This window comes from Phaseolus vulgaris, chromosome 3 (genome assembly GCF_000499845.2).
Source record: "Phaseolus vulgaris cultivar G19833 chromosome 3, P. vulgaris v2.0, whole genome shotgun sequence".
Classification (NCBI taxonomy): Eukaryota; Viridiplantae; Streptophyta; class Magnoliopsida; order Fabales; family Fabaceae; genus Phaseolus; species Phaseolus vulgaris.
This window is the reverse complement of record NC_023757.2, coordinates 34,270,347-34,331,294: the sequence shown is the minus strand read 5'-3', so window position 1 is coordinate 34,331,294 and position 60,948 is coordinate 34,270,347. Positions and strand designations below refer to the sequence as shown.

General features: G+C 29.2%; 5 protein-coding genes and 1 pseudogene across 5 annotated transcripts; 3 read left to right on the top strand and 3 right to left on the bottom strand.

The window, feature by feature from the left end:
• Positions 1-517: 517 nt before the first annotated feature.
• On the bottom strand, positions 518-2,148 carry LOC137807281 (probable WRKY transcription factor 17). The gene is made up of 3 exons (XM_068607842.1): positions 1,331-2,148; positions 1,125-1,250; positions 518-969 (listed from the first exon to the last, which is right to left on the bottom strand). Exons 1-3 carry the CDS (start codon positions 1,987-1,989, stop codon positions 792-794), a joined length of 963 nt encoding a protein of 320 aa, XP_068463943.1. The 5' UTR covers positions 1,990-2,148; the 3' UTR covers positions 518-791.
• A 10,144-nt stretch (positions 2,149-12,292) lies between these two features.
• On the top strand, positions 12,293-15,583 carry LOC137807280 (auxin efflux carrier component 2). The gene is made up of 6 exons (XM_068607841.1): positions 12,293-13,777; positions 13,990-14,266; positions 14,360-14,445; positions 14,548-14,705; positions 14,808-14,884; positions 15,097-15,583. Exons 1-6 carry the CDS (start codon positions 12,553-12,555, stop codon positions 15,161-15,163), a joined length of 1,890 nt encoding a protein of 629 aa, XP_068463942.1. The 5' UTR covers positions 12,293-12,552; the 3' UTR covers positions 15,164-15,583.
• Positions 15,584-21,922: 6,339 nt separating this feature from the next.
• LOC137807279 (nucleotide-sugar uncharacterized transporter 1-like) lies at positions 21,923-27,202 on the bottom strand. The gene is made up of 7 exons (XM_068607840.1): positions 26,886-27,202; positions 25,045-25,196; positions 24,736-24,944; positions 24,572-24,665; positions 23,763-23,929; positions 23,442-23,612; positions 21,923-22,531 (listed from the first exon to the last, which is right to left on the bottom strand). The coding sequence occupies exons 1-7, from the start codon at positions 27,178-27,180 to the stop codon at positions 22,258-22,260; spliced, it is 1,362 nt and encodes a 453-aa protein (XP_068463941.1). The 5' UTR covers positions 27,181-27,202; the 3' UTR covers positions 21,923-22,257.
• A 1,604-nt stretch (positions 27,203-28,806) lies between these two features.
• On the top strand, positions 28,807-29,836 carry LOC137805576 (pentatricopeptide repeat-containing protein At2g37320-like; annotated as a pseudogene).
• Positions 29,837-35,987: 6,151 nt separating this feature from the next.
• On the bottom strand, positions 35,988-40,203 carry LOC137807278 (plant intracellular Ras-group-related LRR protein 6-like). Its single transcript, XM_068607839.1, has 3 exons — positions 39,741-40,203; positions 38,592-38,761; positions 35,988-37,037 (listed from the first exon to the last, which is right to left on the bottom strand). Exons 1-3 carry the CDS (start codon positions 39,942-39,944, stop codon positions 36,356-36,358), a joined length of 1,056 nt encoding a protein of 351 aa, XP_068463940.1. The 5' UTR covers positions 39,945-40,203; the 3' UTR covers positions 35,988-36,355.
• A 6,539-nt stretch (positions 40,204-46,742) lies between these two features.
• LOC137805575 (uncharacterized) lies at positions 46,743-47,881 on the top strand. The gene is made up of 2 exons (XM_068605518.1): positions 46,743-47,079; positions 47,364-47,881. Exons 1-2 carry the CDS (start codon positions 46,743-46,745, stop codon positions 47,879-47,881), a joined length of 855 nt encoding a protein of 284 aa, XP_068461619.1.
• The last annotated feature ends 13,067 nt before the right edge of the window (positions 47,882-60,948 follow it).

Sequence of the window (60,948 nt, the reverse complement as noted above, 5' to 3'; positions counted from 1 at the left end):
GTAAGGAAATTACCGAAAGAAATTGTTAAGAAAATAAAATTGACACAATTTATTAAAGAATGAAACTAAATAAAAAAAGAAAATTTTTAAAAAAATGGCAAGAAGAAAAAAGCATATTTATCGGTGATATTTGTTTTGTTATATTTGAATAATATATATATCTTGAAATGTGTGAAAGCAGAAGACAGAGTGTGTTGATTTTACAATGCAACCCAAATATTGGAATCTGGTGGAGTGGGACCCACTGGCAGCATACTCCATAGACAAGTTACAGAGATTCTCCATTTCTCACTTCACCTTTGACTTTTTCTTTCACTCTCAACCCTCCTTTTCAACCCAATCGAATCTATACTTTTCTTTCAACTTGGATTTCATTACATTATATCTCACACCTCCCCAACAATATAATCCTACCTTTTAAATCCAACCAAAAACTATTTCTACTTTTATAAATATTAAGAATCATTTTTTCATTGCTCCAATGCATTCAGTGTGTCAATTAATTCAATTCAAAAGATAAAAAAAAACAAGTATAATTTATAAATTTTTGTCAAATTTACAAAAAAGTGCTTATCCTCTGCTAGAGGAGGACTCTTCTGGTCCACAAAGGTCACAACCAACAAAGCAAAAGTTGACTTTGCTTCTTTTCTTTACTTTGCCTTGCTTGCAAGAACTTCCTTTCTTTTTCCCCACTGTTACACCACCGTTACAACTTCCTCGGTTAATTGCAAACAGCGGCTATCACTCATCACTGTCGGTTTCGGTTTCTAAGTTTCCGATCTACCACTCGCTTAAACAGCCTGAGCACCGAAAGCAACTGCAGCGGTGGCGGCGGTTTCCGGCAGACGCGGCTGCGGATGACGGTGCTCTCCCTCGTAGGTAACGATGAGCATGTTGGGGTCATCCTGGGCCCGCTCCACGTGCTTCCTCGCCGGACACCCTCGCACGCTACTGCACTTGTAGTACCCTCTGCCATTACAAAAAAGAATAATTAATCTCCGACAAATGTTAAAAATAAAATAATTATATCATTCGAGGGTTCCAAAGTTGAAAGGGGTGGAGATTGATGTTTGACTTTGACGGATTCAACAATATTACAGAAGGGTAGGAGTAAAAAAAAATACCGTGGGTAGGGTGATCCCTTGATGGGTTTTTGACCATACTTTCTCCAGGAGTACTCGTCCACAGGGATATCGGCGATCTTCGAACTCACCGCCGGCACTCGAATCATTCGTTTCAGACGGGATTTCCTGATGAAAGGCAAAAACAAAATCATTAATTTTATTGTTTAGTTTGAAATTTATTAAAATGGGTGTGAAATGAATTTTACCTTCTCTTGGAGCAATGACAGTTGGCGGAGGATGAGGCTTTCCCGGCGGAGAGGGTGGCGTCGTGACACCTTTTGCGGTGGGATGAGGAGAGAGGAGGCTTCCCGGAGGAGAGGATGGCGGGGCCGATCTTGCCGTCGGAGACGCTTCCGTCGGCCGTGATGGAGGACATGAAGGAGGAGGTGGTGGTGGAGATGGGAGGGGATATGGTAAAGGTGGTGTCTTTGGTCTTGGAGTATTGAGAGACCGAGAAATCCGTGGAAGAAGGGTTGGGATTGGGAATAGACTTGACCTTAGGGTTTGCAAAATGAAGAGCGGGTTTTTGAGTGTGAGGTTGCGGTGGAGAAGGAAGAGAGGGGGAGGGAGAGGGATGGGAAGGTGCGCGACGAAAGCGAGCGTGACCGGTGCGATTCAACAAGTTGATGACTTGTTTGAACTTGGAGACAGTGAAGTCGGTGATTTCCGTGCAGTCAAGGTGGTTGAGATTAAGACGGCGGTGGTGTGTGGAAGAAGAGGAGGCGGCGGAAGAAGAAGAAGGGATTTGAGAGGAAAGGACACGAATGAGATGCTCCATACTTTTCAACCCAGCGGAAGCTGCTTCTTCAATGGCTGTTTGTTCTTCCATCCTAATCTTGGGAAGGGCTTCAAGATCTAGTGGCATGGAGGGTTGGAGAGTTTGGTGTTGGTTTGGTGTTGGTTTGGTTTTGATGGGAGAGAGGAGAAGGGGAAAGGGGTTGGTTATAAAAGAGAGGGTGGATGAGAAAGTCAACTAAGTTTCGTCAATGGAAGCGTGGATATTGGTTGGACTTTGCTTTTGCATGCAAATTGAAGTAATGGGTAGAATAATGTTGTTTAGAAATAAGTTTTTTATTCCACCAATACCATTATTCATTATCAATACAAAAAAAGGTGTGCCGCGACAAAACACAATGTTTACTTACTGTAAAGCTTCAAAGGAGGACTTGGTGGTGTGTCCCACCACTCACCACTTCTTTCTTGGTTGGAAGCCCCAGGGAAGTTCCCAACCCAACTCAACAATTCAATCTTTACCATACAAAATTTAAATTCAAATGCAAAATAAATCATCACCGCCAACCCACACACTCCTCTTCATTAATTCATTTCCCTTCCTTCATACTTACACATTCATATCAATTCCAAAGTTGAAACTACGGGGGAAGACAATGAAGAGATATTATCTTCTTTTGTTCTGTTTCTCTCTTTGTTAGCATACCATTAATTTATGGAAAGACCACACTATATTACGTAGAGTCTTGTCATTTTCAAGCGCATTCATGCACTTACTGTACTCAATTAATATTGAAAATGTTTATTATCGACCACTTCGTTTTTATTATTATTATTAGAAATTTGAGATGAGAAGGACAATAAATAAGTTATGTTTGATAAGTTTCTGAATTTGGCTTTTGAGGTTTATCGAGAATGAAGATTGTTCCTTGAAAAGTGAAGAGGGTATTTTGTTGTTGACTTGCAGAGACTTTGGCATTAATTAGTTAGCGTATACGTATAGCACCGAGTGCATTCCAGTAATAAAATATAGTATAAAATGATATGGATCTCCTCGGAAGTTTCGCCCTTTAGCTTTTCCATTTTTGTCTTTTTGTCAATGGTTGACCATCTCTCTATGGTGATCGCAACTAAATGAACTTTAATTTTGAAGTTTAGCGTGGATTCCCAATACGATGAAAAAAGTAATGCGTGCAGTTTCAATAAAGGAGAAAAAAAAAAGTAACAAAGATTACTCAACTTGATTCCTTGTGTTAGGTCAATGCCTACTTTGGTCAGCCACAACACCCATGAAAATAAACATTATCATGGTGTTTACCCTAAAAAAATCATGTCCGAATCTCTTTGTCACTCTAATTCAACTCATAGGGGAATATAATAGAAATATTTTATTCTTGATGGTTTTAAAATATGCAAATTAACACCGTAGAAAGTAATAGGCATTTGATTTGATCTGGATAGTTGATATTTAATAGGAATTTATTCTATGATAATATTTCTATTATATGCTAATAACTAATATGCTTTTAGGAGCACATGTACACTATCTCCATTCTATTAAAGAAAAGAGGAATAATTGAGAGGTGGGAGATGGCATCTAACTTTTGTTTTTTGGTCAACAAGATGGCATCTAATAGAATAGCCAGAGTCTGTGACGCTGGTGAGGAGTTGAAGCCCAACGTACAAAACTTCATTAAACTTTGGTTGACATTTACGATCATTGTTTTAATATAACCAACAATGTTGTGTTCAACGTTTTTCTGCAATGTTTTCTTTCTTCATCATTTCTTGCAACCCTGGACAAAACTAGAGCTTTCTGCTTTCCTCAATTCATGGGTTAGTTAACATGGACCCTCATTTATGGCTTCATCGTACGGTGGTTGACCTACGATACAACATTTCAAATAAATCAGTTTATTGGGAGACTTTATTTTAAAACACAACACTATATTCTAATCAATCACTTTCTTAAAAAAAGTCATCTCTCAAAATACTATTTCCATTAATATATTTAATTCATATTTAATAATCTATAAAATATTTTATGAAAAGTATGTGAACAAATAAATATATAAAAATGAAGCGCAGATAGAAAAAAGTTTCTAGGTTTAATTTCATGTAAAATATATTTGCCAAATTTACCATAGAAGTTTTTTCCCTCTATTTTAGTATCATATTTTATTTTTTACTTTTTTACTTTTTACTCATGTGTTAATGTATAACGACATGTTAAATGTAATATTTTTGGAAATAGAAAAATATGACGTAAATTTATGTATTAAAATATAACATGCCGGTTTGTTGTTGCATATTTAATAGATAAAAAAATACAGAAAAATTGAAAATATAATAAAAAAGTATGCGAAATAATAAAATTTATAAAATGATGGTAATTGGGTTATAAAACATGCTATTAAACTAGGTTGTTAGGAGAAAGTAACTTTCCTAAGAATATATATACACACCTTTTATCATAGAGAACAAAAGTAAGGTAAAATAAAAATGTTTTATATTCCTACATATTAATGATGTTTTAACGAAACTTATGTATATTTTCAAGTTCACTTTCCTAAAATTAATTAATTTTGATGTTCTCGAAAAACATTAAATAAAGGAAGAGTAAATTACTATAATGCCCAGGTAGAATTTATAGTTTCAACGAAAATCTGAAGACGTGGGAAGAGTATTCAAAGCGCCATAAGATTCATATTCAGAATTAGGTCAGAAAGAAAAAAGCAGAACACGGAGGTTAACAATGGCTGCACCTCACAGTCAGTCAATGGTTAACAACTATCTTTTCAGAAATTACATTAATTTGAATGATGGTACCTCCTAATAGAAAGTGTTATACGAATTTCACTGTTGTTAATAAAAAACTAAACTACAAATTTCACTTTTATCAAATATTCCCTATAATTAGTTTATTATATAAAGGTGTAAACTTACAAAATAGGGCTAGTTAAAGTGGTAATCCACCATAACACATCTTATTTAACTTAATCCATTTAGGAGTTTTGATTACGGATTATTAATACGTGGGTGGATCAATTAACTATTTTAAAACATTATGTCAAATATTATTTGCACCTTCTTAACATTATTGATTTAACAGTTTTATTAATGTCACATGTAATAGCATTATCATGATTTCACCGCTGTTAAATTTAATGAATGAAATTACAATAAAGACCAAATATATAACAAATTAAGAGAAGAAACTGTAGACAGAAAATAAAGAAAAAAACCAAAAACATTTTTATTTTATAAAAACTACAAAGTTAATCAAACCTATACAAATGGAGATATTAGTTTTTGGATGTTTTACTTAAAAGATAATTTAACTTTACTGTTTTATTAATTCATGTTTATTATTATTATTATTATATTTCTATCAATTTTATATTAGATGTTTCTAAGTTTTTGTAAAAAATAATTTTCTAGTTCTTCAATAGTTTTTCTTTTATTACCCAATAATTTTTTATTTTATTGTTGGGCTTGCACACTCGTCCATTAACCCATGGATTAAGTGGTTAAAGAAGGACCGAGCAAACTTGATCTTCACTCCCAAATTTCTCAATTTCAGCCCAATTCATTATGGGTCTGAACCAATACTTTAAGGTAATTTCTCCCTCCACCATATCAATTTCAGCATGCACCCAATCACTCTAGAAAATGACAAAAATATCCCTCCTAAATGACGAAAATAACCTTACACAAAAATAGAAAAATTATTTTTGAAACTTTTATTTGAAATATTTTGGATTTCAATTTTCGGAATATATTTTTGAATTCTGAAATTTTTTATCCAGAATGTATTCTTAGTTTTGTGTTCATAATTTTTTGTCCAGCATGTATTTTTCTATTTCTCAATTATAATTATTATTTTGGATTTTTTAATTTGGAATAAGGGTAGTTTTGAAAATTTAAAAAATTGATATGGTGAAGGTTAAAATTTATATGGTGCAGGAGGGTAGTTTTGGAAATTTAAAAAATTGATGTGGTGGAAGTTAAAATTGATATGGTGCAGGAGGGTAGTTTTGGAAATTTAAAAAATTGATATGGTGGAGGTTAAAATTGATATGGTGCAGGAAGAATTTGCCATACTTTAAACTTAAGCAAATAGATTGCTGTACCCAATGATTTTAGATCATTTTATAGATGATTTTAGATTTCTATTCAATTAATTTTTGAGATTTTAAAATTATATTTTACTTTGGAATTGAAAATTTAGAATTTCAAAAATATATTCTAAAAAAGAAAATTTTGAAATAAATTTTTGTGTTCTGAAAATGAAATTTCGAAATAGAATTAAAGAACTAAAATTACATCATGAAAAAACAATTATATAATACAAAAAATATATTCCGGCAAAAAAATTATAAAAAAAATTAGAAATATATTCTAAAAAACTATAAACGGCTTTTTGATTATTTCACGTACCTTAGTGATTGAGTGCAGGTCTAAGCTTATTAAGCTCAAGGCACAATTTGATGATTAAAAAAATGGTATCTTTAGACAAAAATTAAGTAAAGTTTTGACTATAAATGATCTTTTTCACACAAAATAAAGCAATCAAGCATATACACATTCTATAGTTATAGGGGAAAAAAATTCAATTAGGGATATGCCATTTCTAGTGGTTTTGGGTGTAGAATGGTATACGAAAAAAATGATTATGTTTTTTTCAACGATTCTTTTAGACTCTTTAGAATGTTAATTTCTTTTTTTTAATAAAGAGTGCTTTTAAATTTTATTTTGACTGTTCGCTTGCATAATAAATGTAAAGAAAAAAATATCTTAATAACAAAACAAGTTGAGTTTTAAAATAAAAATATGAAAAAGATTAAAAGCTAAAACTAATGAAAATATTTGAAAAATAAATAAAAATATATTGGAAGTGATTTTGAAAAGGTATAAATTTAGGATAAATTTAATGTTTCTAATCAATTAATTAACTAAATAACGTCTTAATCCTAGTTAGTGAGTTAGTGAATTGAATATGGTGAAAAGAAATCTACCAACATTCTTTTAGAATACAGTATCCAATATACTATGGAGCCTACTATCATAAAACCAACAGTAGCACAAGAATTTCTGGGCAAAAATGAAGGATCCATTGCTGACAAGCATATAAACCTTTATGAAACGGTGAAGTAAGACATCAAAAGCCATTGAGAAAGCTACACACCCTCCTGCTAATAGAATCTTTCAACTCTGCTCTATTGTGAAAGTATATGCAACAGTTTTGCCTCATTAGTTTCCACAATGAGATCTTTATCACCACACAAAAATAAGATTGTGAACACATTTTCTTCACATCTAATATTTCATATTGAAAAAATTTATAGAATCGATGAGACACAAGCGAACGATAGTAATAAGATAATAGATAATATAATAACTACATGTTTTTTTTATGTGTGATATTATGTTAAAACTCATGAGCAAAACAATTTATCATTTGTATTTGTTTGAGTTAAGTTGGATTGAAAAAAAAATATTTTTTTAAAATGTAAGTTAAATTTACTAATCTCGATCTCTCGAAAGACATCTCATCCAAGACTCTAAACCAAATAAAAAAGTTTGAAACACCATTGACAATTTTCATTCAAACCGCGTGCACTCTCTTTATTTCCTCACAATAAATACTTTATTTCTCATATCATATGCCTAGTCTACACTAATTGTCACTTTGCTCATAATTTTTTCCTCACATGACTACGATAATTTTTACTTTGGTCATATGGGTACAATAATAACAATGCTCAAAGATTATCTGCCAATTAAGTTTAAATTCAAACTTAATATTCATTAGTGTGGGTGGAGGTTGTCACATATTCACAATTCCTATTTAATAGATCCCTACTCCCCTAACATTCAACCATGTCGAGCTTCATGTTTCTTTAGCTTTGTCAATTTTTTGAAGTACTTAGGTGTGTTAGTTTACTTGAAAAAATAATTTCTCTCTTTACATATTAATATAATTTTATATATGAATATTCTTTAAAAATATTATGAATATTTTTCTATAAATACTTATGAATATTCTATATTGTATTATGTATGAATAACTTTTTAAGATTTTTTAAGATGTTATAAATATTTTTCTATTATACTTCTTTTAATCTTATAAATATTTTACTATGATACTATATATGAATATTTTTATATTATATTACTATATTTCAATATGCACTACAAAGAAAATCATAGAATAGAAATCAATTTTATAAACAAAAAATAATTAGTTGTTATAGTGACTAAATTAGAAATTATTTTAGAAACTAAAAAAATTTGTTTTCTAAATTAGTTTATAGTATTGTTAAATAGTTTCTAAATTGGTATCTAATTAGCTACTAAGGTTTTAACTATCAATGATTTAGATTCTAAATTTGGTAGCAAAAATCTTGTTTGTTAATTAGATACCAATTTAGAAATCATTTAACAATAATCGAAACTAATTTAGAAACAAAAAAAAAAATTTAGTCTGTAAAATTGGTTTTTATTTCATGATTTTCTTGTAGTGATATTTTCTCGGACAATATTATATAAATATTTTTATATTTTTCTTTTAGTTATGAATGTTCTATATTGTATTATCTATGAATAACTTTTTAAGATGTTATAAATATTTTTTATTATATGTTTTTAATCTTATAAATATTTTACTATGATATTATATATGAATATTTTTATATTATATTACTACATATCAATATTTTTTTTCATATAGTATTTTTACGTTACATTATACATAAATAACTTTATATTTTTATATTATTTATGAATATTTTATATTATATTATACATGAATAATTTTTTTTTGAATATTTTGCTATGATATTATATATGAATATTTTTATATTATATTACTATATATAAATATTTTTTTTGGTCTTAGTCGTATTTTTACATTATATATATAAATGAATATTTTTATTTTATATTATTACTTATTAATATTTTATATTATATTATATATGAATATTTTTTTTTGTCCACTTGCTTCACTTACACTACAAAAAAAATCATGAAATAGAAACCATTTTTTAGAAACCAAAATAATTAGTTGCAATAGTAACTAAATCAGAGACCATTTTAGAAACTAAAAAAAAAATTGATTTCTAAATTAGTTTCTATTATTATTGTTAAATAGTTTCTAAATTGGTATCTAATTAGCAACCAAGGTTTTTGCTACCAAATTTAGAAACTATTTAACAATAATAGAAACTAATTTAGAAACCAATTTTTTTTAGTTTCTAAAATGGTCTCTAATTTAGTTACTATTGCAACTAATTATTTTGGTCTCTAAAAATTGATTTCTATTTCATGATTTTTTTGTAGTGTTATCGTATAATTGTTGTTTAAACATGCTTTGTTTTAGCTACACTCACATGTTGTGGCAACTAGACAAAGTCAAATTTACAGAAAGGATATGAGAGGACAGACTGATCGATACTAGCCACAATATCATGTCGCATGGATAGTTATGTGGAATGACCATCATAATAATCGTCTAATTCAGTGAAATTAGTTTAACGGAAATGGTCATTTGCATGACAAGTCAACATATATGCAATGGTACATCAACCATACTATCCGCTACATCTTGCTTATACAGTCATCATTTGATGACGTTCAATTAAAAAATTATTTATTATTTTTCATTGACTCATCTAAAATTAACACATATTTTCAAAACAGTATGATATGCCACAAGAGACTACATAACCTCACTATCAACATCATGTCGGGTCTTCTTCTCAAGTTGAATTGTTTCAACAACAATCTTTTCGTCCGCCAGGTGTTCACCTGACTCAGTGTTACCATGACCCTCATATGCCTACAATCCAATGTCATCCATGCAGTATTATCGACCAACAATGCCTTCACAGGTGTTCGGAAATCAGAGTGAGCACAATGAAGTTGAAGACACTTACGATGACATTCTACCTCCGACTCCTCCTACCGTTCCAATCGAACAATAACCACAAGGACAACGTCGAAGACAACGAAGAAGACCACCTCGTGGCACAACTTCTCATAAATGACAACTTTTCCTACATTCCTATTTTCTAATCATGTATAAATTGTACTTATTTATCATTTTATAAATATTGTTTAAATGCTACCCCTTTCATTTATAATTGTATCAACTATAAACACTACTTTACAAACATAATTTCAAATTTTTTAAAATAACAAAATTATTTAATTTTAACAATATTTAAAAAGTACTAAATATTTTATATTTATTACACAACCTATTTTTAATCAAACTTAATTTAAGGGAACATTGTTTTTTTGTCAAAACAAAATTTAGTTTTAATTTTTTAATATTATTTATCTATAAAATACAAATTTTCACAACATTCTTATTCACTTCATGTAATTTTAAACAATTTTTAAATTATTATTATATACATTTTTAAATTTTAAAAATATTAATTATTTAAAAATAATTCAACCGAACTTGACAACCGAATTAACAATTTTAATTTAGATAAAATACACCGAAGCTGTCAATCAAGTGTCCGATTTCTTCACAATTTATTTAAACTGAAGTTGTCAAATTCTTACACCATTGACAACTTTGACTTAGAAATGTCTATTTCTGTAATTTTTTCTGATTTTTTCATTTGTGTAATTTTTAAAGTGAATTGTACCATTTTGATAAATTTTCTCACTAATATTTTGTTTTAATATACAAAATTTACTTAAGTATCGAAATATCTTTATAAGAAGAGATTCACTGAAAAAAAAAAAGTTGGGAAAAAAAGAAGGGAAAACATCACAAATAACCAAAGAAAGAGTGTGTGGAGAAGTGAATTGTTGAGATGAAGTTTGATGTTATCCTGTCCGTGCAATAATAACTAGAAATGAGACAATTAAAGAAACAAGGCAATGGAAGTATTGCGGACTAATGGTAAAACTACAACTGGTATTAACCATGAAAAATCATTTGTAATAAAAATAAAATATACTCAGACTAAAAAACCCAACCTGCGAAGGATGATTAGAACTTTGGTCTTGGATGAATTGCTACATTCATTAGTGAAATAAAGAAAAATTAAGTGGTGAAGTCATTCAGACTCACAGTATGACATATAAAAATTAGAGAAACCCTAAGAATTAATTAGAATGGGAGAGAAGGCATGAATGTTGAGCACATGGTTTGTACTTGTTTTGTTTAGGCAGTACAGAGTGATTGAACCGTTGGGTTCTCTGTAATATCCAAAATGGAATAAGCTCATTTATGTGTGAATCTTCTACACATCCCACTATACCATTAAAAAAATAACACTCTCGCTCAAAGATCTTTGCTGCTACCGCAGATCACTGAATGTGGCCTAACTCACATGTGCATCAACGACTACAATGGCGCCGAGATAGGCTTATAAAGAAATACTTCATACCAAATCCAAAACCCTTTCATTCTCACTACATTTAACCCACTTCACCTTTTTTTTTTAATTATCGCTCTACTTTCTTTAATTAACCAGGTCATCTTTTTATTTATTTATGAAGATTTAAAGTGTTGTTGCAACTGCTGACGATACTTCTGAATAATGGTATTTTCACAACTCTTATTTTATATAATCACTACTTAATAACTTTATTATAATAATATAATATTTTAAAATAGTCTATTCATATTATTATTATATCATTGTAACGAGTTGTGAAGTAATTATTATAGGAAATAACTAAAGGTTGTCAAAATATTTTTATTTTTTTTTCATTTAGGTAAACATTAAATTTTAGGTTTATATAAGTTTTATCTTTCAATCTTCACAGAATAAAATGTCGAGAAAAAACTTTATAAAAGTATAATAAAGTTTTTTTTATACGATTTTCACATAAAAACAAGTTAATCGAGTGTTTTTGTTTTTATAATTTTCTCTTTACACAAAAGGGAACAAAATATTTGAATGCAAATAATATTTTTAATTCAATATATTTCTTTCTTTCTTTTACATGAAAACTAACTTTACATATTTAGCATGTGATATTTTGAAATAACTTTGAATAATATAGTATTAATTATATGTATTTAAGGAAGACTAAATGTTTATACACTACAAAAAATTCCTGAAATAGAAATTTTTAGAAATAAAATATAATTAATTGCTATAATGATTAAATTATAGACCAGGTTAATTATTTTTTGTCTCTAAATAATTTTCTTGTAGTGATAGAAAATATATTTTAAAAGATTTAATCTTTGTAAATCAATTCATGATTTTCTTGTAGTAGAGATCGAAAATATATTTTAAAAGATTTAATCTTTCAAAGAAATAGAGTAACGATAGGTTGATACCATCCAAAGAAATTACTTTTATTTTACAACTCAATATATTATTACTTTAATTATATTTAATATAAAATTAATATATATTATTATAGTAGACGGTAAAATGGGATTATGTTGTCTTATGTCACTTTCAGAAATCATAGAAGAAATCGCATCTAATTAATTATTGATCTAGATGGCACTTTTTTTGAAAAAAATAGCAACCTAGACATGTCTATAAGAGAGGACTACTAATGGGTTTAAGCCTATTGGCCTTGTTTCTGGTGAGAGGTCCTTAATTTCAGTCATGTTTCCTTGTTTTCCAGCTTAAACGCTACCCTACAAAACCTCTCATAACTCTCTTTTTGTCTAGATTGACCTAGCTACAACCCTGCGTTAACCATGATAACCGTTAAGGATATTTATGATGTTTTCGCGGCTATTGTGCCCCTGTACGTGGCTATGATATTAGCATATGGTTCAGTTCGGTGGTGGAAAATTTTCACACCTGATCAGTGTTCAGGTATAAACCGCTTTGTCGCCGTGTTCGCAGTTCCACTGCTTAGTTTCCACTTCATCTCCTCCAATGACCCTTATGCTATGAACTACCACTTCATAGCAGCTGATTGTCTTCAAAAAGTTGTCATTCTGGGTGCTCTCTTTCTATGGAACACCTTCACAAAACATGGCAGCCTAGACTGGACCATCACCCTGTTCTCTCTTTCCACTCTTCCAAACACCCTTGTCATGGGGATCCCTCTATTGAAGGCCATGTATGGGGACTTTTCAGGGAGCCTCATGGTTCAAATTGTGGTGTTGCAAAGTGTCATATGGTACACTCTCATGTTGTTCTTGTTTGAATATAGAGGTGCCAAACTCCTCATAACGGAACAGTTCCCTGAGACTGCAGGCTCCATCACCTCCTTCAGGGTTGACTCAGATGTTGTCTCACTCAATGGTAGGGAGGCACTGCAAACTGATGCTGAGATAGGAGAAGATGGAAAGCTCCATGTGGTGGTTAAGAGATCAGCAGCTTCTTCCATGATATCTTCCTTCAACAAATCCCATTTAACTTCTATGACTCCTAGAGCATCTAATCTCACTGGGGTTGAGATCTATTCCGTTCAGTCATCAAGAGAACCAACCCCAAGAGCTTCAAGTTTCAATCAAACAGACTTTTATGCCATGTTTGCAAGCAAGGCACCGAGTCCAAAGCATGGCTACACAAACAGTTTCCAGAGTAACAGTGGTATTGGTGATGTTTACTCGCTGCAATCTTCCAAGGGGCCAACACCAAGGACTTCTAACTTTGAAGAGGAGATGTTGAAGATGCAGAAAAAGAGAGGCGGGAGGAGCATGAGTGGAGAGTTGTTTAATGGAGGTTTGGTTTCTTCTTACCCACCTCCTAATCCAATGTTTTCAGGGTCTACAAGCGCTGGTGGCCCAAAAAAGAAAGATACTGCCGCTGCTGCACCTAACAAGGAGTTACACATGTTTGTTTGGAGTTCAAGTGCATCACCAGTTTCCGAGGGAAATTTGAGGCATGCAGTTAATAGAGCTGCCTCTACCGACTTTGGGACTGTTGATCCTTCTAAGGCTGTTCCACACGAAACTGTTGCTTCCAAAGGTAACCCCAAAATCATATATCAAAATATCTCAAGCACTCAAAGTCCTCTTCTTTTTTGTTCCTCGTCTTTTACTTAGATGTAATGCATTGAATTATAGTTGCCTATGCATTCTTTTTAAAATTTATGTCAAAAAGTAGGGTTAATTTGCAATCCGATGGACTTTGTTACAGAGGCATTGCCATCGATTTTAAATGTGCGATTTTGCATGCAGCTGTTCAAGAATTGATTGAGAACATGAGTCCTGGTCGTAGAGGGAGCGGAGAGAAGGAGCTTGAAATGGATGAGGGAGCCAAATATCCCACAAGTGGATCTCCATACACCAGCCAGAAGAAGGTGGATTTGGAAGGCAATGCAAACAAAAACCAACAGATGCCACCTGCAAGTGTCATGACAAGACTCATCCTCATCATGGTCTGGAGAAAACTCATAAGAAATCCTAATACCTACTCTAGTCTTTTGGGACTCGCATGGTCTCTCATATCATTTAGGTATACATGAATTTCAAAGTGAAGAAAAATGTTTACTTTTCGCCGTTGCTGTCACTTACTAATCCTTTAATTTGCTTATGTGCATGCATGCAGGTGGCACATTGAAATGCCAACTATTGTAAAAGGTTCCATCTCAATACTGTCTGATGCTGGTCTTGGAATGGCCATGTTCAGTCTAGGTACTTGTTCCCTTTATTTATTTATTTTTCTCCTTTCTGTCAACACTGTCATATATACGTGTATGGGAAATTTTGTAATATAATTCACTTAATTGTAATCAGGTCTGTTCATGGCATTACAACCCAAGATCATTGCCTGTGGAAAATCTGTGGCAGCATTTTCTATGGCTGTAAGGTTCTTGACAGGTCCAGCTGTTATTGCTGCAACCTCCATAGGCATTGGACTCCGTGGAGTTCTTTTGCATATTGCAATTGTCCAGGTGAAATGAAACCTTCTTTAATTAACTATCTATTATAATCAAAGTCTATAGAGTTATTGTTATTAATTCTTAGTTGTTTATGATATGGCCTATGTATTGCAGGCTGCCCTTCCCCAAGGTATCGTTCCCTTTGTGTTTGCCAAAGAATACAATCTCCACGCAGATATACTTAGCACTGCGTAAGTGTCTTTTTTTTCTTTCTTTCTCCACTCTCGTATGTTTCTTATTTGGTTTAATTAATGACTTCTATATTCCTGATCTGATAAATGTTTAATCTTTTAATAACTTTTCCCTTTTAAAATTTTGAATGTAAGGTTGGTTCACAAAGTTGTAAAGAAAATTTATTAGATGCAGATGATTATAAATTAAAGAGAGATTGCAAATTGTGCAGGGTTATATTTGGAATGCTGGTTGCATTGCCCATAACCATACTCTACTACGTGCTGCTTGGACTCTAATCTATCTTGGGAGGCAGAAGGAATAGAAAAGAAGTGTGATGCTGTAACTGTACGTACTACGTTAACCCAAGGTCGATCACGCTCAAGCGGGGTGGATGAAGGGAAATGTAGAAGATATTTGATTTTAGATGTTAGAGAGGGAAAGAGAAATTATATATAGTATATAGTAGAATGCTATATATATTAATTATTTATGGTTCATAAGAAAGTTTGGGTTTGAATTCTTCCAAATTTCTTAGCCCACTCTGAATTCTCTCTATTTGTTAATGGAAAAATCTTTTAGTTAGGTAGGAAAGCAAGAGATTACAACCTACGAGATCAATATTTTTATGTTGTTTTTGGTGACACTAATATCAGTGTAGCAACTCGCTCGTATTTTTTCTTCTTTCGTGGATATGAAATTCAATCTTTAAACTTACACATTCAGCATTTTTCTATACGTTGGAGTTGGGGACTTCTGAATGAGCTAGCATTTATGCTCCCTTTCAACCTCACAGAAAAGAAACACATTAGGTATCTAAGATTTTAATTTTCGAAGAGTTGACTTTCAAATTCCTTCATTGATCAGAAAATTTTCTTATCAATTTAATAGAAGATTCTCAATTGAAGATTCGAACTATGAGGGCAACCGTATCACGAACTATTGCAGAAATTAAACTTCCTCATCAAACAAATTTCTAAAAGGCATAGACCCTATTTGCACGCAATAAATATACGGATCATCACATAATACGTCATATTAAACTTATATATTCTGATTTTTTTAAGAATATAAGTTCTACGAGAGAATTCTATATAACGTTGCATGTATCGAGGAAGGAACAATGCAATTAACAGCATTACATACGCATGGTGTTGTACTATATATATATATATATAGTTGTCAATATTGACGAGTAGATCGAAGATCAAAAGCAGGGTGGCTTCAGTGCATCGTTCCAGTGGTTGCCTTTTCCAAAAAAGTTTGGTTACTGTCCTTGGGATCCTGTTCAACATAATAAATACTGAAAACTTCACGTGACTTACAACGGATATGATAAACGACTCAAATTGGAGCAAAATTCTTAATTCATAGGTTACCCTTTTATTAATTATTGGCCTAGGTGTTTGAGATACATACCAAAAGTTTCAATATTGTCTTGTTCTGAGCCATTATTCATGTCAGTTAATGGTGCATCCAATGAATGATATGCCCCGACAACTTTGGCGATTAAGTAATCGCCACATCGTTATAGTTATACTTAATATGACTATTAGCATCAGAGTCGTGAAGAATTTCTTCTGCTATTTACAAAGAGTTGCATAGATGCTATGGATCTAACATTATTCTTATTAACTTTTTTACATGTATATGAAAAAGAAAGTTTAGTATTTATTATATAAATATTCATTGGAAGAAAAAGTAATAAAAGGAGTCTGTTGGCTGAATTTGAGCATTACTTCACTGGTTGACCAAAGAAACTTTCTTGGAAATTACAGACAGCACTTAAAGCCATGTCATCTGACAATTTGATTAAAAACCATAATCCCGAGTAGATACTTATGAATTTATGAGAGGAATAAAAAGAATCATTTGTGTTTGAAACATGACAAGAAAAATCCATTAATCAAACTAATGAGATTAGATCAGAAACATGACATGTGCTTAGGTTCCTTACAATTTGATGAAATGATCTTGATCTCCTCCCCATTAGGGTCATCCTGTGCGTGTGCCACGATAGGGTTTAAGAAACATACAAGCACCGTAATGGTAGATTAAGAAGAAGTGGTTTTCCATATTAGTTTATTTTTGAGATTAACACGTTGTATTGGTCAATGATCACGTGGAACTCCAAAGGGGTGTCTTGTCTCACACTTATTTCCAATGTGGAAACTAACATATTGGAATTGGCAGTGTTGCACATGAAGGTTGTCCCAGTTGGTGGAACCTTTCAGACATTTGTTGAATAAAATAAGTATTCGAACAGTTTGTGTAGACAGTAGAGAGAACATAATGCATCCAGTGACAGCGAGAGTTCTGGCCTAATGGGGAAATCCTAATTGGTTTATTTGTTGGTCTGTGGGTGTTTCTTTGTTTGTGTGTTATGTAAATCAATTTTAGGCCAAGTGAATTGCATTATTTGTGCTTCTCAATGAGTGCAGCAATGTTTACTCCTCTTGGACTAAGCTATTCATTCAACTACAAATCCTGATTTTGGAAGGTCTATGTCATCAAATCCCAGATATTGTTATTATTATTAATTATTAAGTAATCAATATATAACTTTTTCAGCAGACAAATGCACTGTCTCTAAGCAAAACCTGCCATGAATATATGTATATTCAAATTTTCAAATATAACCATTTTCATCAGTTCATACTGCAAAGATGTTTTAACTTATCTCAAAATGAGCTAAACAACCTCTTCGTAGATTATTGATGTAATTTTTTTAAGTATTAGCTGTATCAATAATTTATGCAAAGATGGTTTAATCCCATTTATTTATTTTTTATTTAGGGCAAGCAACATCATATATAATAAGTGGCAATATTTGTAACGTTGAAAGAATTTCGAGAATATATATTGAAGAAAACAAATATATTTTTAAAGAAAGTTGAACACTTAAAGTTGAGGTAGACTTGGTGGGAGGTTATTCAGTTTTGACTCACTTATTTAAGAAAATTTAATTTCTCTTTGATTTACTTGAAAGTGTGAAATTTGAGATTTTTTTAATTTAAGATTAAGTAAATACTATGTTTATGTTATGAGATGAAACAGAAAATAAATGTATTTGTATGTTCATAAGAATAAGTTAAAAAAATTAGAAGTTAAAGTAAATCATTTAATAATGAAGAAGAATTTCAGAAATACACTCAATTTTAAAATTCGTTCCCTTCAATGATTATTGTAGTTTTAACTTGCTAAACAAATTTTAAATTGTCTTACCACTACAAAGAAAATATGAAATAAAAACAAAATTAATTTTTAGTGACAAAAAAGTTTGCTAATTAGATAAACCATTTAACAATAATAAAAATCAATTTAAAAATCAATATTTTTTTTTAATTTATAAAATGTCTCTAATTTAGTTACTATAACAATTAATTATTAATTTTTTCTGAAATTGTTTTCTATTTTATGTTTTTCTTATAGTGGATGTTTTCAAATTTTAAAAGCATTAATATATTTTAATTTGTTTCTAATTTTTTTATATCAGTTAAAACAATATATTATTAAGGGTGAAATTGTTTTAGTAAACATTTTTAAAAAACTATATATTGAAAAAATTATTTTAGTAAAAATATTTTAAGACACAATGTACATATATGATGTATATTTGTAGAATGAAAAAAAAAATGTATATTAGTATACTCTCTCCGTGTCATTTTATTTGTTATTTAAGATTTTCTCATACATTTTAAAAAATAAATAAATGAATAATGTGTTTTTATTAGAATATCTTTAGACTTGTCAGAATAAATGAATAATTATTATTGTTGAATAATATTTTCTCTCACCTATTTGGGTTATGACCAACAATGAAAACAAATTAAAATATCAACATTTAATTAGGATGATATTGAAATAAAATTATAATTACTGCTTTGGAAAAAAATGATTGTCAAATTGAAATTCTTAAAAGAAATTAATTGAAATATTAAGTGAAATGAGTGGAGTAACTCCAGTTGTAAGAACCGAACCGGATCGGATGTTTCAATTATAAAACCGGTTACTATTTGGTCCATTTGAATCATAAACAGTCTCAAGCTAAATCGCTTCACGCCGGTCCAAAAAACTTTTTTTTTAAATTAGATGTTATTTTGATTATTTTTCTCCAAGAATAAAAAGTACAACAAATTTATTATTTTCAAAGAATATAATTATTTATTTTTAAAATTTAATTAATTAAAACATTATAAAATATTTTATTTTTATTTTGAATAGTAAAAACTTATCAAATATGTTTTTAATTTAGTATTATTTAATTATGCTCTCTAAAATTATTTTACGTATAATTTGATTATTAGTACTATTTTATTATTGATCCAATCAGTAAATATTAAATTAATATCTTAACCAATTTGATGACAACTTCAAGTTAGATTTTATTTTAATGTTTGTTAAATTCTGAGTTTAACTTAAGTATCCTTATTTCATACAAGCTCAAATTCAATAATTAAATTTTGCTCCAATTCCATTATTTTAACAATATTATGTAATATATATGTGTGGAGTGGGGGTGGGGGAGGGAAAATGTCACCTAAGTTTTTTCCAGATTGATGAATAAATAAAATGAAAGATAACACTAGGATAAAGCTTCTATTTTAGATATGTTGTGATGAAAAACGGTATTACAACTTATATATAATGAAAAACTTATATATAATGAAAGACTCTAATCTCTAATCGATGTGGGATCTCCAACAAACGGGACCAAATTTCTATTCTTTCATTGAGAGAGAGAAATGCATATAAACAATAAAAATATAAAATAAAATCAAACAATAAAACACAATACCATCATATTCCATTTTCCATTGCATCCTCTTCTGTCCAAACGTAAGTTAATCGCTTAATTACAATTGACAATAAAAAAAACAATAGAAATACTAAATTCAAGGTTCATACCGTCTACGTTTAGAAAACCCATTCTATATTTCTTTTAAACGTGTAGGATAACATGAAATTGTTATTGGATCAAAATAATAAAGCTTTTTTAAATATCCTAAAGAATATATTACCAGTCCACAAGGTGGTGGTTCCTAACTGTGAAAGTTTACAGTTCTATGATGAGTTCAAGTTTATATCACTAGTTGGATGTAAATATAAAATTGTGTCAAAATTTTGTCTATTAGACTAAAAAGGGTCTTGCATAAGGTAAAAGATAAAACACACTCAATCTCTTTGGAGGCGAAACGACTCTAAAAAGTGTTTTGGTTGTCAACTAAGTTAATGTGTTTTGGTTGTCAACCAAGTTAATTGTTTGATGAGTAGGATTTAACATATACATCTTTCTAGATCTAGACTAGATAATCGGATATGGAGAAATTATGACTCAAATGCTTAGCATATAAACTATTGCAGCACAACTAGGGAAGATGGAAATTTTTTACTAACTTTTGGAAAATTAAAACTCTCTCATTTGCACACATTTTTACTTGAATGGTGATTAATGACATGGTAGCGTTCATATTGAACTTGGTTAGGAGGGAGTTGTGGTTGAAAGTAATTTTTTGTCCAATGTGTGATAGAGAAGATGAAGATATAAATAATTTGTTTTTTAGGTGTAGAAAGATGAATTTGAAATATGTGTGACATTTGGGTTAGTGTAAGTAAGGTTATGCACCATAATTCAAAAAGGAACTTTGAATAATTTAATATCCAGAATTTATCTTCATCATAAAATCGGGTATGGAAAAGTTTGTGAATGACAATTATGAGTTTAATGGAAACACAAGAATAACATTATTTTATCGGGTATGGAAAAGTTTGTGAATGGAAATACAAGAATAACATTATTTTATCGGATATGGAAAAGTTTGTGAATGACAATTATGAGTTTAATGGAAACACAAGAATAACATTATTTTATTAATGAAGTAACTTACCGTCCAAAGATTTTTAGAATGACAACTTAGAAGTTGGAGATGGATTATTACTAAGATAAAATATATTAATTTTAGTTATTTAGATTGGTGCCTTATCCCATTATCATGCCTCATGTCCATACAAAACCACTGATGCACCTATACATATTATTTTCTTGTATGCATGTCACATCCTCAACTGGAAAATTGTCTTGCAGTTTGGACTGTTTTATGTATGTTATGAATGTTTAACATCATACATAGAGAAAAAGTAGTTTCTCTTGCCTTGTCTTTGTTGTTTTGATTATAGGAATGCATGACTAGTACTAATAGCAAAACACAACAAAATTTTCTCTCAAGGAGATGGAGGAATCAAAAGGATTGGAGCATGGAAATATTGGAAACGAAGATTATAACATCAAGTTTTCAAAAATTGTAACAAGAGTTTTGTCTTTTCAACAAGAATGCCTCTTCTTGTTTTTGGGTTATGGGTTATATGCCATAGGATGTGATTAACATGTTGTATTTTTAGAGGAGGATTGCTTTTAATTTTATTTTTTACACGAGTTAAGACATATCGTTAATTTTATTTGGATAATAATATATTGAGAACTTATATTTTTTATACCATTATAACTTCTAATATAATTATTTTAATATTTTTTCATATTATTTAATTATAAATTTATTTTTTATTATATATATTTATATTTAAATCCATCACATTTTATATATAACTTTTAGAGTTGTCAAAGTATTTTTTTATTTTACTTTTTCTCAATAAAAATACCAAAGTGAATAGATGCTCTCAAGTTCATTAAACAAAAATATACTACTCATTTGACATATATAGTAAATTTATTCATTTTTATAACAATAAATTTTTAAACTATATCAATTATTTACTATTGATTCACAATATAAAACATTTTTCACTAAGTGAATTAAACTAAAAAAATTAAGACCACTGCTAAATAATATTCTGGGTCTATTAAAGAATAAAAAAAATTATAATAAAATATTATTAATAATTCCCTCGGTGATTTCCAATGCCCTGTCAACATAACAATCAAAACATTTTATTCTTGATTTCTTAACAACATTGGTTAGCCAGAGCCAAAAATTACGAAGACTGCATAATTCAATTCTCCGTACAGATGAAATTAAGAAACCGCTATTCTCGTCCCATAATGAGATGTAGCAAACTGGGATGAGTATAATAAAAAAAATGTAATTCTGTTTTCTGTGACAATTACAAAATGAAACAGTAGCTCCTATTTTATACGCCAGAAAAAAAATTCGCAACTCAAGATAGAATCCAACAAATAATTCATTTACAGAGCAGATGAGGCTCCAACTTGCTTTGATAGAACCATTGAATCCTGGTATAATTTAATGATATTTTATATTTGAACATAAACTATCACCACCCGAAATGATCAGATTGGAATCTAGAAATCACAGCAGAAAAGGAAAAAAATTCTTGGTTAATTATCATCTCGTGTCATTCAGTATTAGAAATTTTGTTAGACATTTTCTGCACTGTAATGTTCATTATGGGAACTGCCATTTTCTTTGCTTAGTTTAGATTTTGGTAAAAGGGACGTCTGATGAGGAAATATCTTGGCTTTTTGCTGCTTCAGATTAAGGCAAGTGTAAACAGACATACCAACAATAGCTGTAAAGGCCCCACAGATACTGATTATGCCAGGATTGGATCCAAAGAGATAATAGTTTCCCAAGAGGATAATGCAGGTCTTAAACTGCCCAAGAACAACATGCGAGACCGCAGATGTCGCACTGTAAATTACAAGGAAAAAATACATGAAGGAACTTGCCAGTAGCTGTTAACTAAACAACAATGTAAAATAGAAATAGATATACAATTTAATGAACTTTAATAATGATCTGGTTAGGACAAATTTTAAATGACCTAACATTAACATTGTCACAAACTTTTCACACTTGTTTACTAGTACATCTGGCCGTAAAGTACCATCAGTATTAGGCTTAGCACATAACCATCAAAGTTTGTCATGCATATAAACTTATTTTGAGATTCTTAGTACACAGGATGGCTATTATAGTACATTGCGAGAGGATTTGTTGATGGTTTGCCACTCCAATAATTTATTATACAACTCTATTGGTAACTTGGCTCATTATCGATAATGCAAACAGTTTAAAACAATCTGACTTGAGAATATATCTAGCTATATTCTAATTATAGCATGTTAAAGGAATGTTTGCTAAAAACAAAACATGTTAGTGGCACACAAAAAAGTATAAATATTTGAAAGTAACCCTTAAATCACAATGGTAAGAGTGTTTTGAACCCTTAACCTGTTCGTTTATAGGGAAATGCAAATATATTCACATGAGAAACAAAGATGGTATCAAATACTACTAAAGGCTTCTTGACACAACTCTGTCACCTGAACAAATAAGCTTATGCTAGTCAACAATGAAACATTTAAAACAGAAATATTGACTACCAACATACTTCATGCCTAGCCCAAAAGAATAAGTAATATCATGAAAAGTGTATTGGAGGTCAGATCATTAGTAAATGATCACTTAATTTGATAAAAACAACCTACTGAAGTATTAAACAAGTGACCCACCTACTATTCTACTAAACGCTGAAATTCCATATCTTTCACAGGCAAAATATCCAACAATTGAAAAGGGGGTAATGCATGTGCCTTACCCTAGTGCTAAAGCCCCAGATAACTGAAGCAAAAATCCAAGAATGGCTGATGTGAGTATCACCAATGTGTTAATGAAGTTCCAATCAAAGGAAAGTACACCAGGAGGGTCTAAGCAGGGTAACATAGCAGCCAGAAAAATTAAAGTAATAGGTGTTGTTTTCCACATTAACCTGTTGAACAATCCACAAATAAAGCAAATAAGAAATATTGGTATGTAAATCAGCACTGGGAATTGGGAGGTGGTCATAACATAATATAAACTATAAAGATATAATAAATACTTACTAATGACCAAAAGAATAAACAAACAAATTACTCACGCCAAAGCAGTCCAGTTTTCTTGTTGCTGTAATCTGGACCAGAGGATTTTGTTTACAGCACTAGGTACGATCCACGCTAATGCAACACAGGCACCAAAGAAATGAAACTGCAGATCTGTCACTGTAGCCACAGCAACACCAATAGATACCACCGTTAATGCTAAAGCCTGCAAAGTTTCAAATCAACTCAGCTAGCGTTTCAATAATAATAAAAAATAAATAAACAAATGAGATAAGTATGAAAATTCTGAAATCTAGAATCAATTGTGGAGAATAACGCGCATCATTTACTTCTGAAACATACAATGCAAGCATCATTGTAGCTAAAGTGTATAGGTTTACTAATTGAATCAATGCTTTTTAACTGGCATGATGTTAAAGATCACCAAACGAGTAAAATGATAAATCTCAAAAACAATAGTCGTAATTACTAGACTTGTATTTTGAACTACAATTTTGAACTGCATTCATAGGTCCTTAGAAGCACATGTAATGACATGAGAAATGGGTTTAAATCTACTGAAGCATTCAGTTATCTTCCGCAAACATACAAGAGCAATAGAGGTGTCAGGACTTAGGAATTCAATAGTGATTAGACACGCTTTGGTTAGGCACTTCACAATGAAAGGATGGGGTTAGCTATTTGAAGTCTGTTATTTAAGTTGAAGGTATAGGAGATTACCATAGCACAAAATGTGCATATAATTCAAATCAATAGTAAAAAATAACTCTTATTTCTACAAACCCCTGAACACTCTCTTAATTATTCCCATCAAATTTACATGGCCAGCCAAAGTTAAGGCATTTACCTTGGGCCAAGAAACTTTCTTCCTATACAATACAAATTCTGCCATAACTATTGAAGGTGTTACTGCAATCTTTGCCATCTGATAGAAACCAATACTGAAGATATAGATATTAAATTCAGAGAACGAAACAAATATTTTTGATAAAAATATCATAGTTGTGTTACCTATTATACTTCAGGCTGACATTAGCAAGGCCAGTAGATAGAGACATGACAAATCCAAGAGTAAATAAAGCAGACATCTTAGTTGATTTTGAGGAAGGAGAAGCAGGAAGCAAAGAAAACACATTTAGTACAGCCATTAAGAGCCAGCTCACTACATAGTGAATTAGTGAGAGAAGAATAGGAAATTTGAATTTAACAGTTTGAAGAACCTGAAAAGAAAAGTCAAGGAAATCAAAATCTAAAACCATGGTTATTTGAAACTTCGACACACAACACAGTCCAACCAGACAGAAAGGAAAGTAAACAAACCATTTTGTTCATGAAGATAATACTAATTGCTACTACAAAATTGAAGCCAAGTGCTGCAGCTGGACCACATGTACGATGTTGTTGTCGTTTTGCACCTTCAGGGGAACGAAATTCATTAAACAGTGAGCCTCTCAGGTCTTCCAGTGCTCTTCCTGCAATGACCAATTAAAGGTATAGGGAAGTTTCTTATGGAGATATAGAGTAAAGCATCAACTATGCATCAGATTCGCATTCTTATGTATCAAGTATTGCCAAGGAAAATTCACCAATTCAGAGTTGGTTGAATAAGACATGATCTTGAATATGTTTGAATGTTCATAGTTAGTATATACAAGTAGGTCCAGTGACTAGACTAAAAAAATAACAAGAATCACTGTAAGTTGGGATGGAGTGCTCTCAAAATTGATTAATGTTTTTATTCTAAAAGAATTGGCAATAAACTTAATATAAATTTTTACCAAGTTTCTTAATCTATATTAATGACATTTCAATGTTGAGTACATCATCGTGTGTTTAGTCCAACATAATCACTTCTGGATTCAAACTTGATTTTAAGTTGAAGCAGTTTTTAGTAAATTGTGTTGGATAAAATTTTTATACCGTATTTTACTCCGAACTAGTTTTTAAAATAAAAACATTCCAACATATATTAATTTTAATCAAACCAATTTTTAAACTGAAAATCTATTTCTCACCAAGGGACCAATATGTGACCATTCACATTTATAAAATTACTTAAACTTATATTTCAGCTTATTTTGGATGATGGAACCTGAATCCAAACAAGCACAAAAATCTAAAACAAAATTATTTAAAGTACTCTATGCATACCAAATCGTATCGGTGTAACGATTTGATTATTCTAAAAATATATGAGACGATACATAATAAATATATATAATAGGTAAATATACAATTACTATTCTGTAAATACAAATTAAAAATGTATTTTTGGACATTATTAAAAACAAAAATCGTAAACCATTATCATTGTAAATTCCTTCTCATTATAAGAAAGAATAGTACTATCAATCACATTCTTTTGATGTAAGGAGAACAATTTTTATTTTTGGTTCCTCATGGACAATGCTTCCGTGTTTCTATGTTATATCTATATATGCATAAAAATTCAGAAAGTATAATAAATATATAATTGTATTTCTCCAATCTAAATTAAAAATGTATTATTTTAACATTTTTGAAAACAAAAATCATAATCATTGTCATTGTCATCATAAATTACTTCCTATCATTTAAAAAAAATATACTATCAATTCTCCTTCTTTTGTTGAAATCATCTATAAAGACAACAATTTTTATTTTTGGTTCATTAATGCAGAATGGTTCTGTGTTTCTATATTATATGTCTAACGTAAATTATATTCATTTTTCATAAAAAAAATTACAAGATTGGATACTTAGCCTATTTGCATTGGAGAAGTATCCATGAATATACATGCTTGAAGTAAATTGAGAGAACTAGTGCTTTGTATTCTGATGAGCACCAAAGGATTAAAAAGAAACAGTACAATATGAAAATGACCGAAAGGTCTTGCAGAAATGGAAGTCCCAAACCCAGACCCATTTTTGCACGTGATTACACTTTCAACAATGAATGTGAAAATAGAGTAAACAGTGTGAGAAGTTGAGTATTCTGAAAAGGCTCAGAGTTGCTGTAAACAATGAAAAGTTGACGGAGAATAATCCGATGCTACATATTTACAGTGTCGAATCTTAAAGCAGTAATTGATAAAGCCGAAACCCAGTTAAACGGAGAAAAGTTGAATCATTGTGGAACTCAAATATTGTAAAAAGAAAGGAATGTAGAGTGCATAGAGTACCTCTTTCCCCAGCATCGCTATCTTTGCGCTTGAGAATCTTTCGAGTTTCTTTTCTAAGTAAGAAATTGAACATTTTGAGAAGAGGGTAATACTGAGAAAGGAAATGGGGGAGGCTAAATAAGAGAGGAAGTAACAATGGCACTTGGTTTCGGAGAGGAAGAATGAATACAAAGGAGAAGATGAACAGAAGAGACAAAAGTTTGCAAGAAAAAGGGTGATGGACACGTGGATTGTGCCGGTGATGGCGGAGAATGGCAGCTGTCGGCGAACCCTTAATATTCACATGACAAGACATTTAACATTGTTCTGTTGTTTATCTGACAAAAACGGTGTCGTCCCATGTACCCAATCAATGTGACGGCAGAGGTCATTCACCAAACACTTTACCAAGAAAAATGTCCACCCTCTTTTTTATTAATTGAAATTTATTACAAAATGGGTATGTATGTTTCACATTTTTTAATGTATTTTTTTAATTCTTATGAAAGTTGTATTGTTTATGAAACTTTATTTGCCAAAAATATTAAAATAATGATAGTTAATTTTTATTTGCAATTTTTTCTCACCGTTTTAGTTTTTTAATTTCAAAAATCTGTAGTTTTGATTTATTTTCAATTTTTTATCTTTTATTTTAATAGTTATATTATTTTCTGATCATACTTCTCACGTTTGATTTGTATTTTAAAAAAAAATCTTATTAAACCATATTTTTTGGAATTTCTTTTCAACCAAGTTGCCATGAAATGGTTCGAGAGGTGAAAGTTTTAACTTTTTGGAATTGATTGTTTTATTATATATAATATAAACGTAATCCTACTCTTTGATGTGATAAATAATTAAATTATTTTACAATAATATCATTTTACTCTTTAATTCTAAGAAATTTATATAATTATTCTCAAGAGTACTTTCATCAACTAAATATATTTTTAGATTTCTTAATGTTTATAAATAACATGAATGGTGATTTTTGTATGAAAAAAATGTAACTAACGCCCATTAAATGAATATGTTAGTTTTAAATTTGTTTGAGTTTTTTAATTTCACATGATTGGGGTTATAATCATATAACTGATCATGATTGATGTTAAAGGACTGTTAGACTAATTATTCATAAGTTAATTGATTTTGTAAATACCTTAATTAAACAATCATGGTATAAATTAATAGATTTGGTTAAGGGCGCAGTTAAATATTAATTATGTTTAAGGATTAAATAATTATGTTTTAATGTGCAAGACTGCTATATACATTAAATTTAGCGTAATTAATTATTTCACTTACATAACATTGCAAATGATTATTTCGTTACAACGTATTATTTCCATAATTAATCATTTTACTTACTTGGAAATTATTATTAAATTTCTTTATAAATTATTTTCATGATTAATTATATTCTTGCATTTCACAACATAATCACTTTACATGTATTTACTTGTGACATTAAACTTTGAAAGTATTTAGGAAATTAATCACAACTTTGTTTGCACAATTTTTTTTCATAACTACTTTTAAAAAAGAAAAATGAAGAATTACAATTAATTACTCAATAAATTAAAATTAATTTATATATAAGTTAATTTGTATTATATAATTTTTATATCTTTTTTAACTTATATAAAAGTTAATTTTTAAAAAATAGTTTATTTTTTTATTATTTTCTTTGGAAGTACTAAAACTTCTCAAAAGAAAACATAGCAGTAGTGCATTTTTCATCTTCTTTCGATTAGGTTGAAGATAAATTATATAATGTGGATTCTATTTTATTTACATACATTTCATATACAATTTTCGTATTTTCTATCTTTTTTTCTTTTTAAAGAAATTTCATGCATTCTAAATATAAGTATCTTGGAAGAGTATTATAAAACATTTTTTTTATATAAGGCATTATCTTGTCATTCCTCTTGGCATTCTTATGACTAAAACCGAAGTGACTATTTACTCCTCTGTTCTACTCAAGGAACAAGGTAAATATGGGTGCTTCTTGTCACAAGATGTGAGTGAGCTCAGGAGGGTCCAAGGCTCCAAGAGTAACCTTTGATGAGGAAATCAATATCACTGTTCAGCAATGACAACTGGGTTCATTGCTATGTTTATGATGGAACCTCTGTTATAAGTTTGTACAGCAGGAGTGCCTTGTTGAGTGATGCACACCACATATTTGAAGAAATTCCTGTGAGTTCATGGGCATCAATTATTGCTGGGTTTGTAAAAGACTGGCATGTTGACATGTGTTTGGAGCTTCCATCAAATGAGGGGTTCATATTTCAGACCAAATTATTTTACATACACTAGTCTTCTAAGTGCTTAAATGGGCAAGTGGAGAACTGGGACATGGGACATGTGCTCATTGTCAAATAATTCACATGGGGTTTTCATTGTCACCTCCACAATGATAATGCTCTCATTTTCATGTATTCCAAATGTGGGGCAATTAAATTGATGATGAATTGAACATATTTGAAAATATGTACGGCAGGGATGTTATCACATGGAACACCAAGATCAGTGGCTATGCTCAGCAACACTTCAACAGCTTGGGAATCTGTATGCAAGAGTTGGTTGGCGGAATCAGGTAGCACAAGTGTCAAAATTAATGGAAGACAAAGGTCTACAACCAAATCTTGGTTTTAGTTAGGTTGAAGTCGAAAGTAGAGTCCACAGTTTAGAAGCACAAGATAAGCCAAATAACAGAACGGCAAACATTCTTTTGATAATGAATAGTTTGATGGACCACATCACATGATTCATTTAAACCTTCGTTCTCAGATGTGTGAGGAGAAAAAAATGTTTGGCTTTCGCGATGCTGACTCCATTGTTGGGGATTTATAGGATTTCCATCATTGCAATGCGCGGGAACTGAGGGCAGTCAGTTTCTCATCACTGTAATGTTCCTGGGTAACGGGAGATTCAAGAAACCATGCAAGCAATGTGGTTTATGTGACTTGTATCCACTAATGTGACTTCAATCCATTAATTCAATATAAAAGGATGACACAAAAATCAACTTGGCACTAGAAAAAATAAATACATCCTGAGATAATTGAGATGTAACTAAATTTATTAACTAATTTCTAAATTTGTATTTAATATTAGCTATTAAATATTTTTTATTTTAAATAAAAAGACTAATTTTAAAAGAATTATAAGTGCACTTTTTTTTATCGGTATTGAATAAATTAAATATATTCAAGCATTTAAATCGAACCCATATACAAAAAAATTTAGGCTAATGTTCTCTGATAGAATAAATACAAAAATGAACTAAGAAAAAGTCCATATAGGAGAACATTAGCTACTCCTTGTAGCATACCTTGCAATATGAAATCTCTATATCACACTCAAGAACTTGCTTACAAGCCCCTACACTAGAAGAATATTTCCAACATCATTCCACTGGCAAAGCATTGAGATTGAGACTACTGTCATAACAAAAGATTCACTTACCATATCCACCTTAAATCATTACAGTTCCATAATTACCAAATTAGCTGATTTAGTACCCGTGGCAGCACTGTTGAACAAGGTGCTTTGATGTCTCCAAATCCAAGTAAAATGCATGAAGATCCTTGTTGTTGGTTGTGTGTGTCTAGAAGTAGTTGAATTTGTTAATCCACTCATTGTGATGATCCAAGGTCAAATGAATCTTAATCCTTTTCAAAAATATATGTTTTCTAAAGAAAGTGAAAATTCAACCTGTTAAAATGTCGATTCAACCGGTTGTTTTACACTTATGCTTTGTTTGGATTAGAGAGTGGAAATGAGGGAGTGGATTTGAGATGATTTGAAGAGAAAGAGTAAAGAAAGTTAGGGTGTTTGGATTAAGGTAAATAGAGTGGAAAGTGTGAGGAAAATTTATGAAAGTTTGTGAGTGATGTGATGGGTGTGATTGAAATTGTATTTTTTTAATTGATAAAAATGTAACTTTACATATTTGCCCTTACATTTAAAAATTATTCAAAAATTAATTTAATTTATTTATTTATAAATTATAATTATTTTTAATTAAAATATTATTTAAATATTTATAATTATAAATATTTGATAAAAAAAATATTTCTATATATTAAATAACATTATAATTTTTATCTTTACTTTTTTTAATTAATATAATTATTATATAAATTTATTTGTTAATTATTAAAAAAATATATTTAGTTTTACTATTATTTATATTTATAACTTATTATATATAATATGATTAATTATTTTTTTTATAATAATTATTTTTTTATAATGTTTATATTTTTATATTTAAATTATAATTATATTTTAAATAAAAAAAAAATAATTTAAGTTTAATATAAAAAGGGTAAAAAAGTAAATTAGAATTAATTAATTAATTATATATATATATATATATACCACTTTCTTCGCAAAGTTGCGAAGAAAGTTTTGCATGAAATTTTTTTTGGATTTGTGTGCTTTTTTGTTGTTATTAGGTGGTTTTTAGCTCTTTTCATTGTGAATAGTGTTTCAATGCCTTTCTCTTCATAGATACAAACACAGCCTTAGTGAATTTTGAAAAGGATTTGAAAAGCTTGACTTTGTTTGAAATTGCTGTCAACCAATTCAACCGATTGATTCGTGATTTCAATCGATTGATTTTCAGAAAACCTTAACAGAATTTTGTTAAGTTGTTTCAATCTGTTTTAAATTATTCAAACTGCTTTTGGTTCTTGAATTAAATGCTTTGACCATCTGATTGGAATTTAAATAAGTTGTTTTATGCTCCTAGTCATTAACTAAGCAAGAGAGTATAATCAAAATCAGTTTTTCAAGATTTCAAAGTGTTTTGGATCATTTTCAAGTGTGGAATAAGATTCTCTATATTCTCTGTACTTTAATCTTTGATTGTACCCAAGTGTATTCTATTCCTTTCTTTCTTGATCATTGTAATTCTATGTGACTTGGTGTTGTGCAGTTTCAGAGGTTGTTTTGAAAATTGTGTATTGTTTGCCAAAGGAGGTGTGTGTTCTTGAAGGGTTCAAGATCACCGCTTTGGTGTGTTGTTTGTAATAAAGGTTTGATTACTTAGTGAATTCTCAGTGGTTTTTGAGGACTGGATGTAGCTCTTGATAAAGAGTGAACCAGTATAAACATTTTGTGTTAATCTCTCTATCCTTACTCTCTTTAAAATTGTTTTAGCTTTGATTTTATAAGTTGTTGGTATAAACAACCAGTTGTTTCGCAAAAACAACAAGTTGATTTTTTGCAATCAAACTAAAAACAGTTTTCTAATTGGTTGAACTGATTTCTAATTGATTGATTCTTCATTGTCTTTCAATCTACCTTCAATATTTGTGAAAATATTTCATAAACAATTCACCCTCATCTTGTTTAAGGCCTATATTTCTAACAAGCACATAGTTGAACACTAAAGATATTGCTTGTCTGTTTCTTGAAATTGCCCTGACAAAGATATTTAGGGGTTGACACCTCCAGACATAGCACCACCAAGAATATGCATCTCCAAGAATTGTTCCAGAATGCAACACCATCTAGAAGGATTGGTCATTTTTTACTATAAACTCTTGTATTGACTAATGAGGCAAAGAGAGTCGCAATTACCCTCCTTTGCTTCCACCTCTGCACGTTTCAAACCTATTGCCAGACAAACATGTCCAACATATGCTTCAACAATGGCTTGATTGTCACTACTGCATATCCAAACCTATAACTATTGGTAGTCAGATATTCCTACATACCCTGCAAACTTTCCCTAACTTATATGGACTAATAGAACACATAAATATAACACACTACAAATACAAATCAATGAAAGCAGTTATAAACCACTGGAATCAAATTTTGCTTCTATTAGACCTCGTCCTCTTTTACTTTTCCTTGACCTATACCAGGAGCATAGAACTTCGTTGATAAAAACTATTGAATATGGTCTTTTCTTATTAGCTAATTTCAGACATGTCATGGGCTTCATACACCACTCATAATATGTGAATTCAAACAACTTCTCTTTGTATGTAATCCATGACCAAACCTTTATAGTTGTGCCAACATGAAATCTCTAAATGGTCCACTCTACCATTCTTAAAGACTATCATATTCTTTTGCTTCCACAAATCTTCAATTATAGCAACCCACATACATCCTCAATGATGGGAAAAATGCACGCGGAAGCAACACACATAATCACAAATCAACAGCAAAAAATAAACAACACAGGATTTAACGTGATTCGGTCGCCAACTGCAACCTACATCCACACGGGCAACTATTAGGTTTTCATTATATCCTGTTGCACACAAATTACAAGTACAATGATCTCTTTAAATAGAAATTATAAATGGGACACAATGATTAAGCTCACTCACTAAACATGTGTCTAGTCAACCCAACCCAATTGGTCCTTGCTTCATACCCAACAATCTCCCACTTGAAACCACGAAACAATGTTCACCTGCGCTTCAACTGTGTACAATGATTAAGTCCACTCACTAAACATGGTGTCTAGTCAGCCCAACCCAATTGGTCTTGATTTCATACCCAACACTCAAATCCTATGTGCAGCCGATGAAAGCCTAAGTTGTGTATTCATATTTGTGTTTGACTCACCTTAGTCCCACCTATAGCATATATTCCATACCCTTCACACCACCTTGCATGTAAAAACTAAATGACTAGCTTATAAAATTTTCATGAAATAAATTAGAAGTTCAATTATAATACTTGTGTTTATATTTTTGCTCTTTTATCTTTTGGTGTGCTTCTATTGGAATATATTATTTCCTAGTACATGATTTCTAACACGTCTTGTTAAGAAGTGGGCTTTAAGCCTAACTCAACCCCATAAAATCGGCTCAATGAGATGAGGTTTGCACCCATTTATATACTATGAAAGGCTCTAATCTCTAGTCGATGTGGTATTTCCAACACACCCCCTCACGCCGAGGCTACCAACTCGTGCGTGGAGATATATGTTATGGGTGGTCCGATAACGGCCCGATGGCAGATGGCCTGATAAACCCAACAAATACTCGTTAGGATAGGCTCGGAATGACTCTGATACCATGTTAAGAAGTGGGCTTTAAGCCTAACTCAATCCCATAAAACCGGCTCAATAAGGTGAGGTTTGCACCCATTTATATATTATATACTATGAAAGGCTCTAATCTCTAGTCGATGTGGTATTTCCAACACGTCCAACATAAAAAAATATATATAAGTGTACTTCTTTTTTTACTTCAAATTTTTTAAATCAAAATATAAAATTAACTGACACATTTTTCACTGATGATATTATATTTGTCATGTATATTATTTTGATTTTGATTGTATCCTTTACTGCTTGAGTTTTTCATGAGAGAAAAAATATTGGATAATGTACATGATGAAGCAATGTTTTGGAAAGTAAGAAGTTTCAAAAGTAAAGATCTACTATTGGAGGCAAAGGAACAATATTATGTTCAGGATAGTTATTAGGGTCTTTTAATTAAGAGGAGAGGTTCTTATAAATAACCATGATATATTAATAATCCATTATTTTTTCTATTCATTTACAACTTTCAATACTATTATTTTAACCATTTTTTTACATTATTTAATTATAAATTTATTTTTTATAATATTTTTTCTCTTATAAAATATACTAATTTAATGAGAGAAAAATATCTTTTAACAATTCGTAAAGGTATACAACTTCTCAAGTAAACGTTTAAAAATAAATATAGATAATAAATGGTATATTTATAATTAAATAGTATAAAAATATTAAAATAATAGTATGGTTGGTTGTAAAGGAATTTAGAAGAAAAAAAATGATTGCCAGTCTATCAAGTTCTATTAATAAGGGTGGCATAGTGTAAAATGATTTTTCCGTTCTCAGAGCAAAACATTACAAATCTCTTTTATTCTCTTTTTCTTTTTTTATTTTATATACATATAATAAATAAGATATGTAGTTGTATAGTGAGTTTACATAGTATTTGAGATTGATAGTAATAATTGTTGTTGGTGTCGGTCGTTCTCCTCGTAATATTTTTTTGTGTTTGGTCATTTTTTTTTCGTGCTTCACTTTTTTAGAACTTTCACTCTTTCAGACTCCAATCCTTCAATTTCTTAGCTCCTTAGTGCTTGGTCAAAAACTTCTCCAACGATTAAGGATTCAACATTGAGAGTATATGATGTAAAAGTGATAAAATCGTACATTACTCCTCTATAAAAGGTTTATTTATAGTGTTTGATAGTGGGCTATTTGACTCATGAATCGTATCTAACGCATATCTTCAATAAATCAGTATGAACTATAATATCTCAAGGTGTTACCTAAATTTGGTGGAGTGTAGCCCGAATTTACCCTAATTTATAGGATATTTCTTTACTTATCATTTATCATTAGTTATATTTATTATTAGTTTATCTTGTGATTGATTACCTAATTAATCAGTCAATTATATACCGAGTGACATGAGTAATTCTACTAAAAAAAAGTTTCTACTTGTACACTATATACTTTATCAAAAAATATTTCTCAACCAACTATATCCAAAGTTGTCCACCAAAAGAGACTAGTTCTCCCAAACCAGATACCCTGCCCTTGCAGATTACATCTCTCTTTTTCTCTTAATTCGGAGTCTTAATATTTGAGAACCTAAGACAAGGCATGTTTAGCTTATCAAAATTTCACTCTGTTCACATTGCTGGAGGATTGCTTTATAACATTAAGAGCATCTCTCTAGTTTTTGGGTGTTAGCTCAAGTTGTCATCAAAACTTTTGCCAGTGTATTGGTTGGCTGGTTAGTCTATGCGATTAATCATTCGGCTTTCCCATTCATTTTTGGATTTGACACGCTGAATAATAAAATATTTTAACCTGATTTGTTTTCTTTTATGTTCCTAATATTTACTGAGGTGCCGTTGGCTTTCCAGCATTATTTGTTTGCATTGGAATCAATAAAAGGTTAATCTTTTTTCATGAGATATTTAATAACAGATTGTACTAGAGAGTATCGTATTTATTTGAATTGATCTTGAAAACAGGGTGCATGTGGAAGCACAGCAGTAAATGATCCATAGCTAGTTTTGATGATAGAGGTGCCATTATTGGTTATATGGTAAGTATGTTTTGGAGGCGAATTTAGAGAGTTGGCACTAGAATTAATGTGAGATATGCTTTTGGGTTGAAATGTATTAGAAAGTGTGGTTGGAATAAAGCAAACACACACTAGTAACACATTGGCCAGAAAAGCAGGAAGTTTATTTACAGACCAGAGCGAGGTTATAGCTATTACATATATATGTGTGTGCATATATATGCAGTAGTTGCTTACAGTAGTCTGGAACTAAATCTAATAGATCCTGTCCATCCATGAAGCAAAAGGGGTTACTGCACAGTCTGAAGACCCCACCACGGTTCCCAAGTCGGTGGAACGTAAACATAACGATGCAGTGAAATCAATCAAAACTAATGATCTTACTCGTAGCGCAAAACGGCGACGTTCGGCTCAGTTGGTGAAGTAATTGCGGGGTGAGAAGAGGCGACGAGTCGAGAACATGCCGGTGTAGCGCGGCGAAGCAAGGCTATCGATTGGTCTGTAATCAGGCATGATGAACGCTTCACGTTCCTCCCGGATTCCACCTCTGCTGTTGAGTCCATTGAAGGTGCCATACTTCACCAGCCTCCCCACCCACGACTTCTTCTTCGTGGGGCTCTGATGGCCCGCGTTCATCTTCTGGCACAGGTACTCCTTCACCGCATGCAACCCCTGCTCCACCACTTCCGGTGGCGGCGAACTCAGAGGGTTCCCTTCCACGCTCAGCTTCTGCAACTTCTTGAGGCACCCGATGGAGTCCGGCAAGGATCTGATCTTGTTGTAGCTGGCGTCTAGTTCCACAAGGGAGAGGAGGAGCCCCACCGAGTAGGGTAGAGAATCCAGGTACTGGAAGTTCTGGCTCACGTTCAGAGTTTCTAGGTTTATCAGGTTCTCGAGATCTTCTGGGAGAGACCTCAGGCAGTTCAAACGCGCGTCCAGAATTTTCAGAGCGGTCATGTGAGAGGTCGAGCGAGGAAGGAACACCAGCTTGTTCGAGTTCACTGATAGCTTCTTCAGGTTTGTCAGCTCGTACCCTATGTTCTCTGGAAGCTGGATCAACTTATTGAAGTTCGCATTCAGTTCTTCTAAGCTTCTGCTAATTCGAAAGTCGTAATGTATATTAATTAGTCACAAAAATGATAATCACAATTTTTTTAACCTTTCTTAACAAAAATGTTTTTCATAACTATAGATCAAGCACCAAACAGTTAACTGCATATTTAAGGTTGTCTGTGAACTACATATACATATCGCTGATGCGTGTTGGTAGTTGATTTTGATTTTGTTTGTCGCGCTGCTTACTCTAGTTTGGTCAATAACTCCATTTATACTAACGTAACTCATGCATGCATGTCTCCAGAAATTACAGTAATGACTTGTGTGACTTAGTCGATAATATTAAATTATAACATCTCTAAAACCCTATCACTCCAAGAAGCATAAACATAAAACTAACACCAAATACAACATTGTTACCAAAACCTCACACCCTCCCAACAACATAACATCTACCAACAGTAGAAAAAAAAAACACGATCTCAAAACTTCCTGATTCAAACAAATAACATCCGAAAAGAAATCTACCTTTTAAACTTGAAGGGTGAGAGTATTATGTGGTTATTGATTTTTTTATGGGATTGTTGCTTTCATTTGAACGTGGGTATGCAAATATCTATTGTCTATTTGTCGTTTGATGATGATGTCCGGTGGATTCTTGGAGCTAGGAAAAAGATGTTTGAGCGAATACTATTCTTGTAAAAACTGGTTGGAAGAATAATGGTTTTCCACGGAATTATCACTTATTGATTGACTTTTTCTCCCCTTTGTTTTATTTAAGAATTTTGCATTAGCCTGGTGTCCTTCATCTTTTGTTGATTTTATGCTACTCAATTAAGTAATAATGACGCCCAAAGAAAATGGAGAATTTTTATTTTTGCCCGCTATTTGTGACAACGGCCCACAATGAATGCTTAGAAATTCTATTTTCTACGGTTGATTTTCTAAATAGAATAAGGACTCGTGTATGTTGAATAAAGTTTAAATATATTTAAGGTAATACTTTTTTTTATACTTTCTATTTCTTATATTATCCTTATACATATATCTTATTAAATTGGTAGGTATATTTTAAAGCTTATTCCATAGCTGTCAGTGGCATGTTTAATAATCAATTACTTATAACGCTTTCAAATCTACTCATGATGTAGGATTTCATTATTCTTACGGCATATCCTCGATGCCCTAGCTAGTATCAAGAACAGATGAAGTAAATAAAATAAAAAAACCCACACACAAAGAAATTAAACTTCATCATAGCATGGAAAGCAAGTTATTCGAGTGCTTAGGACTGTTTTGTGCACTATGTGTTGTTTGACTAACGTAAAGGTGGGGAAGTGTATGACTCTATGTTTATGTCAAGAATTAATTAGTTAAATTTACTATTGAACTGTTATTAGATTTGACTAATATAAATTTTAAATTGAAAACATACATATGATCAATTATTGGTTTTAATTAAAACACGGTTTCTTGTTTTCCTCTCTCTGTAACCGTGTTTGCACGGGGTTGTGCCAACCTTATCCCATGAATCAATTATAATTAAGTAATGTTTTAGGAAAAAGTAGAAAGAGATGTTAAAATGGTGAACCTGCAATTTTCAATTGTTTTGGGAAGGTATTCGATGAGGTTGCCAGAGACATTCAAAACCTTGAGTTTAGAGAGGCAGCCAATGGAGTTGGGAAGGTGCCTAAGCTGGTTGGAGTGCACGTCCAACACCACCATGTTCAGCAGTCTCGCTGTTAAGGACTCTGGTATATTCTGTCAGAATATATTTAAAATCAAATGTTAATTAAAAATAAACTACACTACTATTTCTTAAACAGCAACATGAAGACAGTCACATAGGATTCATTAAATAAGTTATGTCGGCTAGCTAACTAATTAACTATAGCTTATGGCGGCAACCACAGGGTACACTGTAAGGAAGGTAAAACTAGCTACCAAGACTTATTAAAGTTAAAGACAAAATTAAAAAACAATTGTATTTTTCATTGATAAAATAAAGGGTATAGTTTATAATAATTGTTCAAAAGTCTTAATCTAAATCAAAATAAAATTAAAGAATATTATTGCCTAATACAACTTGTTATCTTTTGTTTTTATTCGTGTACATGACCAGACATCTATTAATGTACGACAGCACGTACACGTTTGAGTAGAAAAGACATCAACACTATTTTTTATTATATAGTAATTTTTTGTCTTTTTTTCCCTTTTAACGACATCTGTGACCTTGTTTTTATTACATAAATGTCTGTTCAAAGAAATTATAATCTAAAATGGGATCAAGGATTATAAGAAAAAAGGTGAAAAGAAATATGTATATATATACTCCAAATACAACTAGAAACAAAGTATATATAATATCTGATAAGTAGCTTCTCCTTTTATTATCTGTACTTTGAGGAAAAGAAAAGGAAAACCAAGTTGTATTGACACTCTTCATTTATATAGTTGGAGGAAGATGATATTAACTTATATCATTCTCTGTGCTATCAAACATCATATTATTTTTAAAGTTCCTATGTTTGTAGAAAAACTAACCTGAAAACCCAGAAATTAAAGGGCCTTAACTAACAACTAACCCTCTGAACATATGTATGAGAACTCAAATGGAGTTTATTAGAAGGAAAGAGATGAAGAGAAAAGCATTATTTGGTATTGAAGTTTAAAAATATAATTAAGGTCTGAAAAAGATGTAATGCATGAGTTTGTGTTGTGGTGTGTTGTTAATTACCTGGAGATTGTTATTGGAGAGGTCCAACTTGCAAATGGTGGCTAAATTAAGAGAGGGGTTAGGAAGGGAGTCGAGGGACATGCCACTCAAGTCTACTATTTCAAGCCTCTCTTCCTCTGTGCCTTTGCTTCTCTCCGTTTTCTTCCTCACATCCACCTTCACAGACATGGGCTGCTGAAAACGTTGCTGTTGCTCGTACATCATCTTGTACAAATAAATGAACTACAGCAACAATAATGATATCAGAATTTCCTTTTCTTCTTCTTGTTCTTGTTCTTGTTGTGTTGTTTTATTATATGGTGTGTGAGAAGGGAGAGAGAGAGAGAGATGGTGAGAGTAATTGGGGAAGAGAATAGATTGAATGGTGGAAAAGAAGAGAGTGGTTGGGTTTATATGGAGAAAGGAAAGAGGATGCACGGATGAGAAGGGAGAGAAGAGCGGAGTGGACGGGCCACTTGTAAGTGACGTATGATGGAAGTACAACAACCGTATGATGTATGCTTAGGTTTGCGTCGCCACGTTCCTCACTTTGATCAAGTCAACTCACTTTTCTTTTCTTTTTCTCATATCTCTCTTTCTCTGATAAATAAACAATTTCACAAACCTACTGTGCAACTCATTCAACAAAATTATACATACGTTGGTAATCCAACCAGATTAAAATAATTAAAAGTGTACGAAGAAATAATATTTTAATCAAATATGAATGATATGAAAAGATGAAGAAATATTGAAAGGTTGTAAATGAGTGTTTTTTTCTGTATATAACGTAATATTATATATTATATAGTAGAATAATTGGATTACCCAAGTGAAAAGAAGAAAGAATGGAAAAGAAAAAAAAAATTGTAGATATGATAAGTAATTCTTAAATTCTTTTAGTAAGAGACACAGGGAGCTTTAGTAATAAAAAACTATAAGTAAACTCATGAAAAATGATATCACTTTTCATTTAAAATTTTAATTTACTTATATATTATTTGTCTTATTTATTTTGAAATTATCTTAAATTCGTAATCGTGATAATATGAATAACATATAAATAAGATGAAAATGTTAATATGTTTTATTAGAAAGGATAAAAATGAAAAAATGAAAAAAAAATAAAAATATACATTAGTAAAATCCTATAATTAAAGCTCAAGTTTTTTTTTAATCAGAGAAAAGGCTCAAACTTTGTTACATGTAGCATGGAAATATTGGGTTTGAAGTATTCCTTTTAATTAATTTATTTTTTATTGATAAAAGAATATATAGCATAAAGATAAGCGTATTTTTATTCGGGACAGACATGAGATTATTTTTTTTATCAAAATAATAATAATAAAAAAAAAGAGTTATTGTAAGATCATATTAAAATTATTCTATAATAAAATAGTGTTTTTTATTTAATAACGAATTGAATGTTTTTATATTTATAATTGCGTTAGGTATGATGAATTTGATGCTCGTCAATCCGACTTAATTAATTAGGTTTCTAAATATCAATTTCAATCAAATCTTGTGAAAAATCAATCTAATCTCTCTCTTTTTTCTTGAGTCAAGTCTAGTTAGTTGAATTGAATTACATAAATCCATAAGGGCCCATCTATTTTAACTCTATCACAATAATTCTTATTTTAATTATTGAGATCAAAATATGAGTTGACAAAAGACAATACTATAATTTCAATCATAAAAAAAAAATATATAAAAAAAAATAAAAATAAATAAATATATATATATATATATATATATATATATATATATCATGTTAGAGTTTTGCTTAATAATAGAGGTTTATATCCATTTTATGTTTAAACAAAGTAAAAAGTATTTGTTTCTTTTGTTAGTAATCTAATGTAACATTTAAACAGAGGTTTATAATTTACGCGCGAGTTTACGTGGCGAGATGAATTGTTTCGTTGACTTACCTAAATAAAAAAATAATTATTTTAATTTTTACAGAAAAAATTATATTCTACTTATATATTATTATTTTAAGTGTGATTTTTATTTTATTTAAAAAAAATTAATGTTTTATTTTAATCATCTAAAGAAATTAATATTAAAAATAAGAGTGAATTTAGTTTTAAGGAGAATTTTACATTAAAAATTTGTTAATAAAAAAATAATATAAAGAAGAGATTTCATTAAAATATTTTGTAGCAAAACTTTTGATAAGATACTTTTATACATTTACATACATATAAAAGGAAAATATATGTAAAATAAAATTTTAATTACTTTTAATCACATCTTTCTAACAATCTTCGTACTTGAATGTCTTTATATTTTTTTATCTTAATTGAATAAATTAAAACAAAGACGAAATTTTAATTTTTTAATAACAGAAATATTTGTTTATAATTAATGAAATTTTAGTTTAAAAAATATTTTTTTTTACGTGGACTAATCCACATGTCCACAGACTACCTCTTATGCGGAATGGGTCAATGAAATGAGTCTGCACTCTTTGTGCCAACCAATCTAACTCACATTTTGCAAATTAAACGCGTGACAAAGCTTATACAAAGTGAGTAAGTTCACATTAAATCTGTATTTCCAATCCTAGAAACCCTATCTTTCTAAACCTAAATCACCATTTGATCAATAAAAGTTTATTAATATTGATTGAGAAATAACATTGACTTGCGTTCTTATCTATGTCTTCATAGAAAAAAAAATCATATTTAACATCAATTGGGAAAAAATATTAATGTTAATGAAAAAATCCTAACTAGAATCATTTGAGAAAAACATTGACTTTTATCGCTAAAAAAACCTAAGAAAATAATGTTAAGTTTATGACCTATTACCTTCAACGCCATCTTAAATTATATCAAATTAACAATATCTTAATTAAGGTTGAACTCAAGAGAAAATATGAAAAGAAAAAAATTAAAATAAAAGAGGAGTGTGAATATGAAAAGTTTTAAATTCTTATTCTGTATGAATAAAATTTAAAATCTAATAAATCTATTATAAAGTAATATATATTTTTAAAATGATCTAATTTTTCTATTATATATTAGTAAAAAATATAAAACATAATGTGTTGATTTAATAATTTTAATCATACCTGCCCTCTTAATAATGGTTTCTATTTTCATGGTTTATTATCTTAATATGATTAAAATTGGTCGATAAGATAATTTAAAAAATATATATATTTTAAAAATTACTTTTCTATCTTTCTAAACATAAACTAAACATCATAATTAACTATGTTAAAAATTGATTATCTCAGGTTAAATCAAACCTAGATTTCACCCAATTTTACAAATAGTCAAATAATTGATTATATTAATTATTTTTTTTTTATAATTGATTATATTAATTTTTTTTTCTTTGTAGATAATTGATTATGGTCAATCAATAATAATTATGTCAATTAAGTAAAAAAAAATTATTCTCTTTGATTATCGATTATGAATAATAAATATTCATTTTTCCTGATCCAAAATGTGTTATAGGATACATGAAGAAGATAATAGTCGATTACATTTAATTATAATCCATCATAATATTCGGTAACCATAAAACTCTTTTCGAATGGAAGTTCTCTCTATATCATTCCATACTTTTAAAAAAATGTTATTTTTTGAGAAGATATTACGAGAGTGGAACAAATTACAAGTTCTTTGAAAATATTGATTAAGATTTATCAAAAGGATTGATCATGCTATTGGTCTTTCAATTATAAATCTTTATTTTTTTTTCTTTTGTAATATATATTGTTAACTTTGCACGAACATTTGTTTATTGTATAGTTGAATGTTTTCATTATCTTTGTAAATGTTTTGAAGACTTATTTGTATTTTTGGTTCTTATTATTTAGGAGTTATTATAATAAAATAATTTAAATTGTTAGTAAAAGGTTTAGCTAAAATTATCTGGATTGAATGTAAATTTGAAAATAATCAAACTAGTATAAAAAAATTGTATGTCTTTGTGTTTCATCAAAATTTATCATGTTGAATTATTTGTTGGTCTTGGTGGTAATTAAGTGTGTTGTACTTAATTACTCTTATCACCTAACAGTTTAAAATGATATTCTTTGATATTTTAAAAAAATAAAATCACTTCATGTCTTTTTATTCTTTCTTTATTACATTATATAATTAGTCATTCTCAATATTATCTCCTTTTTCTGAAGAATAATTTTACACTTGAAATTAGTAAGAAAAAAAATAATTATTTTAACTTTATTTATTTATTATTCATATATTTAATTTTTAATAGTTTATCTTTTACAAATTACATTTTTATCTCTACTTTGAATTAAATTTAATATTTTAAACATACTAATAATTAAAAATAATAAATTTAAGTAAGTTTTACATCTCTAATATAACTAACTTTTTTACTAAATACTCACTAAATTATAATTGCTAACTTAATTCCCTGAATATATATATATATATATAATTTTGTCCTTGAAATTTTAAGTGATTTTAAAATATTTTTTTCTTCTCTTTTGGTCCATCAACTTGTTTTTTTTTTTATCATAATAATCTATATCTTTTTCATCCTATCTTGATGTATCTTCTGAATACACGTAACATAATTAAATACATATCATGAATTAATATTCTAGATAATGTAACACATGTTCCAAACATAAAAAATATGTGGATAATAAAACCAATTAGAAACTTATATCAAATTTATTATTTTATTAGATACTCAACTTGAATTTTTTTTATTAGATATCCAAATAAAAATCAATAAATATTAAAAACCCAAAAGTCATTTAAGATAAAATAATGTTTATTGATTCAAATAATTGATTTAATCTAAAATATAATTATATATTTAAAGTGTTTTTTATTATAAATTTTACCAATATAAAGCAATTATAAGTTAAATAAGTTTCAGGTCCCAATATATTATATTTTTTAGTATACATGATGATTTTCAAATTAAATAAATAAATTACCAAGTTTAGGTTTAAGTCTTTGAAAAAAAATTATTTATATTTTATTTATAATATTACGTTTTTTTATTTATTTTGAAATTTTTGTCTTTCAACTTATTTGTTATTATAACAATAGTTTTAATTATATAATTATGTATATTATTTGTATATGTAACATAACTATTTAATTCATTTTATTTTTTAAAACTTTGTATTAAACATGTGTCAAATTAATTAATACATAAACAATAAAATTAATATAAAAAAAATGCAAATCACAATATTTAACTTATTAAATTTGAAATTTAAAAATATTAAATTGTCAAAATAAAAATTGAAACTTTATACTTAATGTCTGACTGAAATGTGACTCTATCTTGGTTTGTGCTATGTTTACTAGGATGTTTCGTATTCGATATAATATTTGTCTTAATTACTGTGGAAAAATAAAGTTTAGTGTTACTCATATTTTTCGTGAAGGGAATGTGTGTGTTAATAAGTTGGTTTTTCATTGGTATAATAGGTTTTCATCTAGTATCTTCTTAAAAATCTTTATTAATAGGTATAGTCTACCTATGTATAATTTTTGTTAACATATGAGTTTTGGTCTATTCTTCTCATATTTTTGTATTTTTTTAATAATATTTTTTTATGTCATAATAAATGAATGTTTGTTATTTGAGGTGACTCAGATGTCAAGAATCATATTGATGCCTAACATAAAAAAATTTATTAAAAAAAAAAAAACTTATACTTATTTAATCCAAAATATTTAGTATTGCTTATTTTTAGAAAAAGGAGCACACAACTATAATCGGCTTGTGTGGGAAAAGACAATTCAAAGTATTGTTCTTTAAACAGTGAGCGACTCCCTCACGGCGGCCACCGCGAATCACGGACACCTTATGCTGCTGCAATGTCAATGGTTTCGGAAGTTCTCTTCTACTCCAAATAAAAATCAATTCCAATTTGATTATTTTTAATATTTTTTTTCTTCAATTTTAGTAATACAAGGTTCAATAACATAGAATATCGTAATAAATAATTTCATTAAAGTCATTGAGTAGACAAAATGAAGCGAGCCAGTAATTGAATTGATTGTGAAATCTCTCCAAGCCCAAATAAATATAAGTTCTTACTTTAATAATCAGAAATCTCCATTAGAATAATCCTCTCTTTATGAATATATTTGTTAGAAAATAGTATAAACATCACTTTCATAATTTTCAGACAACGTCTGTTGGTAGTTGAATATGTAACACAATATCTTCTTAATAATTCCAGTCATATATACAAGGATTCTGTTCAACACTAATTTATTTGCCACACTTCTTTATAGAGATTAAAAAATACAATATCTCACAACCTCATTTTTTCTTATTACAGTCCACATAGGTTTTATGATTATAATTTGGATCATCTAAAGTTGACGAAAATTATAAGTGAGCAAATGATTAATTGTACTAAGTTATATCTGATCTTAAGCCATTTTTAAAATTTGATTGGATTAATTTGTTTAGTCCGTAACCTATCTCTTGATACAATGAAATTAATAAGTTAATATTTAAATTAGGATATGTCATGCCTTTGAATGCGGTTGGATTTAGTCTTATTCCCCTAACAAAGTTTTTGTCTGTCCACAACTTGGGGCACTGTAAATCTTGGAAATGGTATATTATAACATTTCACTAACCGTTACAGTAATAATAATAATTAATATATAAATAAAGAAATAAATAATTATGTACATAATATTTAAGTTTTTTTTAAAAATAAACTTTCCTTCTTAATATTATATATATATATTAAGTTAAAAAAAATAGAAATCATATACATATATATCTTTCTTCTCAGTTTATTTATGTTGAAATTTTCCTATTATATCACATACTTCACGGTCATTACAATCTAAAAAAATAATAATAATAATAGCACAAACACATAAAATATGGTGAGTCAGTGTTTTAAAAAATAAAAAAATAATAATAAAAAAAAAATAAAAAATAAAAAAAAAATATATATATATATATATATATATATATATATATATATATATAAACTGGGAGTATGATTCGGGAAGTTGAGAGTTCTTATTTTATATGATGGGAAGATTATGGTTTTGTGGGAAATGGATTCAGTGGATCAAAGCATGCCTGGAATCAGCTACAGTCTCAGTGTTGGTAAATGGTAGCCCGACAAAAGAATTTAAACCAACTAGAGGCCTTAGGCAGGGGGATCCGATGACACCATTTTTGTTTTTGATTGTCGCACAAGGTTTAGCTGGGTTAGTAAATCAAGCGACAAGAAAAAACCTGCTATCGGGTATTAAAGTAGGGGATAAGAAGGTGGAGGTGAATTTACTACAATTTGCGGATGACACCCTTTTTGTATGTGAACCTAATATGCAGAACATCAAGTGCATTGAGGCTATTTTAGGATGTTTTGAATTAAGCTCGGGCTTGGCGCAATTGGAGTAGATAGGTATGAGGTGAAAATGTATTCGGATATACTCCACTGCAGTCTAATGGATATCCCCTTCACATACTTAGGCTTACCTATAGGTGGCAACCCATCTAGGTGTTCCTTCTAGGAGCCTTTACTATCAAAGATAAGAAAGAAACTTTTTGTATGGAAGGGAAAGAATTTGTCATTTGCAGGAAGAGTCTGCCTTATAAAATCTGTTATCAACGCCATACCACTATTTTTTCTATCCTTTTTTAAAGCACCAATCGGAGTGTGCAAGGAGATAACAAAATTACAGAGAAAGTTCTTGTGGGGGTGGGGAACGGATGGGAAGAAAATTGCTTGGACTAGTTGGGAGAATATCTGTAAAGCGAAAGAGGAAGGAGGTCTAGGTATCAAGCGTATTGATTTGTTTAATAAGACACTCTTGGCAAAATGGTTATGGAGATGGTGTTCTACAGAGAGAGGACTTTGGAAGGAGGTCTTAGAATCAAAGTATGGAGCGAGGGGGCTGTTGAATTCAATTGCACCGAAAAGAAATAGGTATACATCTAGATGGTGGAATGATTTACTCAAAGTAAATCTCTTTGACCAAGGTGACAATTGGTTCAATCAGAATATGACTTGGGAAGTAGGATCAGGGGAGAAGATCAAATTTTGGGAAGACGAATGGTTAGCTAATGGTCAACTCAAAGGAAGATACAAAAGATTGTACAATAACTCTGAGTTGAAAGACAAGCCTATTGGAAGTTGTGGTAGTTGGAATGTAGATGGGTGAGAGTGGAATTTAAGTTGGAGAAGAGAATGGTTCGAATGGGAAAAGACTATGGTAGAGGATTTCATGTCTATAATATCACAGGTGACATTACAACAAGGTAAAAAGGATTCAAGGTTATGGAACGACCCTCCATCATACATTTTTCTCAGTAAAATCTGCTTACAATAAGTTAGTAAATCACAGGCGGGGGGGGGGGGTATCAGTGTTCGGGTCTCTTTGGAATCTGAAGGTTATGCCCTCAGCCCTATTCTATGTGTGGAGGGCTCTCTTGAATAGGATAGCAACAAAGCATAACCTGCATAAAAGGGGAGTGACATTAGGGGATACTTTATGTGTTTTATGCGGAAGGGAAGAGGAGCCAACGACACATATCCTCCTTTTATGTAGGGAACCAAGTAAAGTGTGGAATATGTGTTTTAGCTGGATGGGAATTAGTTCGGTGAACCATAATGAGTTGAATTATCATTTCGAACAATTTTCTTGCATCTGCTTTAATCAGGAAGGTAATAGGTTATGAAAAAGTATTTGGGTCTCAGTAGTATGGAGTATATGGAAGCACATAAACAGGGTCATCTTTAACCAAGCAAAGGTAGATGCAGAGGAAATTTTTACTATGGCACAAGTACAATCATGGGTATGGATGAAACATAAAGAGAAGAAAATTATATTCTCCTTTTCTGATTGGATTTTGTCACCTATAACCTGTGTTAGTATGGTAACAAGGTAAGTGCATAAGTATGTAAGCATTTTTTTCATAATCTAATGAAAGTAATTTAAAAGAGTCATTACAATCTTCTATACATGCTGTAAGTAAGGTTGGATGTTGCAATAAATTGGCATCAGTTACTCAAGGTCAAGGGTATAGGTTGTTTTGTCTCTTTGAATTAGTTTGATTGGTGGGGAAGATTGCTTTCTTGGTGCAGGTTAAGATTGTGGGGAGTAGGGAATCTATCCTGTAAAAGAAGCTCGAAGTGAACAATGATCGTGGAAGGAGGTTGAAAGACTTTTGCATCCAGCGTAAAAGAGTGCCTTCAATTAGTGGGATGTTTGTGGAATTGTTTATGCAGATAAAACTGGATGCAGATTTAAGTAGAAGTTCAAAGAACAATAATTTTGTTACTGATGTAGAATCACAAAGGTTATTCGTATATGTGGCAAAATGTTGATTCCTGAGGAGGGTTTGGACTACTAGAAGCGTTCTACTTTCAGTGTGCTTTGTAGTAGCCAATTTAAGATGCTTATAATAGGTTGTTGATTTTTGTGTGTGCAGTTTTGAGTGTGGTGATATAGCCCAGTGACAGACTTCTTAAGCAGCTTTTTGCTTTGAGTAGTGAGCCTTGAAATCTGCATCAAAGCTTCATAATTGGGGTATAAAATATCCTTTTTTCATGAGAATTTAAAGTTGGATGGCATAGGAAGAAGGCGTGCATTTTATGCAATGTTGGGCAACTATATTCATCTTGAAGGGTGATTTGAGGGCATATGTTTGAGGGGAGTTAGCATTGATTCTTGAAGAGTTTGTTCTCTTTCAGGAAGCCTAGACTTGTATTGTTAAGTCTGGGAGTTAAAATAGCTGTACAATTTTTTAGTTTTTGTATAAGGGTTGGGACACCCCTGAAGTGTCCCCAATTTAATTTAATTAAATCTTTGCTAAAAAAAATTAAATTATATATTTAAAATTTTATAATTTATATGAGTGATTCAAATCACATCCATATATATATTTTTAAGTATAGACATTCCATAAATTCATTAAGTATATATCATATTCAATGTCTAACTTTCAATCCTCTCATGTCACAAATCGGCATAGACATCAATATCACAAACACTTAACTCTACTTCTAAAAGACGCATGTGTTGAATTCGACTCAGAGATCTATACATGTCATATTATTTTCAGTAAGTTGTCACCATAATAAAACTACATAATAGGAACACAATTTATTCATGTGACAGGGTACACTACAAGAAAATCATGAAATAGAAACCCATTTTTAGAGACCAAAATAATTAGTTGCAATAGTAACTAAATTAGAGACCATTTTAGAAAATAAAAAAAAATTGGTTTCTAAATTAGTTTCTATTATTGTTAAATAGTTTCTAAATTGGTATCTAATTAGCAACCAAGATTTTAACTACCAATTATTTAGTTTTTAAATTTGGTAGCAAAAACCTTGGTTGCTAATTAGATACCAATTTAGAAACTATTTAACAATAATATAAACTAATTTAGAAGCCAACAATTTTTGTAGTTTCTAAAATGGTCTCTAATTTAGTTACTATTGCAACTAATTATTTTGGTCAAAAATTGGTTTCTATTTCATGATTTTCTTGTAGTGGTAGATTCTTATGACCTACTAGACGCAATTCCTTTTAACACTACAAACTAGGTCATAAGAATCTCATTTGATTATCAACACTTAATATTTTTCTTTATGTGAGTTAGGGATGACAAAGCGGGGCGGACCATATGGGTTATCCCACGACCCACTTAAAAAAACGCGGGGCGGACTGCATATTCCAACTTGCTAGCCCGCTTAGGCTTATCTCGTATAACCCATAGCCCGTGCGGGGCAAGCGGGCTGGTCCGCATGACCCGCATAACTTAAAAATCTAGAAAATTTTTTTGCACCCCCATATTTTCTTCACGCAGCCTTATATTTCACATTTCAAAATTTTTATTCACATCTTATTACACATGTGTTGTTGTGAAAATAATATTGTAAGACCATTTACCTAATGCATCTAAATAAATAAAAAATAATTAAAAAAATTTATTTAAAAAAATCTTTTTTATTAATTTTAAAAAATATTTCTTATGCGGGCTAACCCACAGGCCCGTAAACCAACCCGTATGCAGGACGAGCTAGTAAAATCATCTCACATATTTTAAGCGGGACAGGCCAATCCGACCCACATTTTATGGGTCAAATGTGGGGCGGGCCTATGCGGCGCAGACCAACCCGCATTGTCATCCCTAATGTGATTCCAATATTAGTAGAATCGATATATCTCACACAGAATTCCAAATTTAATAGACAACCTAAACATCTTAACATAGTATTCCCTCATTAGAAATAACTATGTTTACAATTCCTTATATAAAACTAATTACATAAATATATATAATCAATATTCCATTTACATATATAATTAACATTCACATTAAAATCAATTAAAGCGACAAACAAAAAAAAGTTATTTTTTAGCTTAAGCTGGACATTGTTTCGCTTGAGAGAAAATCTAGCTAAGAGCAAGGTTGAATTTATACTCTATTTTTGCTTGAGCAAAAGATAAACTTTAGCGGAAATAGACCGACAAGATTTTCTACTACATTTTCTCTTGAGTGAAAAAACTTTCACATGAATAAAAATGGATCCGACAACAAATGTTGATTCTTTACTATATTTTCGCTCGAAAAAAAAATTATCTCTTGAGGAAAAATACAATAAATCAACTTCATGCAATTGGATCAACATGTTTTCAAACCTCAAGAAAAAATAATATAATAATTTCCGAACTTTTAAACAATTCAAAAGGACAACATGACTTTAACTTGCTTAAATATAACTTGCACTCTCATTAAATTCATTACTATAAGAAAATAATTATTCTCATAAAAAGTTCATATTAAAAATCGAGTTTAATAATCTTCATAACTTAACATGCACAAGTGTATTCACCATCTCAATATTTGAAGAATGGTATTGACTCTAAAGTACTCTAGAAAAATCTCTACAAACTAAAAAGTCAAATAACATTCTACTCTCTTTTAAAACATTTGCATATTTTCAAACAAAAATATAAATGCTGCATAGAAATCAAAGTTAGTGTGACCAAATCACTTTCACATCCAAATCATCTACGATACTATCAAAACATAAATATTTTCCTTTACCTTTAACTTGCTTACATTACAAGAAAATCATTAAATAGAAACTAGTTTTAGAAAATAAAATAATTAGTTACTATTTGACTAAATTAGAGACCATTCTATAAACTAAAAAGAATTATTGGTATCTAAAATGATTTCTATTATTAATAAAAAATTATAAAATGATTTCAAAATTGATATCTAAATTAGATACTAATCTTTTAGATTATAAATTAGTCTCTAAAAGACTAATAAAGACTAATTTATAATATAAAGTAGTAAGTAAATAAAACTTTGGTAGCTAATGGTTAGATACCAATTTAGAAACTATTTTATAAATTTTTATTAATAATATAAACTACCTTAGATATTAATAATATTTAGTCTCTAAAATAGTATTTAATTTAGTCTATATATAATGAATAATTATTTTTTTTTCTAAATTTAATTGTTATTTAATGATTTTTTTTAGTGTTAAATCAAGTTTACGCCTTTAACTTTACTATGTTAATAGGAAAGCTAGAAAGGTACACAAAAATCAATGATCTAGACATACTTTTATGATCGTGGACTAAAAAAAGATATTTTCCTTAGAGAGACCACATGCAATACTCCTAGTTTCTATATATGCAAAACTTCCAAAACCAATACAAGAAAAACTATAAAGGAAAACTTTCTCTAAAACAAATTATGTTCGGACAAACTTGTTCTATTATTCACCAAGATCCTTAATGTGTACAAAAAGATAAACTAATCTTTCATAAATATAGAAGCAAAATAGAGAAAAAAATGTTTTTAAACGATAATAATTTTTTTAAAATAAAATTTGTATAATTAACTTTTTATATTTATAAATTTATGCTTAATAATAAAATATTCATATTTTATTACAATTATACTCTTCAACAATTAAATAGGTCATCATATGTATAACTTGTCGACAACAAATTATTTTTTTTTATATTTTTTGTGTTTAATATATTTTTTATTTTTTTATTTAAATTTCCTTTTTTATCTGAACAAAATATATCACTTTTGAAGTTTCAATATCTCATGTTTATTAGCTAAGTGATAATTGACAAAATCAATATGACCGATGTTTCTTGGAAATTTCATAATCCTAGTGTGCAAAAGTTAGAAAGGCATTTAAAAATGGTGCTCAAATTATTATGTACATGGCCGACATGGAATTTTATAAATTTATGATAGTGTTTATAAGCTGATAATAAAATTTGATAAGTTTAAGAACTGTACTTGGTGTTATTGATATGAATCAACATAAATTTTTATATATTATTCTTTCTTTAAGCTTATTAATTAATCTAAATTTTTTATATTATTTTTTATTAAAAATAAAAAATTTCTAAATGATTGTCTAATTTTTTTTCGTAGTCAAAGTCTAATCTGTCATCATTGATAAACAACAAATTATATATCCCAATTTTTTAAAAGTTTAAAAATATTAGTCAACCTCTTTTATATTTATTTTAAAAAGGTGAAGACTCTATTTTTAATCATTTTTTTTCTTTCACAAAATTTGAACCCCACGTTTGATAAAATATTTCAGCTCAATTATACCACACGGAGTCGATTTTGCATATCCCATAAAAATATTATATATGTTTTTGATAAATAATATAAAGTGTTAAGTGTCAAATTATTTAAATTTATGAAAAATAAATATTTTTATCAACAAATTTTAGTTACAATCAAAATTTAAAAATCATTGATTTAATAATATTTTTTTATTGTGTTTGTATATCTTGTGTAATTTTTAAACATTAAAAATCTTTATATTACTTAAAAAAAATCTTAAAATATAGTAATGTTTAAATGTTTATTTTTAGTTTCTTCAAATTAACATTAATTACATACAAGAGTGTAGTTTTTTCTTTAATAAAATTTTCATCTTTGATTAAATATACTCTAATTTATTTTTTTTACAGTTAAGAAATTAAAGGATGAATATATGTTGATTTAAAAATTAAAAATATCTCATTTTTCTCTCTGTCTCTCCAAACTCTCACCCTTAAATGTACTCCATATTTAATAATTTACTTAATTATGAAAAGACTTACCCAATAAGAAGTTGTGGTTGGATTTGAAAATCCTTTGAAAGAAATCATGAAAGACAGCTGATTTATCCTTCATAGAATGGTTTTCAAGTTTATTGATTAATGCGATCTGAGTAATAAAGCATGAAGACGACGGGTAATTTAGTTCAAATTTCAGATCACTAGCTGTAGTTATCAAATTATATCAACTGTGTAATCGTGATTGCGACTTCAAGGTGCCAGTTAGTGGAAAATAATACAAAAGAAAACAAAATAAATTTAATAACATTATTCCTGCTTTTAAATTCTCATGATTTTTTTTAATTGCGTAGCTCATTTATCTTGCATTCTTTCCTGTCATTTTTTACTCAATAAAATATTGAGAAAGTATTAAATAAAAACCATTACTGAACTGTACTTGCCTTACAGTAATTTTAGTAATTATTTCCTTGAGAAGTTGACTTCGTTAATTAATTAGTAAAATATTAAATCGAAAAATATAACGTAAAATAATAGCATACCTGACTTTTCATTCTTTAATATGGAAAAGACCAACCAACAATAAGAAGTGGGTAGATATTTGTTCGACAATATAAAAGTTACTTTATAAGTGGTCAATAGTGCAATTTGGTGTTTGAAAACATGGAGATAAAAAATTATTGTATGAAAGCATATTATAGATAACTTTTTTAATTAAGTGGTTCATAACACTTTTTATTATTATTTGATAAAGTTCAAGTGGCTAAAGAAGTCACATGCTTGCTTTCATCTTGCTCCAAGTCATCACACTATGTACATAATTTGTCATCTCTGTGGTTATCCTCTTAGATTGGATTATTATTACACGTGTTTGCTCTCCTTCTTTTCTAGTTTATATATGTATATTGGTACATCCAGTGTGCATAAAGTTTTTACTATTTTTTAAAATTAATCTACTGAAATAGTCTAGTTTTTAGCCTTTATTCAAATTGATTAATTTAATATTATAATATCTTAAAAATGATTAAATTTAATATTTTTCTTGTTTAAACCAAATATTTAGAGGAAGTTTTGGTCATCATAAAATTGGAAAAGTTAAATTTATTGACGTTGAACACTTGAGTTTAATTAACCGAGGATTTTGATTGAAATAGGAATAAAAATTAAGGTCTATTTGTTTTCGTTGATGTATTGTTTACGAGCAAAGAAATAAGAGTATGTCATTTGAATTCAGGGTTTTGTGAGGATGAGAAGGAGAAAATACACCTGTGAATATTAAATATTTTCCTTGCAAAATGAAGAGATGTTGATGAAAAACTAAGTCAGCATATGTTATTTTCAAATTTATCCTCATTTATTTTTATTCTACTGTTTATAGTATTTTTTATTTTCTATTATTGTAAAGTTTTTTAATATAAAAAAATAGAATTTTTTATTTCTTTATATAAGTTGTGATTTATTTTCTAATTTGTATAGTACATATTTAATATTTTAAAATATTACTTGATGTTCTTTTTTATTTAATTTGTTGTTGTGATTATATTAATATATTTTTGTGTGTATAATTATTATGTCTGTGAGTTATAATTTATTTGATAATAATTTGTTATGAAATTATTTTCTATTGTTAATTATATTATATTTTTGTTGTTGTAGTATTTTTTATTTTTCATTATTACATGGTTTTTAATAAAAAATAATTTTTTTATTTATATAAGATCTGATTTATTTGTCAATTTTATAGTACATGTTTAACATTTTAATAAATTACTTAAAGTTCTATTTTTATTTAATTTATTGAATACATATTTTTTTAATTATAAATTTTAAATTATACCTATTTACATTTAATACATATTTATTTTTTAAATCTACGGTGAAAGTTGTTTATTTTTAAACAAAAATAACCCATTTAATTATTAAATTTTTTTAATAGGCAAGGATAAATTTGTAAACTAACATTTTACACCTTAAAAATAATTTAAAATTCTCTCACATTCATTTTTTTTATAAAGTTTTCGTGTTAGGCATCACTATGCAACTTGACATCTCAGCTAAGCTGACACCTCAAGTAACAACAATCATCTGCCATCACATGAAAAAATATTATTAAAAAAAAGAAAAAAGAAAGAAAATACAAAAATATGGGGGGACTAGACCAAAACCCATATGTTAACACAAACGATACATAGGTAGATTATACCTATTCATAAAGAATTCTAAGAACAGACTAGCTGGGAGTCTATTATACCAATGAAAAGATTCTCTATGAATAAATCCTAAATTAGCCAACTTATCAGCACACGCATTCCCTTCACAAAAAATATGAGTTACCCTAAACCTGATTGTCCCACAAAAATTAAGACAAGTATTCCATGGATTCTGAAGCATCCACGAAACATTAGTCCTAACAGTAAACGCAGCACAAACCAAGGCAGAATCACATTCAAGCCAGACATTAGTAAGTCCCATTTTTTGAGCTTCCTCCATAGCATGTATAACTCCATAAAACTCAGCAACCAAAGCAGTTTGAACTTCAAGAAACGCTGAAAAAGCACCAATAAATTCTCCCATACTCTCACGAAAAATACCTCCACAAGTAGCAAGACCAGGATACCCCCTAGCAGCCCCATCAGTATTAATTTTGACCCAGCCTGGTGAAGGAAATTCCCATCTAATAGGAAGAGGACGAAGAACTTTACCACTACGAGTCTTAATACCGAAAAACTTAATCACGTTGAAGTCCAACATATCATTCTTCATTGAAGCTTTAGACGAATTTCCCACTAGACAAGTTAAATCTTTAATTATCGAAATAGCCTTAGAAACCCCAATCTTATCCTGAAATCTAGCACAATTCCTCATACGCCATATCATCCATATAGAAAAGGTTATCACCGCAAGTTTAATCAATTTAACCAAAGGACTACCATCACTCTTAATAAAAGAAAGTATATCATCCTTATTAGAGAAATGAGAAGTAAGAAAAATTTGTCGTACCCAATCTCACATTCATTTCATCACTCACAAACTCTCATAAACTTCCCTCAAACGTCTACTCTAACATACTCCAATCCAAAACAATCTCACTTTCTTGACACTTTCTTCTCACATCTTCACACATTCATTCCCTCAAATCCTCACACATCCTCTCCCCAATCCAAACACACCCAAATAAAGATCCATGGCTTAAATAAGTAAAACAAAATGAAAATATAGTGTAAAATAACAGTAAAAGTGATGCTTAGATGTTATTCTTTATAATAGAGATGTAACTATATATATACGTCTAAAACAATTTTTTTAAGTTATATGTGAATAATGATATTCAATTATTCTTGTGCAAATTTATTATTATTTATATTATATTAGACATAATAAATAATAGACGAGTTATTAGATTTTATTCATTAAGTGTTTATTAATTAATTATTTTAATAATTTATTTATATGATCAAAATTATATGTCTAAGTACAGGTAGGTATATAATTTTTTATGATCTGAACGTTGAATGATATATGTTGTTAAGGTGTGAAAGATTTTTGTTAAGTTTGGATCTCCATTATTTTATGAGGATTGAGGAAAACCTTGTGGGAGATTTCTCAAAGAGAATATCAAGACAAGTTGCTAAGTTTTTTAGTTAGTTGTTGACTTAATTTTTGGCTGCTATAATTATAGTATCGATTGAGGTTTTGGAAGGATAAGATTATGTTGAGATAAGAAAAAACTCTATCAATTAAATTTATTTTTGAGTTAAATAATTTTTGTAATTTTTTTTCTTGTATTGGATGGTGTATTTTCGTTTCAGATTGTGGTATATTTTTGTTCTAAAAACTATAGTGCATTTCGGGGTTTCCGTGTTTTGAATCTCCCCAATTCGTCTCTTGTTTATCTGCATTAAAAAAATATAACTCATTTAACAAAAAACACAAAAAATGAAAGTAATAGAGGTTTGTAAAACCCATGGAAATAATGGGGTTTTTGAAAATCCTAAGGATCTGTTTGTATCTAGGATGAGAAAAACAAAGAAAAGCGAACAAAGGTGCCAATGAAAGGAAAGTTGAAAAAAGAGACAAAAATAAGATGAAATTACGAAAAACAATGCATTTTGATTCCTTCAAATTTTCTTTATTGATTTGAAGAGATTTGTAAAGAAAGTGGGTTTTTTTTTAAAAATTTAATTATATATAAAAAGTATATTTTAATATAAATATAAGTATAATGCTTAATATATATTTTTATATTATAATAAAATGAATAATTAAAATAATAAATAAAATGTAATTTAAAATTTAATTATTAATATGTATTTTTATTATTATTGATTAATTTTTAATTTATTTTAATTATAATTATAATTTTTAAAGTTTTTATGTTAAATTATTTATATTTATTTTAAATTTATTATATCTATCAAACCACTCACAAACTTTAACACAACTATGCAACATTCACAAACTTCAATTAACTTTCTTCATAAATTTACTATAACATACCTTAATCCAAACAACCTCACTTTTCTCTCAAATCTCTTCAATATCACTCTCTCAAATCTCCTATTCAATCCAAACACACCCTAAGTAACAAGAGTTTAGAAAACCCCTAAAATTAACGGAAGTTTGAAAAATGCTTAAAAGTAACAATGATTTAGAAATCCTTGAAAATAATAAGAGTTAAAAAAACCTTTGAAAGTGACGGGAGTTTACAAAACCGTCAGAAAATAATTGATCTTTTCAGGATTACTTACCGCCAATAATCATGTTAACGATGTTGGATGTTCCAAAAAAATAACCCCGAATAATGTACTTAGATTAAAACCACAAAAAACGTTATATATAATCACCGTTAAATTTTGTTTGTTTGTAGTGACATAATGGTGTTTTAAGAAATTTAAAATGGAAAAAAGTTGTATTTTTAAAATAATAGCATAAGTTTTTTATAACTTTTTTAAAATACTTAAGTAGAAAAAAAAATTAAAAGCATTAATATAAAAATGAGTAAACATAATTTATAATTTTAATATATTAAGATCATGTAAAAGAATAATGATAGGGACAAATACATAAATATCTGAATGAGACAGATACTAAAAAAGCACCAAAATATATTACAAAACATTATATATCAAAATATTTTGGTGCCTACTTCAGTCAATATTTTTACACGATATAATTACATCAAAATTATAAATTATGTGTACTCATTTTATTTTATGCTTAATGACATATATTACAAAATACTATATATCAAATTGAGAAATACTTTATTGGATGGAAATCCAAGAAATTAATTATATAAAATATTATTTAAATTAGGATAAATGTAAATTAAAATATAAATTATTAAATTAATTCCCATATAGCATTCGTGCAAATGAATCTTATTCTCCTGAATCTAATTTAATATTTTTTATTATTTAAATTTGACTTAAAATAAATTTTAGGTATGACCAGTTTTATTTCTATACTGAACATTTTTTTTTTCAAATTAGCTATCTAATAAATTATCAAGTTTTAGTTTAAGTCTTAAAAATATATATTTATTTGATATTATATTAAGTATTTAATTTATTTTAAAAATATTTATAGATTTATTATTTGATATCTCAACTTATGTTTTAACTATAACAAACTATATATTTTTCATTACATGGTGTGTATCCTGTAGTTACTCGTAATATGATTTAACATGTTTTTTTAAATATTTTAATAAACACTTAATAACAAGGGTTTTGAATTAAAAATTGAATTTTGTAGGTACTTATTTAAATTTTTACTAAGAACTTAAAATATTTTTTATGTATTTAAACCTATAATATTTTTAAAATGGTGAATTAAATGATTTCTTATAAAAATAATTTAAATTTTCTATTAAATTCAATTTTAAATGGGTGATTGAATTAAATACTGAAATCACTAAAATTGATTGTTGAAATTATTGTTATATTGGTAACAGTAGACACATATATAAATGACAAATTTTATAGGATACTTGCGGGTTGGGTTGGCTATAATTTTTACAAATCTGTTATCAATTAATCTATTAAAAATATCGGGTTGAATTTCTGTATTTTTTACGTTAAATTCAGCTCAGTTCAATTTATTCTTGAGGCAGTTGAATTATATTAAGTTAATTAAGTCAAAATTTTGAAACTTTTTTTTAAAATATAATTTTTAAATATCAACCTAATTAAAAAACAATATCATCTTTATAAATTAATAAAATAAGTCAATAAATCATGTGATAATAAGTTTCTCTAAACTAATTCATAAAAAAAAAACATAACATGGTTTATAATATACGTCTCCTCTCATATTGGGTATGAGGTTACAAATAATAAACATATTAGTCAACTCAACATGTATAAGAGTGAGTAGTTTGAGTTGTTTCAAATTTGACTCAATTTAAAATAAAGTTTAACATCATATAATTAGGTTGGAGAGCATAATAAACATATCACTCTACTCAACATCTATAGGAGTGAATTAGTTTGAGTTGGATCAAATTTTACTCAATAATAAATGAAATTCAGTATAATATAATTAGGTTGGATTGAATCATCGTAACTGATACAATGAGCATCCTTAAAATTTTATTTATAATTATGAATCACACATGATAAATATTTTCCATATAAATATATTTGATAATTAATAAATAAATAATTTAACATAATTTATATTGTAATAAAAATTTAAGAAATAAATATCTTCGGTACATAAAAAATATGTTGTATATTAAATAATTTAAATTGTGATATAATATTGTTTTTAATTATTGAAAAATTATTTTTAAATATCACTCAAATTCAACTTATAGATAAAAAAAAAAAGTAGATTTTTTTTATCAGTACAAAAGAGTACAAAAGAAAATAGAGTAGATTAATACGGAAGGATGGCTAAAAAAGTATACACATAAACTATAATATGAGGATAGTTTATAATTGATAAAAAAGGAAATTTTGTGTCTAGTTGAGTAATATGAGGGTAGTTTATAATTGGTCAAAAAAGGAAATTTTGTGTCTAGCTGAGTAATATGAGGGTAGTTTATAATTGGTCAAAAAAAGAAATTTTGTGTCTAGTTGAGTGATATGAGGGTAGTTTATAATTGGTCAAAAAAGGAAATTTTGTGTCTAGTTGAGTAATATGTGAAATGT

Excerpts from the sequence above, each read along its gene's own strand:
- LOC137805575 (XM_068605518.1), top strand. The coding sequence starts at position 46,743 with ATGGGAAGATTATGGTTTTGTGGGAAATGGATTCAGTGGATCAAAGCA. Across the intron at positions 47,080-47,363 it reads CATTGAGGCTATTTTAGGAT|CACCAATCGGAGTGTGCAAG; the intron begins GTTTTGAATTAA and ends CCTTTTTTAAAG.
- LOC137807280 (XM_068607841.1), top strand. The coding sequence starts at position 12,553 with ATGATAACCGTTAAGGATATTTATGATGTTTTCGCGGCTATTGTGCCC. Across the intron at positions 13,778-13,989 it reads CGAAACTGTTGCTTCCAAAG|CTGTTCAAGAATTGATTGAG; the intron begins GTAACCCCAAAA and ends TTTTGCATGCAG. Across the intron at positions 14,267-14,359 it reads TGGTCTCTCATATCATTTAG|GTGGCACATTGAAATGCCAA; the intron begins GTATACATGAAT and ends GCATGCATGCAG.
- LOC137807279 (XM_068607840.1), bottom strand. The coding sequence starts at position 27,180 with ATGTCTTGTCATGTGAATATTAAGGGTTCGCCGACAGCTGCCATTCTC. Across the intron at positions 23,613-23,762 it reads GAAAACTGGACTGCTTTGGC|GTTAATGTGGAAAACAACAC; the intron begins GTGAGTAATTTG and ends ATTGTTCAACAG. Across the intron at positions 22,532-23,441 it reads TCTGGGGCTTTAGCACTAGG|TGCGACATCTGCGGTCTCGC; the intron begins GTAAGGCACATG and ends TGTAATTTACAG.
- LOC137807281 (XM_068607842.1), bottom strand. The coding sequence starts at position 1,989 with ATGCCACTAGATCTTGAAGCCCTTCCCAAGATTAGGATGGAAGAACAA. Across the intron at positions 1,251-1,330 it reads TGTCATTGCTCCAAGAGAAG|GAAATCCCGTCTGAAACGAA; the intron begins GTAAAATTCATT and ends GCCTTTCATCAG. Across the intron at positions 970-1,124 it reads AAGGGATCACCCTACCCACG|AGGGTACTACAAGTGCAGTA; the intron begins GTATTTTTTTTT and ends TTGTAATGGCAG.
- LOC137807278 (XM_068607839.1), bottom strand. The coding sequence starts at position 39,944 with ATGATGTACGAGCAACAGCAACGTTTTCAGCAGCCCATGTCTGTGAAG. Across the intron at positions 38,762-39,740 it reads TCTCCAATAACAATCTCCAG|AATATACCAGAGTCCTTAAC; the intron begins GTAATTAACAAC and ends ATATTCTGACAG. Across the intron at positions 37,038-38,591 it reads AAAACAATTGAAAATTGCAG|AAGCTTAGAAGAACTGAATG; the intron begins GTTCACCATTTT and ends TCGAATTAGCAG.